Genomic DNA, 69476 nt, shown 5'->3' on the forward strand with positions numbered 1-69476 from the left:
ATTACTGTTGTTGTTTTGGAGGGACTATTAGCCACGGAGACGCGATCCGCCAACCGACCAACAAGCGGGTTCCGACTCACTGCTGAGGCCTGCGCGCGTGGGGTAAGGAAACTTGCCTCAGGTGAGCGCGCTGACCTACAGGCATGAATAAGGCTCAAGCTTATTATCGATTACTATCGATTACATATCGCTTTACTATTGGTAATGACTTAGCAACACCCAATGGGCCAATGGCGGCGGATCCTGGGCACCGGCCAAGTGCCCTCTTTCCCATCGAGCCCCGCGCGGTTGCTAGGCAGCTCCCGGCCCCCCCCCGTGCCCTCCTTCCCGGCCAGCCCCGCGCGGTTGCTAGGCAGATTCTGGCCGAGCGCCCTCTTTCCCGTCGAGCCCCGCGCGGTTGCTAGGCAGCTCGTGCGGGAGGGCGGAGTGGAGGAGGAGGGAGGGAGGGAGGGAGGGAAGCAGGGGGGCGGCGTTGCCAAGGTGCCGGGGTCACAGGTCAGGCTCCGGGTCTTAAAGCGTCGCCGCCAAAGTCCAGGCCCGGCCCCGCGCCTCGCGTTCGCCCCCCGAGCCCCAGCGCCAGCTTCAACCCCAGCCCCTCAAGCCCCCCCAGCCCCCAGCCACGGCCCATGAGTGCCGAGCAGAGCGGCGGACAGGCAGCGCGACCCCAAGCTGGAGAGGCGGAGAGCGGCGGCGGCATGGTGAGTGCAGGCCAGGCCCCGGCGCGGGTAGGCCTCAGGCGGGCGCTGGATTTTTTTTTGCTGAGGGAGAGACCCAGAGGGAGGAGGAGGAGGAGGAGGGAGGGCGGGTGGATGGGTGGGTGGAACCCGCTTGGCTTAAAATCCCAGGCTTCTTCTCAACCTAAGGCCCTCCTCGGGTAGAAAAGCCACCCGCAGCCTGCAGCGCAGGCCGCCGGCTTCACGTGGGCACCGACCCGACCCTCCCCCCCTCCCCATCCATCTCTCCCTCCAGGCCTTTTGTTGGCGGGCGAAGCCGCTCACCCCCCAACCCCCGGACCCTTCATCCTCCTCACGGCCACGTGTGAAGCGTTACCCCCGTCCCCTTCCCCCGTCACCAACCGCCCTCCCTCCGGGTGAGTGGGGGGGTACTTCTGCGGGAAAGGCCGAGGCTTTAGGCCTGAGAGAAAGTGAGGTTGAGCCCCCACACACCCCCCCCCCCTTTCTCAGGGAGGCAAGGAGGGGGGCGATGGGGGGAAAAAAAAGGCGCGAGTGGGAATTGGTGACGCTGCCTCCACCCCCCCCCCCCCCCCACCCCCTCTCTCTCTCTCTGTTTCTCTCCCTTAAGCCTGATGTGGACTGGAGGCAGATGGTGTGCCAGGGGTTTGGGTGGGTGCCTGTCAGGGCGCAACGAACGCGCCTCAAGACCTTCTTCGCCTGCCTCTTCGGGTCACCTTCTTACTCCTACCCCCTATGCTCTGGGAGGCTGCCCCGCGGGTGGCGTAAATGGAAGTTGTGGTTCTTGTCAGCCTTCCCTGTCCTCCGCCCTTTCTTATCCCAATCACCAGCTCGGGTCCAAATCCCTGATCGCCCAACGCCCTCGGGACGCCCTCCCGACATGAGCGGAGCTGTGTAAATGTCATTTGCCTTTGCGTTACCCCCTGAGCCTGCAGGTTCCTGTTGCCAACTCTATATATCGCTAGTGCAGCAGTGGGAGGTGTGTGTGTGTGTGTGTGTGTATGATGGTTGGGGTGGGGTCCTGGGGATTCACTTGGGTTTTCTCCCATGGACTTTGGTGGGTGCAGGCACCACGCAGCACTACCCATAGTGGTTGCAGGTTTGAATGAGTTGCTGATCTCCGCTCTTGAATTCTGAGGGCAGATGCCACCTGTTCGTCTTGTGCTTGTGACTGCAGTTGATTTGAGAGTTCTATTTGGTAGAGTCCTAGGAAATGGATTGTACGTGCCAGCTCTGTCCAGGCTGTACACTTGTGGAAGGACAGAAAATGGAAGCCAAGGTCACAGTGAGACTGTGTCGCCGGTGAATGGGGCAGATTGATGGCAACGCAAGCCATTGTGATCCCTGTTGAAAGGAATAGGATTGTCAGAAAAAATACACCGTGGTTGCAGTTCTTTCATTTTTGTCTGAAAGATAGGAAATGTTACGGCTGGGAAGTGATCCGGGGCGTTAGCCAGCGCGAAGGTGCAATATAAATGCAAGTTGTTGTTGGTCGATTCACTCATGTTCTAAATCCATTTATTTGAGATGTGCTTTTGTGGGTTGAATCTGCTGTTTGGGATGCTTGTGATTAATTATGTTGTATTAGGTGTCGGCTTGACTTCTTTGGCAGCACTTTTGCCATTGGGTGAGAAGTTTGTGCATTTAAGTCCCATAGAGGTGTATTGAGCTACGTCTAGGCTGATGCTCCAGACCAGTACCAAGGGAGTGTTTTTTGAGGTGGTGTTGTTTGGCTGACATGTTAAACCAAGGGGCGCCCTGCCGGTGGAAATTAAAGATCTTGTGGCACTATTGTAAAAGGAGAAGTGAGTTGCTCCTTGGGTAATAATATTGGGATGATGCTATGTGTGATTGGCTGCCGCGTTTCAGCCACAAAATGTACAGTCGATTCAATTTATAGTATATTCTGAGAAGCGCTTTGAAACGTCTTGGCAACGTGATGAGGTGCTGTATCAAATGCATTTGATGTAGCGCTTTGAAACGTCTTCTTGACATCTCAAAGTGCTTCACAGAATAGACGGTAAAGTGAATTGACTGTATATTTGTGGGCGAAACGCGGAAGCCAATTGCGCACACAGTGTCCCACAAACAGTCGTGGATTGAAAATGACCAATTTATTATTGTTTATTTTGGAGGGATTATTATTAGGCTCTGTGGAGTATGGAAACTTGCCCAAGGTTTCGCCCTGTCTGGAGTTGAACCCAGGTGTCTCGCTTGCAAAGCGAGTGGTCTAACCACTGAGCTACAGGACTCCACATTATTATTGTTGTTGTGTCCTGGCAACAGTCCCTCAGATAAATTAATAATTTTCTCTGTGGCTGCACACATGTACAGGAAGGACATTTCGTCCCACTGGGATTTCTGTGTCCACAGGAGACTCGTGCTTTTAACCTTCCGAGTGTTGCTGGCATACTGGTAAAATACCAAGACTGGTTGGAAACTACAGTGAATGAGAAGGTGATTGCGAATGTAAACCTCCTGTGCCATTTGACAATAATGAAAGGATGTTCTCTCGAGGAACAAGTCAACAATTGGCTGCCGTGTTTCGCCCACAAAAATATACATTGATGCACTTTACAGTATATTTTGTGAAGTGCTTTGAGACGTCTTGACGATGACATGGTAAGGCAGTATAATCAAATGCAAGTGTTATTATAACATTGAGACCACTCTAGGTTGTGGCATCTTAATATCATTGAGAAACCTTTGTGGTGATGAACTGGATGTGAAGCTTTCTCAGAGGATAAATGATTGCTTCATTGAAAAAGCATGACATGAGTATAAAACTGTACAAAGCCATGTGTGCCCTGAGGAAGCATGGTTAGTACCAGTTTTATACTCGGCGTCATGTTTTCTTTGCAAATGGAACCATACTCTCTTAGAGCTAGCCTAGCTCCCTCCTGAAAGTGTTGTACTAAAGATATCGGAAAGACGTGCCCAACTATATGAGAAGGATCATATCCGGCTCTTTGCGTTTGGCATTGTGTCTGATCTATGTTGGGGCAAATGACTGAAGCCCGCTGAAAAGGATTGGTATAAGAATGACACCCGGAGAAAGCATGGGCTTGTTTGTGTGATGTGAACTTTGCAGGGGATTGATGGGTGTGGGGGAAGAAGATGAGAACTGGCTGAAGCATGCAAGAGGAGGGAATCTATCCTGGAGTCGCAATCCAATTTAGATGAATATTGTGGCATTCCTCGTGTAACAAACTGTCTCTGAACAGTGTGCTCACCTAGTCTGAGCATCATAGGAACAGGAGGAGGACATTCAGCTCCTCAATCCTTATTCTGGCATTCTGTTAGATCCTGACTGATCTGTATCTCAACTCCAGTTACTCACTTTTGCCCCATATCCCTTTATACCGTAACAAAAATTGATCCACTTCAGTCTTAAATGTGAATGGTTCCGGCCATAATTCACAGTCTTTTGGGCGGGAGAGGGCTCCAGATTTCCGCTGTTCTTTGCTTTTTACAAAAAATGCTTCCCGATTTCACTCCTGCGTGGCCTAGCTCTAATTTTAAGATGATGGCCCCTTGTTCTGGATTCACCCTCTCGCCAGAGGAAATCATTTCTCTGTGGTCACCCTATGGAATTCCTTTATCATTTTAAACAACTGAATTCAATCACCCCTCAACTCCTCAACTCGGTCTTCAACAGCAGCCTGGTGTTGAGGCTTGACAGCATGCGCCCAGCAATCTTAATTCTGTGAAATCGGTGACATTTAATAGAACCTAGAAGTGTACGGCCTTGCCCCTGTGTAAAGTGCTTCGACTCCCAACAGCCTTTCTCTCCCTTTCTTCCTCCCAACACACACACACGCACATACACTGACCCCTGTTTAGAATACCTTTTGACCTTCAGAGAGTAAATCTAGCAACTCGAGGCCTGAGTTTCACTGGCAGCTTAATTTGGTGCGAGCTGTTGACGTGACCTTGCGGACTGCAGTTTCAATGGGCTCGTCGCTTTTGCCTGATAGCTGAAATCTGAGCTTTCTTTCCACTTCCAACACGCCCCCCCACCCCCCGCCCCACACCCCCCTTCCATTTTCAACTGTACGTTCAAGATTGCCCTTCACTGGTGGGGTTGAGTGGAGATTCACTGTGCTGCGGACTTCACAAATGGGTTTGTGTGAAATTGCAGAATCCTGATTTTTTTTAAAAAAAAAACTTGTAGCTCTTCAAACTCCATCATGGGACAGGAAAGTGGTAAGCCAATTTTTGTTGTTGTTTAAGTCAGCGGTTGAACATTTCTCAGGAGAACAGCGTGCTCGCTGACTGTGTGCCCTGCTTGCAGTTTGGCTCTGATTCAGAGAGGTGTGCACATGGCCAATGCTTGGATAAATACCTGCAGATTTGTTTTCACTTTAAAAACTTGCTTGAACCAGGATGTTGCTGGGGAAAATGCGCGTCTTCCATGCTTAATCGAGGTTGTCCCTGAAGTTATTTGGCCGTCGTGCTATAATAATAAGCCTTGCATTTGATATAGCGCCTTGTCACGTCATTGAAACGTTTCCAAGCGCTTCACCAGATATACTGTAAAGAGGATTGACTGTATTTTGTAACTCGGCAGCCACTTGCACACATCAGTGTCCCACAAGCGGTTGAGGTTTGAGTGAGTGACCAAATTATTTTATTTCTTCTTTAATGTGTGAGCTTGGCTGAGCGGGTCAGAAGTTTGTAGTGCATCCACCAGTGGTGAAACGGAGGGCACGAGGGACATGCAGAATAGTAGCTGGTAGTGGGTTGGGGATAATTAAGTGACAAAACTAGCTTCAAAGTAGGTTTTCCATTCGCTGCTGTGAGGAGACAGTCCCCTTTCAGCCCTTGATGATGACAGACCTCCCCGGGGTTGATTAAAATACAGGAAATAAACTTGTGCAGAGATTGTGGGCTTCTTCTTGTAATTAGACTTGGTTCAAACAGCTTTTAAAGATGTTGAATTCTTTGACTTGCACAAAATTGCAGTCCTCGATATGCTGTCATTATCGAGTGGGCAGTGCTAACTTCTCACCAGTAGTTGTTTAGTGAGGGTGAAATATTAGAGGAATGTAGAGGGTCCCAAAAGACCATTACCGCTCACTGACTGACCCAAAGGTCTTTAAAAAGCTTCAAGCCAAACACAAGGGTATATATTTCATAGCATTGCCAAGAAACCCAAGGGGGTGGGGGGGTATGGTGATTTTTTTTTCAGAACCATGTTATTCGGACATGAAAGAAATCCTTGCGTTTGATGCATCGCCTGTTAGTCAAGTCTCAATTTATTTTTGAAGGCGTCATTACGCCGGGAAAGCGATCCACCAATCGACTAAGCAACCGGGTTCCCACTTACTGCTATGTAACAGAGGCGGAAACTTGCCAAAGGTTTTGCCCCACCCGGGAATCAAACCCGCATCCTCTCGCTTGTGAGGCGAGTGCTCTGACAATATGCTACGGGACTGCATGGAGCAAGTACCTGAGTGATCCAATTAAGGGTTATGGAGAAAGCGGTGGAAAGTGGGAATTAATAAAGACTGACCATACATGTACAAGGGGCACAGGGGCAATAGGTCGAATGGTCTCCTGTGCTGAAAATTTCAGTTGCTTGTGTGGAGCCATTCCACTTGGACGTGGAGGATCACCCAAAGTTAACCAGCTTTTGGCTGGCAGTGCTGTTTAGCAGGGTTGGAATAGAACGTGCTGACTCCCTCCCACCAATTGTCTATTGAATTTTATAATCAGATAGGGAGAGTGCAGGATGCACAGTGCGTACTCTCTCTGGGTGAGTGCACCTGGTGAACAGCTGCAGTGGGCGGGACGGGTGCAGAGGTGGGAATGGGATGGGGTCCAAAGTCTATTGGATCATCTGATTCCCAGAATTTCTCCCAACGACTTGTCCCAAATTAGCAGTTTGTGTGTTTGCATTTCCCCTTTTCTCCCCCTTTTTCTTTCTCTCTCTCTCTCTCCCTCTGGCCCAGCAATGACGAGCCTTGTTGTTGTGCATCACTGACTTGCACTAACACGCTGCCTGCCATTCGACTGGCTCCGGCCTCCTGAATGTCCTTGGTGCCCTCCATTCCACTGCGCTTTCAGCCGCTAATGCTCTGGAACACTCTCCCTCTATCCCTCCTTCACTTTGCCCCCTCCTTCCCCAATTTCATGCCTAAGGTCAACTCCCCCAGCTCGGGGTCGAGCTCCGTCACTGCCAAGCACTCCGGGATGCTACCCTACGTGAGGCGTGATATATAAATGCAAGTTGTTATTGTATTTTGAAGGCAGCGAGAGAAGGATCAAGGAGAGATTGTGGTCACTGAGGCAGAGCTGGATCAAATGTGGGAGACTGGAGTGCTGTGCAACTATTTTAAGGCAGTGGCTTAGGGGTTGCTCTATTAATCCTGACCTGGTTTTGTATTGCAATTGGATGCTGAGCAACTGCATCTGTTGTGTACGAGGTGGTACATTCATACTGGTCACTGGTGGTAAGATATCTGTATGTTTCTCTGAGCTTCCTCTCTCAACAGTAGCAATGTAGTACTCAACACACACAAAATGGCTGAGCCTGCGTCAATAAATAGCCCAGACATTTTTATTTTCTCGACGCTTAAAGGCAGGCGATTGTCCTGCCCCCTCGTGTTTGGGAGGGATTTCGGTTAACACGTTTGCGTTCACGGAACTGCATCACTCACTTTTGATCACTTCAATCCACAGCTGTTTGTTGGAGAGACACCGCTGTGCGCAATTGGCTGCCAAGTTTCACCCACAAATTAGTCACTTCCAATTTACAGTATATTCTGTGAAGCGCTTTGAGATGTCTCAACGACGTGATAAGGCACTGAATCAAATGCAAGTCTTAAGATTTTGAAATTTAAGATGACACTGAATTCCGCACTCTTTAATTTGGTCTTTATTTGGAAGCCAGTTTCTTTTTAAGTGAAGGTGTATTATAATAATAATCCTTGCATTTGATACAGCGCCTTATCACATCTTCGAGAGACTCAAAGGACTTCAAAGAATATACTGGATTGAACTGACCAATTTATTATTTTTTTTGAAGGAACGATTACACCCGGAAAAGGGATCTGACAAGTGGGTTCCTTCTGTAGTAATCCTTGCCTTTGCTATAGGTCCTTGCACGTCACAGGATATCTCAAAGTGCTTCAGTGCAATAACTGTATTTCCTCACTAATTTCCAAATAGAGAGGAAAAAGGAACAATTTCCACAATTCTGGGGAACCTTAAAATGTAAAGACACAAACGTCAAGCTGATGGGGTTGGGGAGGGGTGGGATGCTTTAGCTCTGTGCCTCCGTGCTGTACACTCCATAGCGGGTTTTCTCTGGGAATTCCTTTAGCGCGCACTTGTAATCTACCTTCTGGATCCCGCTAATTCCCGACATCCAGGGGTAAAAGAAAATCAGCTGCCGGTCCACTGAGATTGCCAAAAGTGCACACGACTGAACCTCTGGGTTCTGCCATTCTCTTAATGCCGATTAAGTGGATTAGCTATGGATCCTCGCACTTGCTCACAGGCCAGACATGAGGCCTTAGTGAAGGACTTGTGACCTCCTTCGCTGTATTGTGTTCTGCTGTAATATCTGGTTTAGCACAGCCCCCTTCTCATGCCAGCCTGTGCCTAATACTGGCCTGGCCAACAATTCTGCCCCCCCCCCCTTAAAATTGGTCACTCGTTTCATCGCTGTTGATGGGAGGAACATTGCTGTGTGCAATTGTGCTGCCACATTCGCCTATGAATAGCCGCTCCATTTCACAGGAGGAAGTGTGAAGCACTTTGACACATCATTCCGACATGATAAAGTGCTAACCAAATGCAAGATTATTATTATTGTAAGCACTGTCCACTGAGGTAACATCAAACTGCTGCTCCGTGGAATCTTACAGCGCAGAAGGAGGCCATTCGGCCCATTGTGCCTGTGGCGGCTCTTTGAAAGAGCTTTCCAACAAGTCCCACTCCCCCACTGTTTTCCCCATAGCCCAGCAAATTTTTCCCTTCGAGTATATTTCCAATTCCCTTTTGAAAGTTACAGGACCCAAATGCCAAACATCAGCAGCTCAGCACCATCATTCCACTGACTAAGGGAAAAACACATAAGGTGCCAGTCAGTGATAGAATGTATACAGCGAAAGTGCTGGATACATCATTCGATTAAGAGGCCCCACTTCTGTTTTGGGAGAAAAACATTCACATCGTTGTAGAGAGAAAAAAAAATAATCTATGCACAGATCCAGCAGTCGATCCTGTAACATTTGAGACAGTAATGTTGACCATCAGGACCATTGAGGGAATGGCAGTAGTTTTTTTTCTGGGACGTGTGGCAGGCTCCCACAGCTTGCGACGCCTTCATCCTCTAAGTTAACCAACTAACGCATATCGTGCAGAGACCGTTCAGCTCTTCATCTCAGCTTGAGAAAAGCAAGTCGGTGCTGTGTTGCCCCCCAATTGCATCCAGAAATTAGCAGAGCCACAGCGACCAGGGGGTGAGAGAGAGAGAGAGAGAGAGAGAAGGAAGGGACAGTGTTCTCTCGCTGGAGTTATTGGATGATGCCCTGTGTGAGGGGCGCTAAATAAATGCAAGCTGTTTTTTGGGCATGGGCTTTTAAGTGTAGATCAGAATTGGTTCTGCACAGGTGACTGTTTTCTGCACAAGCTGAACTTGTAACTCAATCCCCCGTGTGTGTGTGTGTGTGTGTGTGTGTGACGGGGAAAACGACCTTTTGTTTTACACAGTGTGTTGTAACCAACAGCACGTGACTTTTTGTTTTATGTCCAGTCCCACAAAAAGGCATTGTTTTCTGGTGCTGATGATGGGGTGTGTGTGTGTGTTTGTGTGTGTGTGTGTATTGGAAGAAGGCGAGTTTTGAACTTGTGGCACTCTCTGTTCAGGCGCCGTCCACGGCAATCATCATCGCCGGTTTCTGTTCCTTTAATCTCGTCGGGTTCTCATTCACTGTCTTCTCACTGACTGGAACTTCCTCCCACGTTTACTATTTTCAAAGCATGTGTTTTTTAAAAAAAAAATCCCTTTGATTGTGCCTTTGGCCAAATTAAATTTTCTCTCCCCGTCCCTTGCCTCCTTCAAGGCACATCTCAAGATCTTCCTCTTCGACCGTGCCTTCGGTTAACCCTCTACCCCCCTCCCTGATCCCAACCCCCAGCTTGGGTCCAAATCCCTGACTGTCCAGCGCCTTGGGATGTCCTCCCGATATGAAAAGTGCTGTGTAAATGTAATGTGTTGTTGCTTCCTCACACCTATAGTCTCTGGAAACTTTTTGAGTCAGAGATTATATGAGTGCAAAATGCTAGTGTGTGTATGCCATATGTGTGTATGGGGGTGGTTCAAATAGACATTAAGCCACTTTGAATTTAGACTATCTTACTTTGGCTTTCTAACTTCAATCCTTTTTGTACCTTGCCCTGTGTGAAGGGCGCTATATTAAATGCACGTTATTGTTGAAACTAAACACAGTTCCTTGTATTTTTAAATACTTTTGCAATCTTGTCGGGTCTCTCCTTTCTCTCTCTCATCATAAATCTCATTCCTAAGGTTTCTCCTGGGGTGAAAGCAGCGGGGATGGAGGGAAAGAGAGGGGTGGTGGGAGGGGCGGAGAGGATTTTAAGTTTGCACCCGTTAGGCGCCTGCCTTTCCTAGTGGGATAAGGTGGGAGCAGGGATGAGGATTCTGACTGAAAGTCCATTTGAAGCATTTTAATAATAAATAGTAATCCTTGCATTTCAAATAGCACCAATACTTATCAAGTCAAATTATTATTAGCAGTGAAAGGCCTCTCTGGGCTTTAGCATGAATTGAATCTGCCCCATTCTTATTGTCTTACTAAACTTTAAAGCGTTGTTAAACTGCATCGTTGTTAAACGATGTCGCTTGGAAGCGAGACTTGCTGTGACCATGAAGGTGGTTCAAGAGCTCTTCATTCCACCCCCCCCCCCCACCATAACTGCTTACACTCAGCTTGCCCCCACCCCCCCCCCCCCCCGCCCACGCTTTGCATGAAACGAGCAGTGTCCTCCGCTGGACTGCATGGGTTAATAGTTCCTGAAACTTGAGCTCTTTCTTTCTCTCTCTCTCTCTCCTCTCTCTCTTTCCCCCTCTTTTTCTCTCTCTCTCTCTCCCTCTCTCTCCGGCCTTTGTTCATTGTGACAAAGATATTGGATCGATTGAGTTGAGAGAGAGAGAGAGAGAGAGAGAGGGTGGGGGGGGTGGGGAGGGGATGGCTTATGTCTTTCTTTGGGTGAAAGGGGTGTGTGTGTGTCTGTTGTGTGCGCACATGGCGTCGGGTTATGTGTCTCATGCTTTTGCAAACCAGTGCCCTGGAAGTAGAGTGAAGAGTTAAGCGAGCTGGGAGTTCACAGGAAGAGGATGTGTGCGTGTGAGCGAGAGCGAGAGTAAAGCCTTGTGGCGCTGGCTCGGTCAGGGAAGCCTGCTGGCGGGGAGGCTGGTCGAGCTTACAGTCGTCTGTGGGCAGCCTGTGGCTTGGGGGAGAGAGAGGGAAAGAGCGGGACCACCCATTTATTTTTTTGACAACCCCCCCCCCCCCCCCCCCCCCGCCGCCTGGAGAAGAATGCTGCTTTTCGTGGAGGTGAGTGAAGCGGCTTCGTTTCAAATTCGGGGCTGGCCTTTTCCATCGCTTTTCTGCTCCGCAATCTGCCCACCATGTGACCGGGAGGCCAGGGAAGCGGGGCCGGTCTGAGCCGATGTAAGCTTTCTGTCGTTTCCTGACTGCAATCAATCCTCTCCCTCTCCCTCTCCCGCCCCCCCCCCCCTCCCTCCGCCACCCTTTATATATATTTTTTTTGCAGAAGTTTCTAACTTTGAAGCCGAGCGACCGGGTCCACCTTAGCTTCCCCTCCGCCGATGGCTTTTTTTTTTATTTTTTAAAAAAAAAACCCCAACCGCCCTCCCGTTCCCCTCCCTCTTTTTTTTTTTTGCAAAGGCATGTTTGGAGTTCTGGAATGTTCCATGTGTCGATCTGGGGTAGAGAGAGGGAGGGAGGGAGAGAGCGCGAGAGCCGGGGGAGGAGCGGGCTTTGAAAGGCACCGCTGTGACCTTTTGGAAGGCACATCTGGTGAGCCCTGTGAAGGTTAAACCGGTGAGCGCTGGGCAACGAGACAGCCTGGGGGGGTGTGGTGGGGTGGGGGGGGTGTGGTGGTGGGGGGGGGGGGGGGGAGAGAAGACGGGGAGGGAGATGGTGGGGGGAAGTTTGCATGTCGAGCGTGGGCAGACTTTACTCGGAGGCTGGCTCTGCGCGCGCGCTCGCGCGCGTGTGTGTGTGTGTGTGTACTTTTTGCAATGACACAGGTGTGTCGGTGGGTTTCATTTTGTGAATCAGCGGCGTGGAGCGCTCGCTCGCTCGCCCGTGCTGTGCCGAAAGCTTTTCTGGGCCAAGATCAGCTGACCGGCTTTGCTGAATCTGCAGTGAGCTCGCTCGCTGGCTCTCTATCTCGCTTGCTCTGTCTCTGGCCGCCCAGACGAGCTAGCTGGAGCTGGACTGCAATGTGGGTGCGTCAGCAAGCGAGCGAGTATTTGCATTCGTATCAGCTGCACCATTCAAAGCGTTGAAGCAACACGTGGAATTAACTGCTTCAGTGCCCGCCGTGCATTTTCTCCCTCCCTCCCTCACTTACTCTGCGCCAAAACCCTGCCAACCATAAAACCTGGAGGGAACGAACGCGACTTGCTGGAGGAACCCTTTTCAGGCCCTCGTTTGTTTCAGGACAGTTATATATATTTTTTAAGTCTTTTGTGGTGTCTGTGGGCAGGTGGTTCTGATGGGAGTGTTCAGGGTGGGGGTTCCAAGCTCTGCTTTTGACTCGTTCAGACTCCAGCTGGTATGGTTGCGAGGCTGTTGCTGAGTTGTCCCATTTCCTCCCCTATCACCTCCCTTTCTCCCCACCCCCACCAGCTGGTCTCTCTGATCATTAGTAATAATCCTTGCGTTTGATATAATGCCTTATCGTGTCTCACAAAGCGCTTCACGGAATACACAGTAAAGTGAATTCACTGTATATTTTGTGGGCGGAATTGCACACAGCAGCGTCCCCTCAATGATGGAATGAACCATCATGGAATGAATTCACCCAGTGTACGTTGCACTAACGTTCACTGTGTTTGTGCGAGTGTGCGTGAGAGAGACTGAGCACGAGCATGCGCGCGTGTGCTCTGGCAGCATCAACCTCCATGGTTGCACACTACAACTCACCAGCCAGTCAGGAACCTTGATGTCTTGTTCAACCATCAACTGTCTTCTCTTCCCCACATCCAAGCCATGACTCGCTCTGCCTTCCCTCACCTCTGTAACATCACCCGACTCCGCCACTACCTCACCCCTCAGGCCACTGAAACTCATGCCTTCATCACCTCCAGGCTCGACTATGCAAACTCGCTGCTTGTCGGCCTTCCCAACTCTTCCCCCCCACAGGCTGCGGATAATCCAGAACTAACTCGGCAGCCCGTGTCCTCTCCCGCACCAAACTCCGTGACCCCATCTCCCCTACTCTCGCCCGACTCCATTGGAGAGTGGGTGTGAGAGTGCGAGAGAGTGAGCGCGCGCACGAGGGAGGGCGCTGTGCGACAGGGAGGGGGTGAGAGATGTACACACTTCATGGTGGGTTCTGGAGTGAGGTACTCACACGTAAGGTTAAGCCAACGATAACAACAGCAGCAGCTTGGGTGTACATAACGCCACTCCTGCAGAGCATTTGACCGACATGAGCATGATCACAAACTAAAATATGAGTAAATTCGAGAAGCCAGTTATTGTAAGGCTGGACACAAGCAGTAAGTTCGAGTCTCTGTGGCTATCTGAATGGTGCGATTGCCAGTAAATTGGGTATTAAACAACTTAATAGAGATTCCTGAAGATCTAAGTGAACAACAATGGCCCAATGCACACGCACTCCCTTTTTTTCTTAAAACCGCTATATTTGAACAAAACCAAATAGCTTAAAAAAGACGATCTGTTCTGCAAAGCGCTTTCAGACGTCTCAATGATGCAGGCATTATTATAATTATTTCTGAAAGCATATTGTACTCCCCATCTGCCATTTTGAAAATTGGTGGCTGCCATTTTGAAATCAAGCCCCTCTCTCTCCCCCCACCACCCCCCGCCCACCCAAAAGGACAAGCTGACGATTTCTTAATTGACGTAAAGTGATGAAAGTGCACTGTTTGAAATGTCTGCGTTCACAGTCCAGGCTAATACACCAGCGCAGTACTGGGGGTTGGGGGAGCATTGCATTGCTGACATTGCTGCCATCAGTTGAGAGGGTATTTGGAGTTCAGACACAAATCAGCCGTGATCTCATAGAATGGCGGAACAGGCTCGCGGGGGCTTGAATGGCCTCCTCTTGTCCTTTGGTAAACCACAAAGTCCCGTGAAGCGATTGGAAAAGGATAGGGCATTTTCTTGTCCTGGCCAAAGAGCCCCGGGATTACCTGGGGTTCGCACCGTGGCTGTTTTGTGAGACTTTTGTTTTACCCAAAAACGGTCACTGTGTTTGCGTTTGCCTCCAAATACTGTCACTACACTTGATAGTAGTTACGCGTGAAGGGCTTTGATCTGCCTGGTTTGAAAGCCGGTTCTTAAGAACAGCAGAAAAGAGCTTCCAAATAAAGACAGATCGGTAATATAATAATTCTTATTATTTGGTCAATGACAAATTGCATTTACAAACGGCGCCTTTCACCATGGGAGGACGTCAAGAGGCGCTTGATGGTTGGGTATAGAGCCTTTCGTGGCCGGAGACGGTGCAAAGCGCTTCACGGGAAATGCTGCAAAGTGTAGTGACTGCGTTGTGGGTGACATGTTTAAAAAAAAACGCATTCTGCAATTCAGCAGGATCTCAAATTTGTGAGTCAAAAAAGTGCAATGGGCTAAAACTGCATGGAATTTCAGGCTGTGGGCGTATGGGAACAGTTTTGAACCTGGTGTGTGTAAAGTTCGGGTTGTGTGTGTGGTTGTCGAGTCAGCTTTGCCAGGTCCTTTGTACCAGCAGTAAAGGCACAGGGTGTTGATCAATTTTGATGTGGCTTTTGTGTTCACCTGAATTGGAGCTCTGAGACGCTGTCCTGCGTGAGGGACGCTATGTAAATACAAGTTGTTGTTGGGAGTTTTCGGGCACCTTCTGCCACCGCAATACAACAATAATAATCCTCGCATTTGATAACAGCGCCTTATCACCTCTTCGAGACGTCTCAAAAGCGCTTCACACAATATACTGTCAAGTGAATCGACTATAATTTTTGTGGGCGAAACGCGGCAGCCAATTGCGCACAGCGGTAGACGAGACCGAGGGTGATTCATTCCCCTCGGAGCAGCACTCCTCTCTGTTTTACAGCTGGTGACATTTCCATAAATTTATGCAATGAATACATATGATTCTTATAACGCCTGGCGTGTGAAAAGATCGATCCAGGCCCAGTTGACCGACTAGCCTCTTCTCGGAAAGGCTGAAAGGTGTAGAGGTGTAAATGAGGTGGCTGACAATAGCTTGACCAGTGTCATCTCTGGGCACGAGGCGAACAAATCTGGGCAAAAGCCCACCAAAGTCCGCAACTAAAGCCCGGGCAGAGAAACCCCATCCCCTCCACATTGTGTGTGGGAGGTTAGAAGGTTGAGGGGTGATCTGATTGAGGCGTTTAAAAATAATCAAAGGATCGATCGACTAGCGACAGCGAAACTATCTTCCTTTGGTGGGGGAATCCAGAGCTGGGCCATGTAGGAGTAAAATCAGGAAAGGGGAGTGGAAATCTAACTCACTCCCTTCCCCAAAAGGCGGTGGATTGTGGCTGGATCCATTCAAGTTTTCAAGACCGAGGTGCAGAGATGTTTGTCAGGTCAGGGGATCAAGGGATTTGGGGCAAAGACGGGTAATTGGACTCGAAGTACAGATCCGGATGCCGGAACAGACTCGAGGGGCTGTTCCTACGAGCGAGGCCATTCACTTCGACTTCCACCTTTAAAGCCCCGTGGGTTTGCTCATCTCTCCTCTGCGCCGGGTTGAATAAGTGAAGGCCGGGACGGTCGGTGTGTTTAACTCGCCGTGCTGTTGGGAGTTGCCGAATGACCTTGTACTCGCCTCGTCTGTGCTGTGTGTGTGTGTGTGTGTGTATCTTACTGATAACGAGAGGACAGTGAGCTCAGTGTTGCTGCAGTGTCTCGCTGGAAACAGCACATGGGAGGCCCATCTCCCCTTCACGTCCATCTCGCTCTCTCTCGCTCTCTCTCTCTTCCCCGAAGGCGAAGTTTTTAACCCCTGGAGGATTGTTCCAAAGGTGCTGTCACCCTCTCTCCAGTCATCTGTGCTTTTGACTCTTTTAGTGTAAGATGCTGTTTAATGGGGTGGGGGGAAGAGAGAGAGAGAGGGTGTCCACAGATTAACTCAGTCCTGTCCACACCCACAGTCCTAATGCACCAAGTTTCCAGTGATTTGGGGATTGGTGGGGTCTTGATCGTGATCAGCTGAAGTTGCGGCTGTCCTTTTTCTTTCTATCTCTCCCTCTGTCTCCTCTCTCTCTCTCTCTCTGCTCTGTCTCTCTCTCTTGCTCCTCTGTGTGTGTCTTTCTCTTGGTCTCTCTCTCTCTATCTGTGTGTGTGTGTGTCTCTCTCTCTCTCTCTCTCTCTCTCTGTCTCACTCTCTTTTTCCCATCTCGTGTCACCCAGTACCTGTACGTACATCTATCATGAGCCTCCCAGAAGCACAACTCCGTGTGTAACTGTGCAGCGTTCGAAGATTTGGTTGCTTTGCGGCGAGCATGGCAGCAACAGAGCAGATCTGTTGAGAACCACATGCTCCTGGGTGTGGCTCGGGCCTGATTGTAATGTACCTTATCTCACTTAGGCCTGTAAGCAATTCGTCTCCCAATTCTTCATGGTATCACTGATGGGATAGGGCTCTGAGCTTGGGCTGTGCCTCTCAACTTATCGCTTTGCATCAGTGTTGGTGCTGTGGTACATTTCACCCAGTAACCAGCTCAGCGCCTTGGGACGTCCTCCCAACACAAAAGGCGCTGTACACATGTAATTGTTGTTGTTGGTCTCTGGCACTTGGGAGTCCTGTATCTTATTGGTTAGGGCACTCGTCTTGCAAGCGAGAGGACCTGGGTTCGATTCCCGGACAGGGCGAAACCTTAGGCAAGTCTCCTTACTCCACACGCAGTAAGAAGGAACCCGGTTGTTCTGTCAATTGGCTGATCGCTTTCCGGGGGTAATAATCACTGCCATCCCCCCCCTCCCCACCCACCGAAAAAGATTGGTCAATCAATCCAATTGGTCAAGTACCTCCGCTCAGCCGGCTCCAGCCTGCTCATGTCCCTCGCCCGGCCCGTCCATCACCATCGGCAGTCGGGCCTTCAGCCTCTCTGCCCCCACCCTCTGGAACTCTATCCCACATTCTCTTCGTCTCGCACCCTCCCTCGCCTCCTTCAAGCACGTTTCAAGACCTTTCTCTTCGGCCACCCTCCTACTCTTTCTGCCCTCCATCCTCCCTGATCCCAACCCCCGTCCACCCCGCTCGGGTCCTTGACTGTTCAGCGCCTTGGGACGTTCTCCCGACATGAAAGGCGCTTTACAACTGTAAGAATAATAATAGTCCTTGCATTTGATATAGCGCATTATCACATCATTGAGGTGTCTCAAAGTGCTTCAGAAAATATACTGTAAAGTGAAACGCGGCAGTCAATAGAATGGGTTTGATGGTCCAAATGGCCTTTTCTAGTTCTTTGCTTCCTTGAGTTCTTACAATATTGCACACGTCAGGTCCCAAACTATATATTGTATCCTGAGGTATTATTTCCTAAGAGAAAACAATCGCATTTGTACTTGAAAGAATCAACACTTTCTGCTATCCTCTGGAGCATTTTGAGACGCCTCGAAGAAGTGACCAGGCGCTGTATCAAACGCAAGGATTATTATTATTACAATGCAAAAAGCGAAAATAAATTGTTCGCCACCTTAAACTTTAATATGACTTGTGGAGTTATAGTGAACTTGGAACTCTTATCCGTGCCAGCTCTTATCGGGCCAGTAATGCAGTCAAGGATTGCAATGGAGATTTATCAGTTTAACTCCTATCTTTATGCACATGTGCACCTTCCCACTCAGTAAAGTATTATGGGCACTTGCTGCGTGAGTACTTGAGGCAAGCCTTTGTGCCCCGTTTGTTCTGTACAAGTTAAGCACAACTAAGTAAGACTTTAATCCAGTTATTTTGCACCAGTCCCCTCCCAGGCTGCTTTTGAACTTCTTTCTCCGAAACAAAGCCAGCTTCGAAGTGCCCTTGTTTTGTCTTGCAAATTCCTAGGTCCTAATGGAACGTGTGTGTGTTTGTTTTTCCTCTCTCCCCCCCCCCCCCCCCACCCAGGTAACTTCCAAGGGGGCTGGCCTGAACCCGAACGCTAAGGTATGGCAGGAGATTCCTCCCCAGAGCGCCGAGGCCACTCCAGCGGCCATCAGCACTGAGAGCACGTGGCAAGAGAGCGTGACGCCAACCCCCATCCCCTACGCTGAAGGTGAGAAGCGCGGCGGGTGGGGTGGGGAGTGGGTGGGGGTTTGATGATAGTGGCATCTCTGTGCCGGCAGCCAGTGTCTGCCCCACAACCTCGGTGTGCGGGGAGGGAAGGGGGTTCTTTCAGCCACTGCGCCCCGAAGCTCTGGAACTGCCTCCCTCAATCCTCCGCCTTGCTCCCTCCCTCCCCACTTTCAAATCCCACCTGAAGAGCTTTTTGGATGGTGCTTACGATCACCTCTCCCCTTGGCTCGGGGTCAGACTCCACCACTGTCAAGCGCTTCAGGACGCTACCCCGCGTGAAGTACGAAGAAGTTGTTGTTGTTGTCGATGTTGTCGAGCCTGTCGGGCAAGGTCACCGAGCAAGGAGAGAGGTGCTTCACTGGGTGGGGGTTGGGGCGGGCGAGCCAGAGTGAGCGTGGGAGTGTAATGACTGATAAAGCGTATGTATGTAAGGTGAGGAGGTATTCTCTGAGGGGAGGGGAGAGATGTGCCCGCGTGGGAGAAAATGTACTCTGTGGCTGTGTAGATGCAAACATGTCGTTGAGGCCTCTCAAAGCACTTCACAGGATATATTGTAAAGTCTAGTGACTGTATGTTGTGAGCGAAACGTGCTGATTGATGTGTGATTCCCCACCCCCATCCCCCACCCCCCCGCAGCGTACATTGAGCCCGGAGGGGACGGCAGTAAGCAGTACAGCGTGATGTACACCCCACCCCCCGAGACCACCGGCAGCAGCACCGCAGAGCCCACAGCCATCAACGGCCTCGACCTGCCCCCTGTGGAGCTCGCTTACCCTCTGTATGAGCACTCGCCAGCCACAGGTCAGCCACCCCTCCCTCTCTCGCCGCCCCCTTGCGCTCCCATCTCATTCCCTCTCTTTTTCTTGCAGCCACTGTGTTGATGTTCCTTTGGTATAGGAACCGGAGTAGGCCATTCAGCCCCTCGAGCCTGTTCCACCATTCTATTAGATCATGGCTGAACTGAACCTTGACTCCAATTTTCCGCCCTTTCCCTCTTATCCCTTGATCCCCTGACCTAACAAACATCTATCCCACTCGGTCTTGAAAATGTGAATGGATCCAGCCATAATCCACAGCCTTTTGGGGGAGAGGGAGAGAGTTCCAAATTTCCAGTAACCTTCACGTGAAAACAAATGCTTCCAGATTTCACTCCTAAATAGCCTAGCTCTCATTTTAAGATGGTGCCCCCTTGGCCATTCTGTGAGCGGAGTCCTGCTCTGCTAAAGAACTTGGCTTCAAAGGACGGCCACACTTTCCAGCTATTGGCTTCTGGACAGCCAAATGGCTGCTGGATTCCTGGCTGGTGTGTTTTTTTCCCCCTCTGTGTTTTCCTGGCTGGCCCAGGTTGAACAGAATTCCAATGCCCAATTCAGTTGACTCACTGAGATCAGTTAAGTCAGCGCAGACGATGGAATCCACCTTTCAGTTGGTCTGTGTACCTTAACCCCACCACCACCATCCCGGACGGCTTGATGATATTTCGTGGGCGAGATGTGGCAGACAATTTCTGTCCCACAAACGGTCGTGAATTGAGTGCCCAAACTATTATTTAAAACAAAAAAAATTCTACGGGATTATTACCCCCGGAAGGCTATTCATCAATCGACTTAACAACCGGGCTCCTACTTACTACTGGGTAACCAGAGGTGTGTGTGTGTGTAGTAAGGAAACTTGCCTAAGGTTTCGCCCTGACCCGCCCGGGAATCAAATCCAGGTTCTCTCGCTCGCTTGCGAGGCGAGCGCTCTTAACCAATATGCCAACAGGACTCAACTTGATATTACTGTGCGTCTGTGCCTCTAACCTGTACGAATCTAAACCAGTTTGTTCCCATATGATATTTCAGCATTTTTCTCTTGCTCTTCTCCCTCCTGCCCCAACAACGCGTTGTGTAGGCGATGGCAGCCAATCAGAGGAACAACCGACAACCACAGAGGACCTGAGAGATTCCTTAAAGAAACAGCTGGAATTCTGTTTCTCTAGGTAAGATCACTCTCTCTCTCGGTCTTCCCATCTCCCTTGCTCTCGGATGCTACCCCTGAGGGGACGCTATATGAATGCAAGTTGTTATTGCTATCCATTTAATTCTATACACTTGTACGTATGTTTATTAATGTTAATCCTTGCATTTGATGCAGCACCTTATCCCATCGTCAAGACGTCCCTTTTGGGGTCGGAGGGGGGGACGCCTCGAAGCGCTTCACAGGACTGACTGGGACCAGAGCTGGGAGTGAGGGTGGTTGGAAGGGCTGAGGAAAGTGGCTCAGGCCTTGTGTTGAGTTGAGTTGTGTTGAGGAGGGAGCAATCTTGAGCTATTCAGGTTTAATCTATTCCTCATTCCCTCTGGCTTTCCTTTCCTGTTGTAGCTGCAGCCAATTTCCACCTTTTTTTTTCTTAGAATTTGATCCTTCCTGTGTGCGTTGTGGCCAAGTGATGACATTTATGTTTCGATGGGATTTTTTTCTCTCTTTCCGCACACTCGGCCAATCTGGGGGAGTGGGGGGTGGGGGGGGGTCCTTAAATAAACGGGCACTGACCCTGGTTAACTAACGGCAGTCAGCCCCATTGACAGCAATCAGAGGTGAAGAGTAGCTCGTGCTAAAGCAGACGCCGCTCGCTCACACTTGTCAGGGTGTAAGGCATTTTACGACACGGGGGTGGGGGTGGGGGGCAATAAACGCAGTGAAGATTTGGACACTAGGGGTCCTCAGAGAGCCGTGTAGAGAGTGCCCCCTCCCGTGGCAGGAACCAGTACTGTATGATTCCAGTCTGGACCATTGGTCTTTTGGATTGGGCGCTTGAGTGGGAGTTGGGGTGTGAGCAGGGCATTATTGTGCACAAATTGGCAGCTGCATTTGCCTACAAACAAGGACCCTTGCTGCCCGTTAGCTTTGAGAAACTTCCAGCACTGAAAATAGGCCATTTTGACCCAGTGTGTCCGTGCTGGCTCTTTAAAAGACCCATCCATCCATCCGTCCATCCATCCAGGCCACTTTGCCTTGTTCCCATATCCTACAGATTATTCCTCTTCAGATGCCCACTAATAATAAGCCTCATTTGATATAGCGCCTTATTGCGTCGTTCAGACTTCTCAAAGCACTGCTCAGAACATACTGTGAGTAGAGTGACTGTGTACTTTGAGGGCAGCCCAGTTGTGTACAGCTGTGTCTCTCCCACAAAGAATCGTGGATTGAGTGACTAATTCTGAAAGTTGAGCTGATGTGAATTATGCTTCGGCCACTGTACCCAGGAGGACATTCCACAGCCTAAAAAACACCTAATCTCCTGAGGAAAGCATTGTTGTCGGTGCTCTATGTGGAGCGAGGATTCTTATTTTCTACGTTGCTTTCTGTAGGGAGAATCTGTCCAAGGATTTGTATCTGGTGTCTCAGATGGACAGCGACCATTTTGTCCCAATATGGACCATAGCCAACATCGAGGGCATAAAGAAGTTGACGGCTGATATCGAACTCATTCTGGATGTCCTGCGATGTAAGGGAGACTTATGATTCTGATTGGTATTGAGATCCTTCATGTGCTGGGCTTAGATTTACCGAGAGATTTATTTACGGCAGGTCACTTGGCCCAATCAGTGCAATGCAATACAGAATTACATTAACCTTTCAAGTCGGAAGGACATCCCAAGGCGCTGAAGAGTCAGGGATTTGGACCCAAGAGGTGGTGGGGGGGGATGGGGGGTGGTCGAAGGTACGATCGAAGAATAGGGTACAGATTGGGATTTGAATCTGCAACCTGGGCTGGTATGTCTCTGCACTATTCCCTTGTCAAACTAGGGCACAGTCAATAAGCTGAGGGAACAAACAAATGTTTGTGCTTGTCAACATGCCCACCTGTGATTCCATCTGATCAGCTGAGCTGAATTTCCGGCCTCGGAATGGAACAATGTGGACAAAACGCTCCAATGCCCATCGAATCTGATGCGAGCATGTGTCCTGCTCTGTTCCTGGTGGGAATTTTACAGCTTTTCCCACAAAGGAGAAAAATTGAGCTTTTTCTGATTGGAGCCGTACGGAGAAAAAGCGCCTACGATGTCGTCCGTGTGTGTGTTTTTTTTCTTCTAACATGTTCTTTTCCGCCACCCTCTTTCCCCCCGCCCCCCCCCCCCCCCCGCCGCCCAGCATCTCCAATGGTGCAAGTGGATGACAAAGGGGAGAAGGTGAGGCCGAACCACAAACGATGTATAATAATCCTGCGAGAGATCCCGGAAACTACCCCTGTTGAGGTAAGGGCCGGTGGTGTGGGTGGGCAAACAGTCCAGGGAATGTTTGTGAAGAATTTGCGCTAGAAATTTTGGCGCAGGGACGGCACAGACCTGGAAAATCACACTGTGTTTTCATCACTGTCGTTTATGTAGCCCCACACACCAGCGTAAACTCTGCCCTCGTGTTTGCCCGCAAACGTTCAATGCTAAAGTCACTCTATGAAGTGCAAAAGATTGTTGTGATGCCACACGTGTCCGGCTGGCTGGTGGCGCTGAGCACCAGGTCAGGGCTAGAGTTATAGAATCTTACAGCACAGAAGGAGGCCATTCGGCCCATCGTTTGCCTGTGCCAGCTCTTTGGAAGAGCTACCCAATCAGTCCCTCTCCACCCGCTCTTACCCCATAGCGCTGCACAGACAGTCCTGTGCCATAGGATATAAATGGTCGTTCAATCCACGACTGTTTGCGGGGCGCTGCTGTGCGTAATTGGCTGCCACATTTCACTCGCAAAATACACAGCCATGACACCTTATAGTGAAGCGCTTTGAGGCGTCTCAGCGATGTGATAAAGCGCGATATCAAATGCAAGGATTATTATTACGAAGCGACAGAGCTGTGCCCAGTGATGATCAGTAATTGCGCTTAGAGGGGCTCGGGCTCTGGTTGGGGTCTTCAAACCCATTCCCTTCCTCGTTCCTCTTTCTGTCTTGAGTCCGTCTCTCCTTAATCTCCTCTCTCTCTCCCCTTCCCATTTCCCCCGTGATCAGGAAGCCTGCCCCAGTGAGCACTAAGATTATGAGATCTGAGGGCAGCAAACACCATCGCTTGTAGCCTTGCTTTTCTGGGAATAATAGTCCCTTTTAAAAAAAAAAGAAAAAAAAAATCCACAAATGCTGTGGACAAATTGACAAATATACGGGCTCGAGGGGTTGAATAGTCTACTCCTGTTTCTGTGAAGCGCTTTGAGACGTCTCAATGACATGATAAGTTTAGTTTCTCTTGGCTGCCCGTAAATCTGTGAGAGAAGAGGAGTGAGACGGCGCGAATTGAGATGTGTTGCATTGCAGAAACTGGTGGAGCAGGCTGGGCAAGCTGGAAGCCTTCTGCTCCTCTGGTCCTTGGGGAAATTGCGGTTTGCATGTAACGTGGGGAGGCAGCAGAGCGCAGCCTGTGCCCGAGGGTTGCGTCTCATTTGGCATCGTACCTCACACCGTCCGTCGCCTGTTTGGTTTTGCAGGACGTCCAGGCACTTTTCAAGAGTGAGAATTGCCCGAAGGTGATCAGTTGTGAATTTGCCCACAACAACAACTGGTACATCACATTCCAGTCTGACAGCGATGCACAGCAGGTAAGTCTCTCCATCTGTGTGTGGCTGTAGGTGGGTCTCTCTCTCTCTCTCTCTTCTTTGCCTTTATTTGCCTCTGTTGCTGTGGCTCACTCAGTCGCGCCCTCACCTCTTGGATCAGAAGATTACGGATTCAAATCTGGCCTTTGAGCTCAGTCAAAGCTCAGAAAAGTAAAGGGTTTCTCCTCTCTTTCTTTCTCCTGCTTCCCCCCCGTCCCCACACACACACACACACACGCGTGCGCGCACTTCTTCATGGCCCTGGACAACAATTACTAGATAAATCGATCATTCACTCCGCAGCTGTTTGCGGGACGTTGGAAAGTGTAAATTGGCTGCCGCGTTTGTCCAGAAAAGTTCAACCAACGTTAGTTATGAATTGCAAAGAGCGTTGCAATGCCACCAGTGTCCAGGTGGCGGCGCTGGGTTTTCCAGCTGCTCCATGGCGCCTCCTACAGGCACAGCCCTGGAATGGCTTCTTCGGGGCGTCTCGGAGCGCTTCACAGGATACACTGTCAAGCGAGTTGACGCTCGTGCGTTGGCAAAACACGTGGGCAGCAAACGCAAGTTGTATCAAATGATATAAAAAATTATATCAAACACTAGGATTATTATGTTCTTATTCCTACATTTTATTCCTGGTACAATATCCACGTCGATGTCCGTCTCTACTATTCCAGCTGGTTGCTTGTTCAGACCTTTAGGCTTTGAGAGAAGATTTTTTACGTCCAAAAGCGGCACAGGGGATGTACTATACTTCGTTAATTTTAAGCGCTCAGAGATACCGCTCCACCAGAACAGCGCTGTGTACGTGAAGGTTGTCGTCGTTTGTAATTTTTTTTTATTAAAGTAAGATTCTCTCATGTGTTTTAAACAGGCTTTCAAATACTTAAGGGAAGAAGTGAAAACTTTTCAAGGGAAGCCAATATTGGTAAGTTGTCTGTATTTTGCGGGAGTTTGTAAGTATTGGAGAGTTGCCAAGTTGCTCACAGTCAGCGGCTGTCTCGACCTTGCTGTAATGAGCGCTCGCTACACAGCCAGAAGTGCCAATGAGACATTAACCCGCGGCCCGTGATAAGGCGCTATATCAAATTCAAGGATTATAATTATTGTTAATAGTAAATGGCTTTTCAGAGGGCGACACTGAAGGGATTGGCTACTCAGCCATTGTATATGTTGCGTAAAAATCGCTGGGAACACGCAGCAGGTCAGGCAGCACCTATGGAGAGAGGAAAATTAGTTCGCGTTTCAGGTCGATGACCTTTTGTCAGAACTTGTATATGTTGCCTTCAGCTCACTAATTGTTCCTTTATTTCCCCCGTTACAGGCCAGGATCAAAGCGAAGCCTATCGCCATCAACACGTTCTTCCCAAAGAATGGATATCGGGTGCTGGAGTCCAACCTGTACCCTCAGCAGACACAGACACAGCAGCAGTTTGCCTCCCCGCTATTCATGCAGCCCGTCTTCAACCCACAGCAGCAGTACCCTCTGTACAGCATCGTGCCCCAGGCCTGGCCTGCCACCCCTCCCTACTTTGAGACCCCCTTGGTAAGTTTCAGCGGGCTGCTTGTGGCAGGGCATGGGTCACGGCAGAAACAAAACACGCTCAAAGGTTTTCATAGAATCATAGAAAATTACAGTACAGAAGGAGGCCATTCGGCCCACTGTTTCACTCACAAAATATACAGTCAATTGACTTTACAGTGTATCCTGTGAAGAGCTTTAAAACGTCTCAACGACGCGATCAGGCGCTGAATCAAATATGAGTATTATTATTATAACGCGACAGAGCTGTGCCCAGTGATGATCAGTTATTGCGCTTAGAGGGGCTCGGGCTCTGGTTGGGGTCTTCACTCCCATTCCCTTCCTCGTTCCTCTTTTTGTCTCGAGTCCGTCTCTCCTTAATCTCCTCTCCCTCTCTCTTTCTCCCTCTCTTTCCCATTCCCCCCCCCCCCCCCCCCCCCCGATCAGGAAGCTTGCCCCAGTGAGCACTAAGATTATGAGATCTGAGGGCAGCAGACACCATCGCTTGTGACCTGGCGCCCACTCAAGTTGATTGTAATTGTGATTTTTATTTCATTCTCTCTGTCTCTTTCTCCCACTTTTTCCAGGCACCATTTCCCAACAGTGGCTTTGTGAATGGCTTCTCCTCCCCGGGAACGTACAAACCCAACTCCTCGTCGCAGACTCTAATCCGCCCTTACTACAGAAACCGGTAAGGGCGCAGACCGTCTCTGTCTCCTTGTGGGTGTGTGTGTGTGTGTCTCGGTGTCTCTCTATCTGTATCTTCTGGGGGTGGGTGCAGAGAGAGAAATTGTTGTCTTGTTAAAACAAAAAAGCTGGATGCTGCACCCATTCAGATTTTCAAGACTGAGTGGGATAGATGTTTGTGAGGTCAGGGTATCAAAGGATACGGGGCAAAGGCAGGTAATTGGAGTTAAGGTACAGATCAGCCATGATCTAATAGGATGGCAGAACAGGCTCAAGGGGCTGAATGGCCTACTTACAGTCCAATAAATGTGATGCCTTAGATCTAGGATGTGGCTCGCAGTCCAAAGGGTTGAAGGGTCTGTCATTTGGTGAAACTTTTTGGGGGTCAAGTGACACTGCGCACAAAGACCTCTCTACCCTCGGGCTGGGGTGTGCCCCTCCCAGCTTCCCCCGGCCAGTGAGTAGCAGCAACAGCAAATTAAATTAGTGTAGTGCCTTCAGTGAGTTGTGACCTGTCGATCCCTCTCGCCTCCTGTTGCCCAGTGATGATCAGTACCGCGCTTGGAGGGTGAAGGGCACACGATGCTTGTCTGGGCTCTCTTTCCCCCTCTGTTTATTTTACTCTACCCTTCCATCATTGTTTTACCCTCTCTCTACCTTCCTTTTTTTTGACGTTTTCCCTTTCCCTCCCTCCCTCTCTCTCTCTCTCTCTCTCTCTCTCTCTCTCTCCCAGTCCTCTTTCTCTCCTTTACTACCATTCCCTACCCCCACCTCTCTCTCTCGTCTCTTCTTCCCCCAACCCACTTTCTTTCTGCCCAGGCTGGTGCTGTGTTGCGTCCTGCCCGGTGATCCATGAGATTCCGAGTCTGAGGGCTTGTCAGGAGCTGAGTCCTCCACCTCCTATCCCCTCCCCCTCCCCCCGCAAGCAAACACAGCGCTGAACCCAGCTGCAGTCAAATAGTAACTTTAACACGTCATTGTCGGAAAGCAATTGATTTGCTAAAGGTATTTGTTTTCTTCATTCCACACCACCCCCCCCCCCAACCGCTGAAACTCTTGACACACTAAGTGGAGGGGGCAGGAGGAAGTGCTGCATTAGCGGAGTACTTAGTACTACCCTTTGGACGAGAATCCCTGTTGGATAAGGAGAGGGAGTTTCTTCTGGTTTTCCTGGCCAACAATCCCGTCCCCAAGATAAAAAAAAATTAGTCACTCAATCCACGACTGTTTTTGCGTCACTGTTGCGCACAATTGGCTGCCGTTTCGCCCACAAAATATACAGTCAATTCACTTTACAGTACATTCTGTGAAGCGCTTTGAGACGTCTCGAAGACGTAGTCAGGCACTGTATCAAATGCAAGGATTATATGTGTGTGTGTATATATATGTGTATATATTCACATCATGTCTGCTTGAGATCTTGCTGTGCGCAAAAGGGCTGCTGAATTTGCCCACAAACTCTCAGTTGCTTCATCTGACGAGAGTTGCTGTACAGGGGTTTCAGAGTGATCACACAGTGTAAAGTGCAGTGTCCTTCCTCCCCAGGAAAGTGGCCTCTGGGATCGCTCCCATCTCCTGGGCAATAGAATCCAGATGCAACACAAAGCTCGTCTCAAAGCCTAATAGCAACGACCACTTGCATTTACACGGCGCCCTTCACGTAGGGCGGGGTCTAGGAGCGCTTAACTATGGCCTAGTCTGAGGCCGAGCCAGGGAGAGAGGGGAGGTGACCGTAGGTGCGGTCGAAGAGGAAAGTCTTCAGGTGCCATCTGAAGGCAGACGAGAGGAGGCGAGATAGGGGGATGGAGGCAGGGAGTTCCAGAGGGTAGCGGCTGATGGTGGAGCACCCAGTCAAAGAGATCAGCTAACTTGATGAGTGTGGGTCAAATCGAGTGCTGATCACTGAATCCAGTGACAGCTTCAATGCTGTAAGGGTTGGTACTGGGATTGGGTGAGGTGTGGTTGGGGTGGGGAGCAGGGGGATAGAGCTGAGTGAGGTACATTTTGAGCTCCGTAGCGCAGTAATTAAAGCGCTCACCTCGCAAGCGAAAGGACCCGGGTTCGATTCCCGGAAGGGTCAGAGCGAAACCGTAGGTGAGCTTCCTTACTCCACCCACCCTATCTCTGTTTGCCTAGCAGTAAGTAGGAACCCGGTTGTTAGTAGATTGGTGGATCGCTTTCCAGGAATAATAATCCCTCCAAAAAAAATAAAATAATGATTTGGTCACTCAATCCACGACTGTTTGTGTGACGCTGCTGTGCGCAATTGGCTACCGCGTTTCACCCACAAATTACGCACGTCAATTAACTTCACACTATATTCTGTGTAGCGCTTTGAAGCATCTCAACGACATGATCGACATGATCAGGCACTATATCAAATGCAAGGATTATTATTACAGGGGGAGGGGGGGGTCACCTGAGTGAAGTACATTGTCCGGGGAGGAGTGTGGGGTATGTGACCTGTGTGTTGGTGTTGAGCCACACACCAAAGCGTTGATGGCTGTAACACTAACAGTATTGCTAAACTACCTGCTTTCTTTTGTGACTGTTTTTCCAGCGTCCCGCTGTATTCCAGAAAGAATGTGATTAATTACAGGTACCCCCCCACTCCCCACTCCCCCCACAAACCCCCACCCTCTCCGCCCCGTGTGTGCACGCTGCTCGTGTGCTCTGCCGTTTAACGGGGCTGGTGGGAGCCAGACAACTAACTCCCATTTTGCAAAGCAAAGCTCTGATCAAACAGCGCATCCCAGAGTACCATTGCCAAACTCCCCGGAACCAATCATTTTGTTCGGAGCTCTCTCTCCTTACTCCCTCCCACGCCAGCCAACCACCCCACTCACCCCTCCACCCCCACCCCCATCAATCTGCTACCTCCCGAGACTTTGACGCTTGTTGTCTTTCGCTTCCAGCCCTGTTGACGTGCAGTTTGAAGGTTGCTCGGTTTGTGTGTGTGCGTGTGCGTGACGTAAAATCTGCATGCTGTCTGTCTGTCGCTCTCTGTGCGCCAGAGGCTGCCTGACGAGACTTCTCTGTGTTTCTGGTCGAGATTAAGCTTCGAGGGCTTTGTGCAAAGAGTTTTAGACACCTAATCTGTGAGATGGGCCTTTCTATCCTCTTTCTCTTTAACTCTTTCTCCCCCACCCCTTTGATGGAAGCCCTCAGCGTTAATCTTAGGGCCTCTACAGCAGGGGGGGCACTGCAGTTAGCCCCCCCTCGGTCTCCCTGCTCTGGAGAAGGGGCAGCCAAGGTTCCTGCTTATGAGCATGGAGTGGAGATCATTGACCTATGACTGTGGCGTCTTTGTCTGCCTCTTGCATGATATCTAGCTGTTTGAAGTGCGGTAGCCTGTCACCCAGGGGATCAAACCACAGTGGGGCGGCGGGTGGGGGTAGGGGGGGTGGGTAGAATGATTGGTTTCAATTACTGGGGGGGGGAGAGTGTGCCTGAAGGCACAGTCGAAGTGGAAGGTCTTGAGATGGGCCTTGAAGGTGGAGGGGGAGGCGGGGGGACTGTGGGATGGAGTTCCAGGGGTTGAGGGCAGAAAGTCTGCAGGCCGATCGCCAGTTGTGGGGTGGGCCGGGCGGGGGATCTGGAACAGGCCGGAGCCCGCTGAGTGGACAGGTCAGTATGGACAGCTCGGTCCGGGGGGGGGGGGGGGTGAACAGCGCGGAGGAAACGAGAGACACAGATGGAGTTTTGCTCGCAGAGCATGGCACTGTGGCTGTGTTATTTGCACGGGGTGGGGGGGGGTGGGGGCGGGTGAGGGTGGGTTGCACAGAGCATGGCATGGTTTGTATCACTTCCAGTCGCTGTGCCCGCTGCTGCGCCTTCTTAACTGTGCTGTCGGGAAACATCACTTGCCTGTGCCTATCACGCAGGAACAGGAGGAGGCCATTCAGCCCACCAGGCCAGCCCTGCTCCACCAGCGACTGACGGTTGCATTCAGTCCTTTCCCACTTGCCTTGCTCGCAGAGCTGGTCGTTGGGACGTGGGAACGGCGGATTAATTGTTTTTTAAGCCTCAAATGTTAACGGAGGAAAAATATCGAAGAGGGAGGGAGTTAAATGGATTCTTCTCGGTGTCTTGTTGCTGCTTAAGATTCTGTGACGGGCTAGTTAAATGTGTGACGTGCTCTTAGAACATTTTTTTTTAAAAAAGGGCTTGAATTTTATTCTCCATCCCAAACCGAGTTTAAAGGGAAGAACGAGAAGCCATTTTGTTGCGCAGCGGAGGTGGAATTCTCTTGCCTTTGCGAAGCAGCCTTGGGTGTGAACCTCGTAGAGGAAGCGGCCTTGGGGGCAGTCACTCGATCCTTTTACAGTAAAGCCCCCTGATGACTCAAACCCCTGCCTTAACTAGTCGCCGCCGCTGAAGTTGTCCCACTCTCGATGTGTCAGCCACGTTTAGTGATGCATTTGTTTATACGTAAGCCCAACTCATCCCTCCTGCTAACTAGTCACTGAGGAGTTAGGAGCAATGTTAAATGCTACTGGAAAAGAGGGGAGAGCGGAGCTGTAAAGCGTGCGGCTAAGCTAAGAACCCCCCCCCCCACACACACTCCCCCCAAAACTGAGCAGGAGTCTCCTCTACCTCACACGCAACGAAAATCCCTCTAAAGGCAGCTGCCAGTCAGAGCGATCAACTGACCTGTTTGTTATTCTTGTGCCTCGCGCTTATCCTCATGTGCGGGGGTCTCGTGACGTGGAGATGACAGGGAGGGGTTGGGGGCTTGGTTGACGGCCTGTAGAACTAACTGAAGGTGTCGTTCTTTCTCTCCTCTCCCCTCTCCCCTCCCCGCTCCCCTTCCACCGCCTGGGACAGGAGTCACAGTAAACTCCACCCGCGCTCAAACACGAACAACCCGTGTGCGGAGGCGGGCGGCAGCGCGGTGGGCCAGGGTCCCCCACTGGACCCCACGGGAACGAACGCCAGCCCGAGAAGCCCCCAGGCCCAGCGGCACACGGGCAGCTCCGCGACACACCAGGACCACGGCGCCGGCTACAGTCACAGGGACCCCCTGTCGCCTGTCACGGAGCTCAACGGAGACGGCAGCCTGTCCATGAGGGGCCGGTGAGTGTGGGTGGGCGGGCGGGTGGGTCAGTGGGGGGTGGAATCGGTCATTGTGATGGACGTGACGCAACCAAGGAAAGTTTAAGCCACTGTCTGGTTCCTGCTACCACTTCCCCTTCGTGGGTGAGGGGGGGGGAAGTTGTTTGTTTTCTGTTTTAATTTTCACTTTCTTTCCATTCCCCCCCCCCCCACACTCACTCTCCCTCTATGTCCTCTCTCTCCCCCTCTCCCTCCTCTCTCCCTTTTTTCTCTCACTCTCTCCTCTCTTCCCCCCCCACCCCACCCCATCCAATTTTCGCATTCTCGATGTCTGTTCCCTGAGCAGTGAGCTTCCGAGCTCCCCAACGCTCACACCACATCGCACACCCATCCCCTGACTAACAGTCACACACTCTTTTCTCCGGCTACGCGTGCGTGTCTGTGTGTGGAGGATGTGGCGTGGACATTGTGGTGTGGCGAGCACAAGCACGAACCCTGGCATCTCTTCCCTCCCCCACCCCCACCCCCAACGCAGGGTGCAAAGCGGTACAACAACAGATGAAAGATCTAATCCTTTAGGCTAAGTGGCTTGCGTGACCCTCTGCTGCCGTTGCTTACTCGCCCATTAGAGGCGGTGTCTTGCCTCAGTCGCTCGTCAAAATTCCCCACGCACTGACTGACAGCTGAACTGCTGTGTGTTGAGCAGCGTCACTGAGGTGTGTCGGTGCAATCCTATTGTGACCCTGACTCCCTGGGGTGAGACACTGCATTGTGACACCCTCCCCCCACCCCACCCCACTCTCCCGAGACACTGATGTTGCTCAGCGCTGGGTGTGTGCAGGGGAGCGAGGAGGTTACTTACACAGGGATCGGATGAGACGTCAAACCGAGCTCCCGTCTGCCTGTTTGGGTGGACGTGAAAACTTCTAATGGCGCTGTTTTGAGGAGGCGCAGGCGATTCTCCCAATCTCCCGGTGCCCTGGCAGATATTCCTCCTTTGTCCCACGTTTCACCACCACCGAACATCTCCCACCCACCGCCCGCCCGCCCACGATTTAGCCGATCATTCCTCTTGTTGGCTGTTTGCGCATAACCATCGCGGTGACAGCCACCAGTTCACTGCGCTTCAAATCACTTTATTGACACGATCGGACAGCAAATACCAAATGCAAGTATTGCAGAACAGTGAGGGGTTGGCGGGGGGGGGAGTGGACGGCGGGTGTTTTTTTTTTCAGTGCTAATATTTTGTAGCTGGTTCTTTGTAACTGCTTCAGGTGCGAAGCTGGACAGGGGTGGGGGGTGTGGGCTGACGTGCTGATGGTCAGAATAAGGCGCTGAGTGAAATGCAGATCGTGGGGTGTCCTCCCGACGTGAAAGGCGCTGTACAAATGTCATTTTCTTTGTTTGTTTGTGTTCATTCCACTGTTCTGTTACAGGCGCAACATGTACAGAGGCCGGAGGAGACGAGAGGACGACAGGACTGTGGTGAGTCCTGTGTCTGGGTGGACGTGTGTGCCCGTGCGCGTGTGCCCGCATACGGGCGGAAGGAAGGGCCTGGGAGGGTCGCAGCCCCTGGAGCAGAGGAGTTGGCCGCTACTTGCAAGCAGCGCCTGTCACTCGGTGTCTCTTTAACGCCTGCCTCGCACACCATTCTCGTTGCGGGTTCCTGCGTCTCGGAGGCGTGAACGGCAAGGATTGTTATCACTGTCGCTCCCTTGTTGGTTCGGCTGCTCACGAGCTTCTCCCTCTTGTGGTTGCAGAGAGCGCCGCCTCTGGAGTTACCGGCACCAAAACTGGACCTGGCCCCATCAAACTTCCCGCCTCTGCCCGGCTCAGTGGCCAGCCCGCAGGGGGAGATGGTGCTCGAGAACAGGATGTCCGATGTGGTCCGGGGCATCAGCAAAGACAAGGTACAGAGCGTCCGGGACTGGAACAGCTCGACCTAGCTGCTCGCGCTCGCTCGGACGGTTGTGGGTTCAAACCACCCCCACCCCCGTGGCTTTAAACCGAGGCTCCAGGGCAGTACGGTACCATGTGAATTTACCTGAATTCGTATTTATTTGCCCACAAAATTCACAGTCAATTCACTTGACAGAGTATCCCGCGAAGCGCTTTGAGGCGTCTCGAAGACGCGAAAAGGCGCTGTATCGAGTGCCAGGATTATTATTATTATTTACTGTTGTTATACTGAGCTGCGCCTTTGATCCCAGCCACCAGCTCGGGGTGCGGATCCCAGACTGTCCAGCGCCTTGGGGCGTCCTCCTGACCTGAAAGGCGCTGTGTAAGCGTCAAGCGCTGTCGTTTGCTGGAGGTTGTAAAGCCGTGTGTGTTTTTCCCGCGTGTGCAGCAGGAGTCCAGTAAGGAGAGCAGTGTAAATGCTTCAGTCGCAGCCTCCGACGATGTGCCACCCAACACCGTGCCCCAGCCATCCGCCGCAGCCAAGTGCGCGAGTCAGCCCACTCCCCTGGACACAAACACCGTGACAGTCAGGTAGGAACCAACCCATGGGCCACGCACTTGCCTGGGGGCTTAACCCGCTCGGCTCGGAGGATCAGAACCCGTGTAGCTTGTGCTGCTGCAACGAGCTGTGCTCCTACAGGGACATGGAGTCCCGTAGTGGTCAGCACGCTCACCTCGCAAGCAAGCAAGAGGACTCGGGTTCGAGTGAAACTCTTGGGCAAGCTTCCTTACCCCGCGGGCACGCCTCTGCCTACCCAGCAGGAACCCGGTTGTTAGTCGATTGGCGGATCGTATTTCTGGGGGTTCCCTTCAGAATAATAAATAAACCCGGAAACTTGGGTGAATTTGTTTCCTCTTTACTTTAATCCGAGCCAGGGGCCAGTTGTAGCCTGACTGACATCGGGTAACTCTGCACAGAGCAGGATTCGAGATTCCCAAGGCTGAGCTCTTACCCGCTGGGGCCTCGGGGAGAGGCTTTGGCCTGTCGAGCGCGCGAGAGGGCGGACGCCCGCCATTTCAGGAGCTTAATTGGAGCCGTCGTGGTTTTAAGTCGCGCCCTGCTTAAGCTGCTTTCCGTTTGGTTCCTGTCCACACAGCCCGTCGCAGCCCGACAAGAAGGTGACCGAGACGCCAGGACAACAGGAAACATCCTCTCAGGCCTCCTCTTCCTCTCCCCCCTCCTCATCCTCCCCGCCAGCCGTTAGCAAACCAGCCCGGACTAGCAGCGCCCAAGCTAGTGTAAGTGTGGCACCCGTACAGTCATGTGGGTGAGGGAGGGAGGAAGGGAGGGAGTGAAGTGCTAATTAACTAGGATTTGGTCACCCGACCCGCCGCGACTGTGTGTGGGGACGCTGCTGTGAGCAATTGGCTGCCGCGTTTCGCCCACAAAATACAGTCACTGCACATCACAGTACATCCTGCGAAGTGCTTTGAGACGTCTCGACGACATAAGGCGCTGTATCAAACGCAAGGATTATTATTTATTATGACTGTGGAACTTGGCTTGACACCAGCTCCTAGCTTCCCCCCACCGCCACTCTCTAACCAACCGTACTTTCTCCCCCTGCCCCCCACCACACAGGAGCCCAGAAAGCTGAGTTACGCCGAGGTTTGCCAGAGACCACCCAAGGACCCCCCCCCACCCCCGGTCCAGCCGCTCCGAGAACTGCGCACAAACACGGCCACCGGCAAGGCCGAGGAGAGCGCCGGCGGGGGGGCGGGAGAGAAGAGCCCGGACAAACCGCAGGAGAAGCCGGAGGGGCGGCCGAAGGAGCCGGCCGGCTACCGGGGCGGCCCGGCCCCGCGCGGAGCTGCCGGTAAGATCAAGGAGCAACGCCGGCAATTCGGACGCCGGGCTTCACCTCAGGGGGCTGGCAGGCGTTCCGGGAAAGAGCAGACCGCGCCTCCCAAATCACCAAAGTAAAAACAAAGCAAAATCAAACTGTGCTCACCTTCCTTCTCCCTCCTCCCCCTCCCTCCCTCCCTCTACCCCCTTCCCCTCTCCTCACTCTCCCCTTCCTTCCCCCCCCCACCCCACCCCTTCCTCTCCCCTCCCTGACTGGGACCCGGCCTGCGATTGGGGGCCATCCATTCGAGAAGCAGAAGCGAAAAAGACTTGTGACCCGACAGAAAATTCTGCTCTGAAGAAGTCCTTCTTCTTCTACCTGTAAAATATTGTATCTGATAGAAAAAAAAATAATTCAGTCTCAGTGGATCGGGGACTGAGCCTAACCCAAGGATCCAACCAAAACCAGAGAGAGAGAAAAAAATTGCCTGTTTTACTCTTTGCGTGCGTGCGTGAGTGTTGTGCGTATGTGAGTGTGTGTTCGTGGGGGTGGGGGGGCTGTAAGCTTGAGTAATTGGGATGTGCGTGCTTGCACGCGCATGTGTTTTTTCGAGCTGTGCTTTAACACGCCTAGAATTACGGTGTTAATACATATAATAGCTGAACCTCAAATCGCTAGGAGTTGTGTGTAGACAAGACAGTGTGTGTGCGTGTGTGTATGTGAGAGAGAGAGAGAGAGAGCGCACGAGAAAAAGAGATAAAGTATTTGTTGTTAGAAAAATCCTGCAGTTGTTACCAGATCAGAAAAAGAGCTATGTTCTTTTTTTTAAAAAAAAGAACTACTCACGATATTTTCTTTCCCGCCCGGGTGATTGCAGCGATTTTGTGTGTGTGTGTGTATTTTTTTTTCTCTGAGCGATTTGTTTATTGGCAGGTCTTCGTTTTGCACGTGCGTTTGCATGTGTTTAGCACACTCGTGCTGTGAATTCCGTCTTCTTTTTTTGTCCTCGCTAACGTTGAATGTATAGCTTGTGTTTCTCCCCCCACCACCCACCCCCCATCCCCTCGCCTTCTAGTTTCAGTTTGTTTACATCTATAACCAGACGTCTTTGAGATTCTCCCCCCCCTTCCTCACTGAGGAGCCCCCACCACTCAAGAGTATTTTGTCTTCAAAGCTCAGTGTAGCTCAAGAGTTGAGGCAACATTCTCAAACCCAGTCTTACTTACTTAACATGGGAGACGCTGCTTTTCTCTTGACGTTTAAAACAAAAGACGTGTAAAAACCAACTCCCTAACTAACTAAGATGGGATGTTTTCCGTGATTCTGCGCCGTCCACTGTACATTTTGAGACCGCTTTTTGTTTCAGGGTCTTATTGGCAGCGTAGTAGGGGGTGGGGAGGGAGAGAGACAAAGACGCAGAGAGAGAGAGAGATCATGTTGGAAGCCCCAGCACTAAATATTGCTGCAAACTCTTATCAAGCTTCAGTGACACCTACGGAATTAGAGCCAAGCAGGGTGGACTGTTGGCAGTCTGTACACTACAGTTATGTGCTGAATTATACCCTTCACTCCCCCCAAGCGGTTACCTTGTTCGGATGGGGGGGGGGGGGGAGAGAACTAGGGGGTCAGGTTACTTGTTTGACCTGACGTGCAGTTCTGTGCTCTCTCGTCTCTGTTTAAAATGCTGCTGTGATTAACCCTGTGATTTAACGGGTGGGAAGGGATGTGAGCGAGAAGATGACTCAATGGCTAGAATGATCCCAGCTCCTGCCGCCTCCCAGTCTTGTAGAGATTCAACGGCCATTTGACCCTCAGTGACGGATGTTGGGGGGGGAGGGGGGAGGGGGGGTGAGTGTGGGGCACGGGAGAGAAGAAGATTGTGCAATTCAATACAGGACACGTTAAGAGATTGTGGTCTGTTGGAAGGGGGAATGAGACAAAATATTGATTTATGTAGAGGAAGTCTCTCTTCTCCCCCCACCGGCAAAACCATGACCCTCCCACAGCAAGTGAGCCAGTTTCCTAGAGACAGTGTTGTGCTGAAGGTCCCAGCGTACACTCTGCAGGTTTAACTCCATCCTTCATTGCTCGTTTCTCAGTAACAGTCGAGACGTCTTTTGTCCACAGTGACCTGGCTTTTATTTAACTCTTTTAACTCAGCCCAAATCCCCTGGCAAAGGGTCACTGAAATCTGGAGCTGGGTGGAACCTGCCAGCTTACCCCCCCCCCCCCCCCCCACCCCATCTCCCTCCCTCGTCCTGGTGACAAAGCGTTCAATGCCACACAAACCAAACTGCTGGTCTCTCTCTCTCTCTCCCTCCCTCCCTCCCTCTCTGTCCCTCTTGTTTTGTTGTGTTGATCTGTAAAATGCACAGAATTTGGTTCAAACGCAGATCGAGCCATTTTTGAAGGTGTTACGTGCGCACAAACAAACGCTTACAGACAAAGCAGGCGGCCTAACGGGACACTCGAGTGTTAAGTCACCTACACTGAGATAACTCTTATAAATAGATGTATAGTGTACATATTAAGTGCTGAGCTGTGTCCTTTCTCCAGTGTGTGTGTGTGTGGTTGGGTGGGTGGGGGGGGAATGGGGAGAGAGGGCTCTCTTACAGAATGTTTGCTGTACTAAGTCTGTCTTGACGGTTTATTCCCACACGAAGCATTGTTGTGGGTGTGTGTCGTGCTGTACATTACGTTGGCGCTAAAGAGGTTTTAGCTTAAGGACTCCCTCTCTAATTGCTGTACAGCTAAGTCGCCTTCTGTTGTGCGCTTTCCCATCTAAAGTCCCAGTTCAGTCCGTTTACTCCTTCCTTGGCCCTTTGCGGCTGCTGTGTATGAGGCGGAGAGAGAGAGAGAGAGAGAGGCGCTGATCCCCATTGTTTATGGGTTTATCACAGCAAAGAATTACCTTGTCGGTGGCTGAGCCAGAGGAGACCAGGCAAGAGTTGAGGCGTCAGGGGAAGTGCACAGTAGAGCCTGATCCTAGATCGAGGAGAGGGCGGATGTCGAACGGCAAAGGTTACGTGTGCGAGAGAAAGCCGGGAGACTTTATAGGTTTATTAGTATTATTATTATACACGTTTTGTGTTGGGAGGGTGGTGGAAAAGAGAGAGGGGCTTGAGAGAGGTCTTCCACAAGTTCCGTTGCTGTAAAGTAGAGACAAACTTGCCAGACAAGTGCTCTCAATGGCAAGCTGCGTAGTGTTAGCTGGTTAGGCTCCAGCAGTTACCCCCAATGCATCCCCTCCCCACCACCACCAAAGCCTTGGCTCTCGCCAGCCTGCGCCTAACGCTCTCCGTTAATGAGGTGAGCAGGATGCATCCCTCCAGCGAGTGAGTTCCGTTCCTATCCAAGGGAATTTCCGCGTCTAAGATGGATGCACGTTTGGTTTGGCTGCTGTTGAGCGCGGTGATGGGTTTCTGCAAGTGTCAGACAACTGACTGAACACAAGCAAAAAGCAGAATTAAGCCGGGTCGAGTATTGGCATAACTAAATCCTTGACTGTGCGTGTGTGTGTGTGTGTGTGTGAATGAGTTAGAAACTTGATTGTTTCTTTCAAATTACAGGTATCTCCTCTGTCAATGTATATAATGGTTTTTGAGTGTGTTGGGAGGGTGGGGGGGGGGGGGGGGTGGGAGAGAGAGAGGGGGGGGGGTGGGGTAGAAAGAAAGTTTTATCATGAGAAATTGTGTCTTCGGTGACTGGCTAGCTGGCTGGGTAACCCTGGCTACTAAACCAAAATATTCAGTGGCCCACTTTCTCCCAGACTGAATGACAGCCTTGGATGACTTGTGACCAGTGTCGTCAGTCTGCTTGTCACTTGGGGGAAAGGAAGTTAGTCACTTGTGACTTAAGAACTGCTCGTTCCCTCTATTGATCAACTAACCCCTTCGCTTCCCCCCCCCCCCCACCCTCTTCCGTTAGTGACAATCTTAAATCCTTTGTGATTTTTTTAAAAAACAAACAATAATTATTATTATTAATAAATGAATTTATGATCAATTCAGGCAGCCTCTTCGATGCGTTAGGATTCTGCGCCTACAAGCGAGGAACGAGTTTGTGTTCTCAAACCTCTTACTTGTCCTGTAAACCCGCAAAGAATCTGAGACGAGGGGCGGGGGGGGGGTGGGGGGGTAGGTGTGCGCGTCTTGTCTCAACAGTTAACGTCTGACACCGAACAGGCTGGTCAAATGACACACAGACGCACGCACCCCCACCCTTACTGAGAATCTTCCTCTAGCTTTTTTTTGTGTGGGTGAGGGCTGGCAAACTTATCAATCCTGGCGATCAGGAGTCAGGTTGTTTTTTTTTCCTCTCCCTTTTTGTTAGCGGTAGAGTTGCTATATTAGCGATCTCTACCTCATCGCCTGGATCCTCTTGTCAAGACGGAGAGGCAATTGGGTGGAAGGTTTGATTCTCGTTCTCTCTCTCCCCCCCCCCCCACCACCACCACCACCCCCTGCAGTGGAGTTCTGTGGGTTTTTTTTTTGGTGAAGTTAGCCATGTCTGTCCATTCTGAAATCGGCCCCTGTCCTTCTAAGGTGACATGCCTGTATGTAGCTTGGGTGGGGGGCGGTGAGAGAGAAAGTTAGTGTGTAAAAGGGGGTCCTTCCTGCTTTTAGGGTTCCTCAGCTCTGTGCAAGCCGTGTTGGCTTAGGACTTTGCTGTGTGTGTCTGCGTCGGCTTGAGTTGGGTTGTGTTTGTGCAGATGGAGCTGTGCCTAGGACAGGGTCTGTGTCAGTACGAGACTTAAGTGTTAACCTCTCTCTCCACGCCGTGGTTAACCGTTCATTCCGCCACAGAGTTGGTGTTGAGTCACTCGGTTTTCATCTCTCTGCTCGGGGGAGCGCTGATGGGGACCCAATGTCCGAATATTCTCCCGGAGATTCCGGGTTGGCTTGGGAGAGTAGCGTGAGCTGCTGTTGTCATCCAGTGAGTAGCTTGTCAGTGTTAGACACTCTGCAAAGGGTAGCTCCCTCCACACTGGTGTCTCACAACCCAGTTGAGCGCTTTCAGGCTGGGGAACTGATTGAGATGTTTGTCATCTGAGGCAGAATCCGCCAGGGGGGTTTTCTTACTCCACCCAGCACAGAGAGCTTCCACAATGAGGAAGTGTGGGTTTTTTTTTTGTGTGTGTGTGTATGTGTGTGAAGTACTTAAATGGCCTGGGGTGGGGGGGAGAGAGAGGAGAGAGAGCGAGGGGGAGGCAGGGAGAGCGAGTGAGGGAGGGGGGGTGGGAGAGAGAGTAAGTGAGCAAGGGAGAATGGGTTACCAAAGGCTCTTGCGAAAAGTCAAAGCGGGTTGCGACCAGCTCTGTGTGAATCCTGTAACGTGAGGGTTAGGAGATTGCGCACAGTCACTCCCAGAGAGGAGATGACCAAAGGTGTAACGTGAGATAAGCACTGACCGCTCAAAACTCAATTATTTGCAATCTTTTACTTAGCTGTTTTTTTTTTTGATGGGAGGGTGGGGTGGGGGGGGGAGAGGGGGAGGGGAGGGCAGGGAGGGGAGACTATCGATTGCAAACCGTGAACTATTATGATCGTATGATTGATCATTTTGATTTCTTTTTTGTTAATTTTAAGAAGGGGAGTTTGCTTGACATCTTGTGTATATAATAGATGAATTAATCCGCAGGTTATCCTGAATCTTGTACAGTTAGAGATACTTAAACAGACAAACAACAACAAAAAAAAATGCTTGAATTATAAACTGTTGGGAGAGATGATTTGTGCCTCTTCACCTCTGAGAAGCAGAGACGAAGTTTCATTTAGTGACTCTATATATAAAGTGTTTGTGAGATGCCAGCCTTCGAAGCGTCGACATTTATTTGAGCAGTGTTTTTTGCCGCAAAAGTTATTTTTATTATTATTTTGACGCTTTCAACTGGTGAATTAATTATAAATGATGTGAATAGAGTGTGATCCGACTTCCCCCCCCACCCCCACCACCACCACCCCTCCTCACCACCACCTCCTCCCCCCGACCAGTGTATGAATACAGTAAACTTCTGATAACTCATTTCGCCCACAAACATACGGTCGATCCGTTTTAGAGTATCCTGTGAAGTGCTTAGGAGACGTCTCGCAGACGTGATAAGGCACTAAATCAAATGCAAGGATTATTATTATTATTATTATTATTCTAACTCGTCACTCCCAAGAGAGGAGGGTTCGACGACCAGTTATCAGGAGCGATGAGGTAGGGGTGTGTATAAATTCGGCCGGCGTATGGACAGCATGATGACTTAAGCGGTAGTGATTGAGTTATCAGGACTTTACTGTACAACTTTCACCGCCCTCTTCTCTCCTGTAGTTTTGCATGCAAGAAATTACAGTGCATTTGCTTTTATTTTTATTCCCTCATCTGTGAGCTGTCTCTTAACCCAGCCGAGTCATTCATAACGATGATACACTGCACGCGTTTGACATGGGAGTGTCATATGTATAATATATATTATATAGGCGCGTTTGCGTGTATGTGTGTAAAGCTAATTGAGTTGCATTTCCAGGATTGGTTGCTGTAGTGGAAAGAGGGAGGTGGGGAAACCAGGGAAGGGCCAGTGGGTGCTTGTCTGGGGAGGAGGGAGAAATGAATAGATCTTGGAATATAGTCAATTGGCGAGTGGCAGGGCCGTGGGGTAGAGGAGAGCGAGAGAGAGGGAGTAATGTCTTGTCATCAATGGGTGCGTGGGGTGGGGGGAGGGAGGGAGGGGAGATGAGATGGATGTTAAGTCCGGTGACTGTGTTGAAGTGTGCAACCCATGCTGTGTAAACTTTCAGGGGTGGGTTGGGGGAGGTGGGGGGGGGTGAAGCTGAGCTCATTTCCTTCGGCAATTAAAAATAATTGGCCTTTTCATATAACCCACTGACGTAAGGCGGGTTGTAATGGGTGAGCCTTTTTTTTTATGAAAGCTTCTCCGCAACTCCCCCCACCCCCTCCCTCCCCCTCCACCCTCACCCCCACCCCTTCTCCCCCCCCCCCCCACCAAACAACCGACCCATCACGCGGGCGGGCGGGCGGGCAGGCGGGTTACCCGAAACCGTGGAAATCGCAGACTTTCTACTAACAGTTGCGAGAAACGGTAAACGGAAATTAAAAATCGAATTAAATTAAAGAGAATTACAAGAATAACAAGAATGCACTTGGAAACAGTCCCGCCCCGCACTGCTTCGCGGCGGCGGTGGTGCGAGGCGAGTGATTTACTTAAATATTAAATGCTGAACGACTTGTGGATATGCAGTTAGTGGCTTTTTTTTTTCTTCTCGTTTTCGTAAATGTTAATATTTTTTTCCCCCCCCCCTGCAAACCGACCTTTTTTTTCTGTTAAATCTTATTAAAACCATGTATGTGTTCGTGTTATTTTTCTTCCTTCCCCTCCATCCTCTTTCGCGCCCCCTCCCTCCCTCCCGTGTTGTTGTCTGTTTAATCCGAACTTCCTTGTAGACTGGTTCACTGGGGTGGGGGTGGGAGAGAGCGCGGTTGTTCAGTGAGCTCGCCACAGCGCAACACTCTGTATTGTTCCATGTGTTTTGTTGCGAGAGCTGAAAGGGAGGGGGTGGTGGGGAGGGGAGTGGGGGGGGGGAGAGAGAGAGAAAAAAAAATGGTTGTCCCTTCCCCGTTTGTGCTCCCCAAATTTTCCATTCCCTTGGCACACGTGCTCGAACCACTTAAGAGGAACAAGTCAACGAACGTTGGGAGGGGAAAGTGTTGAGGGGTGGGGGCCGGGTGGGGGGGGGAATGGCATAAGAAGCCGGATTGAGTTTAACATCTGCGTGTCTGTCCGCCCCTCTCTCTCTCTCTCTCTCTCTCCCTCTCCCCCCCTCTTTGATTCTCTCTCCGTGACACAAGTGTTAATTGTGTGGTGTTTATTCGCTCGCTCTCTGTGTTGAATGAGAAAGGTACATGGACTCTTGATTTCCCCCCCCCCCCCCTGTCATTGCCAAGGTGCTATGGAATATTGAAATAACACACAAAAAAAAATTAGGAAAAAAAATAAAGCTAATCTTAAAAGACCGTGGCGTGCTGGAGAGTCTTTGTGTAATAATAGTTCTGGGCAGCCTCAAGCTCTGTACGGTACTGGCGAGATCACATCCCCCCTCTGTGCCCCCCACACAAAAAATTACACATTAAAAAGATTTGATGACTCAGTCCACAACTGTTTGTGGGACACACCTGTGGCAGCATTCAACCCACCTGAAGACTGAGGTGGATAGATATCTGGCAGATCAGGGTATCGAAGGATATGGGGCAAAGGCGGGTAATTGGAGTCGAGGTACAGATCGGCCGTGATCTTAATGGAGTGGTGGGACAGGCTCGAGGGGCTGAATGGCCTCTTCCTGTTTCTGTATTTCTAACTAATTCACTTTACAATAGATTCTGCGAATTGCTTTCTTTTCCCTCCCTGTACGCTTTAATATATCTCCTCACCACCGCCCCCCGCTCACACCCCTTGTGAGCAACAGAGCTTTGCATCTCTGTGGAGATTCTGCGTCAGTCAACGAAGATGATATTTATCAAAAAAACTTGTTTATTAATGTTATCCATCATAGCTTTGCATTGCCAATCCATGACAAAATCTTCTTTGCTTTACGTATACCACGTTAAACAAACACACGTGCGTATTGTACACACAGATCAAAGGCCTGAGCTGTCTGCGTTTGCAGCAACAACGCATTACATTTCCACGGCGCGAGGACATCCGAAGGCGCTGGACAGTCAAGAGACTGGGACCCGAGCTGGGGTTTGGGAATGGGGGAGGTTAGGAAGGTGGCTGAAGACACGGTTGAAGAGGAGGGTCTTGTGCCTGGAAGGGGGCAACGGAGGCAGGGAGGGGGCGAGGCGAAGGGAATGTAGGATGGAGTTCCGGATGGTGATAACGGTGACTGCTCCGGCCTCAACCGTCCCACTGACTTGGCCATGGCTGTAGATTCTCGTTCATATCTTCAGGTAAAACCTTGAACCTTGGGGGGTGGGGGGCTACCAATCTCTCTAACCAGACCCTGGGATCTGGCTAGAGAGACAAGCCCCCACCCTCCCCACTCCCAGTGATGTGTACGTCCCTCCCTGCATTGAGGAGAAAGTAGAAATGGGGGGCGGGGGGGTGGGGGAGAGAAATGGGGACTACTAATCCCTCAAGGCAGCTCCAATAATAATAATTGGTCGGGGGGGGCAGGGAGGTGCTTTCATCGGATGAGCTGGGGTAGGGTTCGGGTGGGGGGGTGGGGGGAGATGACGTTACTCTGCCATAAATTTGGGGTTCACGATGGTGGTGGTTGCCCCCTTGTACAGAGGGTTGGAAGCCTGTGGGGGTGAAGAGAGATGCAGAGAATCAGATTAAAGTCGGACCGGAAACCGTGTGTCCCTCAATTAGTTTTCGCCCCCCACTCCCTCGCCTCCAGTGAAATGGGGGGGGTGCATTCCCCCCCCCCCCCGCGCGGGAAAAGGGGCAACAACTCGCGTTGACGCAGCGCTCCCCTCACATGGCGGATGTGGGGGGGGGGCTCACCTCGTGCCAGCGTTCGTTCTTCCGCTCCTTCATGAACCGATTGAATTCCCTGCGATCGTACACCTCAGTCAAGACCCTCCACGTCATCAGCAACAGCAGCCCGAAAAACACGATCCCCGACACCACCGAGACGATGGTGATCAGCCGCGTGTCGTGATCCTCCCCCACTGAAAGGTATGACATGGTCGTGTGACGCGTTTTGAGTCTAAGGACGTCCGCGCGTTCATCCCCGAACCCCCCCCCCCCCCCACCACCACCACCACCCCCAGTTGCTGTACAATGCAATCTGTTGTTGTTGTGTTTGCTAGCCATAATAATAATAATGATAATAATAATCCTGGCATTTGATACAGGGCCTGATCACGTCGTCGAGACATCTGAAAGCGCTCCACGGGCTACGCTGTGTGTTTTGTGGGGGCGAAAAGCGGCAGCCGGTTGCGCACGGCAGCGTCCCCCGCAAACAGCAGTGGGTTGAAGTGACCAAATTATTGTGCGTGTGTATATATATTTTATATATGTATATATATTAGCTGCAGCCATTAAGGCTACGCTTTCATCTGTCGTTTTTATTTGGCCTTGAAAGGCTTGACCTTCGCTCCTTGGGCACCTTTATCCCTTTACGGTTAAGAAAAATGTGCCTTTGAACTCGTCAGCAGCCCTCGTTCACGTACTTTCGCACGCACAACCTTTTGGGAGGACTCGTGTGGGAGGATTCCTGTTTTGTGGGGGAGGCGAGGGTGGGGGGTGGGAGAGGGTGAGAGGGGAGAGAGTCGGGGGTGGTGGGGGGGGGGGGGGCTGGTTTCTCACCCTGGTTGTAGACCTGAAAGTGGTAATTGTTCTTCCGTTTCTCCAAGAAGAAATCCACTCGCCGGCCTCCGTGGAAACTCTCGGAGCAGTTGGTTTCCTTTCTCGGCAGCTCCGTTTCCATGATCACGTGGCCACAGCGCTGGGTACAGTCCTCGTCCTGGGCTCCAAACACCCAACACCGAACACAGTCTCTGTGGGCAACACAACATCAGGTTTAGATGGGGGGGGCAACCCCCCTCTCCCAGCCCACTGTGCCTGTTTATAACATTGTGTAATGAGTCCATACCTACACCCTCTCTATTCCTCCCCCCACTCCTACACCCCCTCTATTCCCCTCTCCTACCCCCCCTCCTACACCCCCTCTATTCCCCTCTCCTACACCCCCTCTATTCCCCTCTCCTACACCCCCTCTACCTCTCCTACACCCCCTCTATTCCCCTCTCCTACACCCCCTCTATTCCCCTCTCCTACACCCCCTCTATTCCCCTCTCCTACACCCCCCTCTATTCCCCTCTCCTACACCCCCCTCTATTCCCCTCTCCTACACCCCCCTCTATTCCCCTCTCCTACACCCCCCTCTATTCCCCTTCCTTCCCCCTCTTCGACCGTGGCCTGCGGTCACCTCCCTCTCCCCCCCCCCCCCAGCTCGGTATCATACCGCCACCGTCAGGGGCTCTGGGCTGCTGCCCCGCGCGCGAGGGGCCGCTGTGTTAAATGTAAGTTGTTGTTGGGGTGGGGGTGGGAGGGGAAACACTCACTTGATGATGTGGCAGGCAAGGTGGCAGTTCAGGCAGTGGCCGCAGTCTGGGGATTGGTAGCCAAGCTCGCACTCGCACTGGTTACACTTGCACTCGCCGTGCCCACTGCACACTGTCCCGTTAACCGGGAAGCATTGGTCGGTGGAGTCTTCACAGTCGCAGGCGCTGCCGATGTAGCCCGGCAGACACTGGCAGAGACCACACACGCACCGTCCCTTCCCTGCAGGTCACCAAATGATCGATCGATCGATCAATCAATCGAAAACCAATCAATAATCCTTACATTTGAAACCGAAGGTGCCAACAGTCACCTCCCCCCTCCCTCTCTCAACCCCCTCACCCCTCCCTCTCTCCAACCCCGCTCCCCGCCCGGCTCGGTGTCGTACTCCGCCACGCCCGAGCGTGGGGAGGTGGTGGGGGGGCTCTCCCCCTGCGCGAGGGCCGGCTGTTGTTGCCCTCACTCACTCACCGCCGCACATGGTGCCGTTGTGCCACTCGCAACTGGAGTCGTCACACTGGCAGTTGTCGCCATGGACCTTGTCCCGGCAAATGCACCGTCCGCACACGCACTGCCCCCGCCCGCTGCACACCAGGTCGGTCTTGTTCCGGCGGCAGTCTTCGCTCAGGGGCCGGGAATCCTCGTCGGCGCTGCACTCGCATCGCTTCCCCAACCGCCCCTCGTCGCAGCTACAGCCGGCAAACCAGGCTCGGAGTGAGAGAGAGACACCGACGCACACGTATACACACACGTGCACACGTATACACACACACACACACACAAGCATACACACACACACACACAAACTCAGACACACATGAACTCATATACACACACACACATGAACTCACATACATACACACAGTCACACACAAACTCACATACAAACACACACGCACAAACGCACATACACACCCACACTGACACTGACACAGACACACACGCACACCCACACACCAACCAGCATCCAACACTACGTACTCACTGCTGTTTGTGCGTGCGTGCAGAAAGTGTGCGATGGACCCTGTTCCTCCCCCCACACCCGGCCCCTCTCTCTCTCCCCCTCTTTCTTCGTCTCTTACCCCTCTCGCTCTCGCCCCTCTTCTCGCGCCGCCCCCCCCATTTCCCTATCTCTTACCTGCACATGCCGCAGGTCAGGCTGCCGTTGCCATCGCTACAGTGAGGGGCCTGGTTGATGAGGTCTCCACAATTACAGGCGCACAGGCTGTTGACCCGGACCACCAGATGCTCACTGAAGCCCAGCGGACGGATCTCAAAGCTCTGCTCCGAGTCGAGGCAGTGAGTCAGCCCGACGTGGACAGTGAAGTTGATCTGTAACCAAACGACCACAAACCGTGACATTGACACAGCTCCTGCCCCTCACGTCGGGAGGACCTCCCAAAGCGCTGGCTGGACAGTCGGGGATTTGGACCCGAGGGGGTGGGGGTTGGGATCCGGAGGGCGGGGGGAGTGGGGGTGGGGGTATAGGAGGGTGAGCGAAAGCGCGGTCGAAGAGGAGGGTCTTGAGACGTGCCTTGAAACATAGAAACAGTAGGAAGCCATTCAGACCCTTGAGTCTGTTCCGCCATTCTATAAGATCGTGGCTGATCTGCATCTCAAGTCTAATTACCCCCATTTGCCCCGTATCCCTTGATACCCTGGAGGCAAGGGATGGGGCGAGGCCGGGGGGGAACTGTGGGATGGAGTTCCAAAGGAAGCTTGGATTGACTGTGTGTTTTGTGGGCGAAAGACGCCAACCCAATTGCGCACAGCAGCGAACCCACAAACAGCCGTGGGTTGAGTGACCAGATCATTTATTACGCACTGCAAGAGGCTGAACCTACGAACGTAAAGAATTTGCCGGCGATAGAAGACAGAGGTCCATCGAGTTCGCCTTCCAACCCTCCATCCTGGCGGTCGCTTGCCATGTCGTGTCCCCAAACTCTATACCGTGTCCCCGAGATGGTATTTTCTTGAAACAAATGACACTTTCTGCTTCCACCGTCTGTCTGTCTCTCTCTCTCTCTCTCTCTCTCCCTGGGAAGCCTGACCCTCCCCACCTCCAGCATTGGTGGGGAGGGTATTGGTGTGTGCAAATCGCGTGCAAACTGTCTGCAAGTGTCGTGCACGTGGCGTTCAGACCGCGCTCACCTGCTCCTTGATGTGCACGTTGGAACACTTGCCCTGCTCTGCCCGCACCGACCCGCTCTGGTCACTACAGTGCGAGTCGTACGACACCGTCACGCCCTCCGGCAGGTTACTGTGCTCCAAGTTGATCGTCGAGGATAAATTCTGAGGGGGGGGAGAGAGAGAGAGAGAGAGCACACATGCGAATACATGCACGAGTGAGAGACCAAGACAGAGAGCGAGCGAATACATAATAATAATAACCTTTGCATTTGACACGGCGCCTTATCACGTGTTCGAGACGTCTCAAAGCGCTTCGCGGGACACGCTGTAAAGTCAATTGACTATATTTTGTGGGCGAAACGCGGCAGCCGATTGCGCACAGCAGCGTCCCCCACATCGAGTGACTAAATTATTTTGTTATTTTTTTGGGGGGGAGGGATTATTACCCCCAGAAAAGCGATCCGCCAATCGACTTGACGACCGGGTTCTTACTCACTGCTGAGTACAACAACAACAACAACAAGATTCCATTTATAAAGCGCCTTTCACGTCAGGAGGACGTCCCAAGGCGCTGCACAGTTGGGTCATGACCCGAGCATTGGGGGGAAATGGTCAGGGGGAGGGGAGGGAAGGGAGGGAGCGAGGAGGGGGAAGAGAGTCGAGAGGGGAGCTGAAGGCTCGGTCAAAGAGTAACCAGAGGCGTGTGTGTGGAGTGAGAAAACTTGCCCAACGTTTCGTCCCGACCTGACCCGCCCGGGAATCGAACCCGGGTCCTCTGGCTTGCGAGGCGAGGGGGGGGGGGGGGGGAGGGAAAGAAAGGGTGGGGTGGGGTGGGGGGTGGTGCAGACTCACATTGTAAGCGTCCATGATGAGCTGGATGACGTTGCTGGAATCGTCCTGCAGTTCCCCCACCACGGACTTTGGGATTAATTTACTGAGGGACTGGGAGACAGAAGAGCAATCAACGACGACAACAACGACGACGACAACGACAACTTGCCATTTATTTAGCGCCCTTCGTGCAGAATAGCGACCCAGACTGCTTGACGTCAGTGATTGTCCTCCCCCCCCCTCCCGCCACCCCACCTAACCTCTCCCCCTGCCCCTCTCAGCCTCTCCCCACCGCCACCCCCGCCTCTCTACCCTCCAAATCCCCCCACCCCGCCCCTCAGCCTCCCCGCCTCCCCACCCTTTAGCCCGACCCCACCTCCTCTCGACCTCCACCCCTTCCCCTCTCGACCTCTCGCCCCTCCGCCACCCCCCCACCCACCTCCCCCACTCCTCTTCCCCTACCCGCCCCTGTGCCCCCACCCCCACGGCCTCTCTGTACCTGATAGATTGGCAATGATTTCTTGGTGACGGCAAAGATAGGTTGGATGTTGGAGGCCGACAGGACTTGAGCCAAGTGTCCGACAGACGGATAATCCTGTCAAACAGCAGTTGTTACTGTCCACCCCCCCGGGAGTAATCCCCCTCCCCCCGTTATAACCCATTATAACCCTCCAATGCACATAACCACGGTGATACTGGGGGTGGGGGGAGGAGGGGGAGGTGAGTGCGGGGGGGCGCGGGGGAATCGGGGGGAGGTGAGTGCGGGGGGGCGCGGGGGAATCGGGGGGAGGTGAGTGCGGGGGGGCGCGGGGGAATCGGGGAGAGGGCAGGCGGAATGGGGATGTGTGGGGGGAAGGGGGGGGGCAGTGTGGGGGAGTCTGTGGGGGGGTAGAGGGGAGTGAGTTTGGGGGGAAGGGAAATGTGTGTGTGGGGGGGTGTGGAAGGGGGTGAGTGTGGGGGTGGGGGAAGCGGGGAGTGTGTGTAGGGAGGTGCGGGTGTGGGGGTAAGAGACTCACATGATGGTTGGCCTCCTGGTACAGCCCCCTGGGCCCCAGGTGACACCGGCCGTCGTTGGGAAGGTAAATGCCGCCGAGTTTGCCGTCGCCCGCTGTGTGGAACGTGTCATCGGACGTGTAAACCAACAGCTTAGTGACGTTCCTCCAACCGATCTTATCCTGGTCACCACGAGACACAGAGTGAGAGAGACACACACACAGTCACACACACAGTCACACACACACACACACAGTCACACGCGCACACAGTCACACGCACACAGTCACACGCACACAGTCACACACACACACAGTCACACACGCACACAGTCACACGCACACACAGTCACACACACACGCGCACACAGTCACACACACACAGTCACACACGCACACAGTCACACACACACAGTCACACACGCACACAGTCACACACACACACAGTCACACGCACAGTCACACACACACACAGTCACACGCACACAGTCACACACACACACAGTCACACACACACACAGTCACACACACGCACAGTCACACACGCACACAGTCACACACACAGTCACGCACACACAATCACACACACACACACACAGTCACACACACACACAGTCACACACCCAGAGACACACACACAGACACAGACACAGAGACACGCCAGGTACAGAGAGACCGAAACAGAGATATACACACAGACACATTCACATTCACAGACACAGACACACACGCGCACACACGTGGCCGGAGCCTGCTGAGCGGAGGGCAGGGAGGGGGGACGGGGGGGGGGGGGGGACGGACAGGGTTGATAAGGGGTTAGCAGGTCCCATAGGTAGGAAAGGGGGGTGAGGGGGGGGAGAGTGAGAGTGGGGGTGGGGGTGTGAGCGAGCCTCGGAAGGGGGACTCACCACGCACACGGCGGCCTGCATGATAGCGTCCAGCCCCCCCTCGGGAGAGTCGACGTTGCCCGAGATGCGCTGGTGACTGACTTTGTTCTCGAATTCGTGCTCGTCCTCCGTGAGGGCCAGGACGTGGCGGAAGGTGAACGGAGGCTGGCACTGCTCGGTGCGGTCGGGACACGGGTTGCGCAGCTTGCGTTCGGTGGTGCTGATGTACGGCAACACCGTCTTGTCCACAAAGGAGCCGAAACCTGCGGAGAGAGAGAGAGAGAGAGAGAGAGAGGGAGAGCGCGAGAGAGTGATAGTGAGAGAGTGATAGTGAGAGAGTGATCGTAAGAGTCAGAAGACAGAGAGTGACATACAGAGTGAGAGAGAGAGAGATATGGTGAGAGTGAGAGTGTGAGTGAGAAAGGGAGAGAAGATAGTGAGAGAGAGGGAGTGAGAGTGAGAGAGAGAGAGAAGAGAGAGATAATAATCTCCCAATCTCCCTCCATCTCCATCCCTCACCTCTCTCTCCCTCTTTCTCTCCCTCCCTCCCTCTCACTCCACCCCCCCGACTCCCCTCTGCCCCCATCCAACCACCTCTCTCTCTCTCTCTCTCTCTCTCTCTCCCCCTCTGTCTCTGTCTCTCTGTCTCCGTTACCCGCAAAACGTTCCAGGGACGAACACCGCGTGGAGTCCTGTAGCTCAGTGGTTAGAGCACTCACTTTGCAAGTGAGAGACCTGAGTTCAATTCCAGACAGAGGGCCAAACCTTGGGCAAGTTTCCTTACTCCACACAGAGCCTAATAATAATCCCTCCAAAACCAAAAACAATAATAAATTGGTCATTTTCAATCCACGACTGTTTGTGGGACATTGCTGTGCGCAATTGGCTGCCGCGTTCACCCACAAATATACAGTCAATTCACTTTACAGTGTGTTCTGTGAAGCGCTTTGGGACGTCCTCCCGACGTGAAAAGCGCTATATCAAATGCAAGGATTATTATTATTATTAGTCGGAGGCCGCTATATAAATGCAAGTTGCTGCTGCTGCTGCTGTTGTTGTTGTTGTCGTCGTTGCCGTACCTATCTTCACTGAGGTGGTGACATTCCTCAGTGCGGACAGCAGATCGCTGCCCAGCTTCACGATGTTCTCCAGATCGTCTTTCATGGAGTAGGAGAGATCCATCAGGTAATAAAGGTCAATGGGGTAGCCTTGAGCTCGCCTGAACGTCACCGTGAAAGACTCCTCTTGGCCTGAGAACAGAGCGGCAAAAGCCACGGACGGTTTCTCCCGTGTTTCTCAGTCGAAACCTCTCGATCTCTCCACCCCCACCCCCCCCCCCCCCCACCCACTCCCACTCCCACGCGCCTTATCGCGTCGCCGAGACGCCTCGAGGCGCTGCGCAGAAATGTGATGGGAATTATGCTGCGGCTCAGGGGGTTAGAGCCCTCGCCTCGCAAGCGAGAGGACCCGGGTTTGACTCCCGGGAAATGTTGGGGCAAGTTTCCTTACTCCGCACACACACATACACATACACAGATACACGCACACACACACACATACAGATACACACACACACACACAGATACACGCACACATACAGATACACACACACAAGTACACACACAGATACACACACACGCGCACACATACAGATACACACACACGCGCACACACGCACACAGATACACACACACGCGTTGTTTCCCGAGCAGTAAGTAGGAACCCGTTTGCTCGTTGATCGCCGGATCGCTTTTCTGAGGCAGTAATAATCCCTCCGGGAAAAAAAGAAATGACGGTAACGATTTGGTCACTTCGATCCGCGGCTGTCTGTGGGGGTGGGGGGGGGACGCTGCCGGGCGCAATGGGCTCCCGCCTTTCGCCCGCAAAACACACAGGTCACTCCACTTTACGGCGTGTCCCGTGAAGCGCTTTGAGACGTCCCGAAGAACGCGATTCAAGCGCTGTGTCGAACGCGAGGACTGTCACTGCAGGATTACAGTGACTGTGTATTGGTGTGAGCGAAAATATTTCAGGTCGGTGACTATAAAGCCGTTCGCGTACCTGGTCGGAGGCTGAGACTGACGGCCTGGGGCGTGAGCTGCTCCACCGTCTCGCCGTCCCCCCCAGCCCGGCTCTGCTCCGTCACCCGGTGTGATCCGCGAGGATTTACCACCTCCTCCTCGGAGCAGCCGCGGTGTAGAAGGTTCTGCTCGACGTCACACCGGGATGACTCCGGCTCCCCCGCCTGGGTGAAGTTCTGGGAAAGAAAGAGGAGAGAGAGAGATCCCGCGGGGTTATCCCCATCCTATCGGCCACCGGAACGCCCTCGTCCCAGACGTTCGCGGCGATCGACGGTTGGGGTGTGTTTTCTCTGGTGTCTGACTCATGGCTGTGGTTAAGAGGCTCTGAGCCATATTTTAGCCACTAACACGCATTCCTGTGTCTGGAATGGAATGCGCTTCCTCTCTCTCTCTCTCTCTCTGGAGAGGCGCCCCCTGCTCGCCTAATTCCTGGAAGTGTTAGACGTTGGATGGCAAGAGCCAAGGCTTGTGGGGGGGGGGGGGGACGGAGAGTGGGTGGGGGGTGGTTTTGGGGAGCCCAGAGTGCGCGTTGGGGGTAACTGCTGGAGTCTAACCAGCTAAACCCACACGTCGCCAGCTTGGTCTCTGATGTCGCTGTCTGTCCAAGCTTTGTCGCTGCTCGCCCTCAGTTAGTTTAGTTAGTTAGTTAGTTGGTTGGTCGGTCGGTTGGTTAGTTAGTGCTTTGGCTGCAGGGTTAACGGGAGCTGAGGGGGAGGATTCCAGTCACTGGTCGGCCCTTCCAGGTCCTGCCGATGGATGAGCCGGACTGTGGGCTGTGCTGTCATCAGCAGTGAGTGCCCTGGGACACTGCGGCCCCTCCTGGCTCAGGAACCGGGACTGGAGACCGTCACGGAGAGGGTTGGCTCGATTCCCACATTGCATTGGTAGGAACGTTACATTGGCCCCAGTTTATTGGCGTAGATCCCCTCCTCCCTCTCCCTCCCCCCCACCCCCCACCCCCACACGCTGCCACACTGAGCTGCCGAAACGACCACAAGCCTTGATTTCCTGGTACAAAAAAACATGTGAACATCACATCACATCCACTACGGCCGCAGAAAAGACCCCCTCTATCGACTAACAACCCGGTTCCTATCTGCTGCGTGTGTGTGTGTGTGTGTGTGTGCAGAGTAAGGAAACTTGCCTAAGACTTCCTCGCCCTGCCCGCCCTGCCCTGCCTCGCCCTGCCCGCCCTGCCCTGCTCGCCCTGCCCGCCCTGCCCTGCCCTGCCCGCCCTGCCCTGCCTCGCCCTGCCCTGCCCTGCCCGCCCTGCCCTGCCTCGCCCCGCCCTGCCTCACCCTGCCCTGCTCACCCTGCCCGCCCTGCCCGGCCTCACCCTGCCCGCCCTGCCTGCCCGCCCTGCCCTGCCCTGCCCGCCCCGCCCTGCCCTGCCTTGCCCTGCCCGCCCTGCCCGGCCTCACCCTGCCCGCCCTGCCCTGCGCGCCCCGCCCTGCCCTGCCCGCCCGGGAATCAAACCCAGTTCCTCCAGCTGGCGAGGCGAGGCGAGGGCACGACACTACACTTGACCATGATTCGTGTGGGACGTGGTGTGTGTGGGTGACTGTTATAAATGGAATCTTGTTGTTGTTGTTGTTGTTGTTGTTGTTAACTGTCAGGAACTAACCAGCTGTTTACACCAAGCGCACTCCGGCCTCTGCTCGATGCACTGATCGCACGAGTCTCTGGGCTGACATCCTCCACCCGAGTCTAAAGGGAGAGAGAGAGAGAGAGAGAGAGAGAGGAAGAGTGAGACCCAACAACAACAACAACTTGCATTTATACCGCACCTCTCACACAGGCTAGGGTTCCCCCTTGTTCTGGATTTGCCCCACGCACCAGAGGAAATAGTTCCTCTGTAGGTACCCTATCGAATCCCGTTTTAAACACCCCCTTCAGTCAGATCAGCCTCAACCTTCTCAACTCGAGGGAATACAGACCAGGTTTTTGCAATCTGTCCTCGTCATTGAACCCTTTAAGACCCTGGTATCATTTTAGTCAGTGTTAATAATACTACTACTACTACTAATAATAATAATCCTTGTATTTGATACAGCGCCTTATCAGGTCGTTGAGACGTCTCAAAGGGCTTCGCAGGATACACTGTAAAGTGGAGTGACTCTGACATCCAATAGCGCACAGCAGTGTTCCACAAACAGCCGCGGATTGAGTGACCAAATTATTGCTATTATTTTATTTTTGAAGGGATTATTACTCCCTGGAAAGCCATCCGCCATTCGACTAACAACCAGGTTCCTACTTACTGGCGCTGACAGCATCAGCATCAGCATCCAAGGCTGCACTCTCCACCTCTCAAAGCCATCAGGAACCTCGGTGTTCTGTTCGACCCTGAGCTGTCCTTTCGCCCTCATATCCGCACCACAACCGGCACTGCCTTCCATCACCTCCGGAACATCGCCAGACTACGGCACTACCTCACCCCTCACGCGGCTGAAACTCTGGTCCACACCTTTATCACCTCAAGGCTGGACTATGGGAACTCTCTCCTCGCCGGCCTTCCCGGCCCTCCCTCCACACTGCAGGTCATTCAGAACTCTGCAGCTCGTGTACTGTCCCGCACCAGACACCGCGACCACATCACTCCCACCCTCGCCCTCGCCCTCACCCTCGCCCTCGCTCGCCTCCACTCGCTCCCCATCCCCCAGAGGATCGAATTCCAGATCCTCATCCTCACCTACAAGGCCATTCACGGCCTCGCTCCCTCCTACCTCTCCGACCTACTATCCCCCTACCTACCCGCCCGTACCCTCCGTCCCTCTGGCTCCGGTCTGCTCAACATCCCCCGCCCGACCATCGGTGGCCTTCAGCCTCTCAGCCCCGAGGCTCTGGAACTCTATCCCCAGTGCCTTCGCCGCTTCCTCCCTTTCCTCCTTCAAGGCCGGTCTCAAGACCTTTCTCTTTGACGGTGCCTTCAGCTCCTCTCTCGACTCTCTACCCCCTCCGCGCTCCCTCCCTTCCCTCCCCTCATCCTGACCATTTCCCCCCAATGCTCAGGTCCTGACCCAACTGTCCAGCGCCTCGGGACGTCCTCCCGACGTGAAAGGCGCTCTATAAATGGAATCTTGTTGTTGTTGTTGTTGTAAATGGAATCTTGTTGGTCTGGTAAACTGAGGCATGTGTGCGTGTGCGTGTGCGTGTGTGGAGTAAGGAAACTTGCCTGAGGTTTCGCCCTGTCCGTCCGGGAGTCGAACCCGGGTCGTTTCGCTTGCGAGGACAGGGCTCCAACCACTGAGCTACAGGGCTCCATAACAGTGTTGTCACTGAGTCAGGGCTTCAGGGAAGGAGGTCAGTGTTTTTGCTCACTGCGCTAATACAGAGAGCACTTACCCTGTGCTGACAGCTTCTGTAAACCACATCCCATTTCCACGAGCAGACAGAGAACCACAAAGGCAAACTTCATGTTCTAGAGAGACACAGAGACATCAAGCCCTAAATACCAGAACCTCTCAAACCAGCCCTCCTCCCCCCTAAAAAAAGACTCTTAACCCACATCCCGTAACTACGGTCTACAGTCCATTCCCCCCCATCTCCGAGCACCTGATTAAAACGTTTGCATATGATACAGCGCCTTATCTCGTGGTCCAGACGTCTCAAAACGCTTCTCTGTAAAGTGGAGTGACTGTACGGTTCGAGAGGCAGCCAATTCGCATTCGGCAACTTCCCAGTAAACAGCCGTAAACCGAGCGAGCGAGTGAGCGAGCGGGCGGGCGATTCTGGGGGATTGTCGGGCAGGAACACCGGGAAAGAGAGAGAGAGAGAGAAACTCTAATATCTGATATCGGTAGTAGGTTTTAAAAGGGAATTGGATTTGTGCTTAAAAAGGAACAATGTGCGGGGCTATGGGGTGAGAGCTGGGGGAGCGGGGACGAGTTGGGGTGAGAGCTGGGGGAGCGGGGACGAGTTGGGGTGAGAGCTGGGGGAGCGGGGACGAGTTGGGGTGAGAGCTGGGGGAGCGGGGACGAGTTGGGGTGAGAGCTGGGGGAGCGGGGACGAGTTGCGTAGCTCTTTCGAAGAGCCAACACAGACACAATGGGCCGAATGACTTCCTTCTGCGCAGTCGAGACTATGATTTTATCGTCTGCACAATGGAACTCTGAGCTCTCGTTTCCCCTCTCCTCCCACGACACGTCGCGGCATCGCTCTCTCTCTCGCTCTCGCTCTCTCTCTCTCTCGCGCGCTCTCTTGCAAGTGGTAACCACTTGTGTGCAATGTCAAGGCCACCTGTTTCTCTCGAAAGCTGCAACCAGTTTCCCCACAAACAGCCATCAAGCAGAGTCTGCGAGCGAGCCAGCAGCCATTTTATCTGAGGTTGGGGGGGGTGGTGGGGTGGGGTGGGGGGGGGTTGTTGGCCGGGACACTGGGGGAGAGGAAGACAGAGAAACTAAGTCCCTTCTCTTCTCTTGAGAATCAATCAATCACACACTCACACACGTACACACGAAAATACATACATAACACACACACACAAACAATACACACGCACACGCACGTACATACACACAAACATACATACATACATACATATACACACAAGCACATACGCGCACACCCGTACATAAACACAAACTCCCACCGCCACCGCCGCCGTCGAGAAGCGCGTCGGGAGGTGACAAGGGTACGCACGAGGGTTTCGGCTGCATTTGGGGTCAGGTACGGTCGGAGGCGGGCAATGTGGCGGAGGTGGAAGACGGCGGTCCTGGGGGTGGGGGTGGGGGGTCGAACCCCATGCCCAGATTGCGCACTGGTTCGGTGAGTCAGAGGGGGAGCCCGGGGAGGTTGAGGAGTTCAGATCCGCAGGAGTGAAGACGTCGACGGGAGCCGAGGAGTATGGCTCCCGCCTTGTCCATGTTCGGCTGCAGGAAGTTTACGCTCGTCCAGGCCTTCTTGACGTCTGCCAGACGAAGCTGATAGGAGATCGGGGGGCGGGGGGGGGGGGGGGGACCCGGAGTTGGCGCTGGAGGAGGCCAAGTAGGTTTGTGTGTCATCTGCAAACGTGTGGAGAAACCACTTACCGAGATGAAATGGAGGCGGGTGGTTAACTAGGACTCGAGTGCGGTCCCACTAGGGTGGATCAAGGAGGAGAGGTGCAAAACACACACACACACACACCACACACACCACGCACACACCAACAGTCACGTACACACACACACACACACACACGCACAAACACACTCACACCAACAGCGACGTACACACACACACACACACAACACAAACAGCCACACGGACACGTACACACACACAAACACATGCACACAACACAAACAGCCACACGGACACGTACGCACACACAAACACACACATACACACGCACGCACGCATGCACCCAGTCACGTACAAAACTCACACGCTCAGATTTAACACGTCGAACCTCTCGGGCTCTCTGTCTCGTGCATCTGACACTTGCACTTATTCTTATCACCATGTCTGTTAATCTCTCACCATCTCTAAAGTCTGCTGCGCAGAGCGAGCGAGCGAGCGAGAGAGCGAGCGAGAGATTGACACCAGTACACGCGTCCGCGATGCCCAGACAGACCCAGCCAGCTCTGGCCTCCGATTTAAACCCGTGCGGAAAGTTCTAGGAGGCTCGAGACACGCTCCTGAGGCCTCTCACTGGAGAACAGGATGTTGAAGAAACTCTCTTCTCGTTGGGGTGGAGGGGAGACTGAGAAGATAACAGGTTCCCTTAGTTTGTTTCAGTTGATCTCCCAGGAGATCGTCCACGACACGGCTTAATAAACAACCCTCTGAATGACTCCGCCAATCGACTGACAACCGGGTTCCTACTTACCGCTGAGCAAACAAGAGGCGCGGAGTAAGGAAACTTGCCCAAGGTCTCGCCCAGCCCCGGCCGGCCGGGAATCGAACCCGGGTCCTCTCGCTCGCGAGGCGAGGGCGACAGGAGGACTTCAAGCACTCGCTCACCTGTCAGTCGCCAAACTGAGCAAACGGAACTCGGCTCTGGAAACATAATCGTTGAAGCCACTTCCTCCCCGGTGGTTGCTAACACCATCGTTTCCCTTCTTGCCCCCACTCTCGGCTCAAGTTGACATCGAGGTCAGCCTGACGCCTGCCTATCAGCCTGGCTCCGTCGGTAGCAAGTCTCGCCTCTCAGAATCTCACAGCGCAGAAGGAGGCCATTCGGCCCATCGAGTCTGAAAGCGCTACCGGGGTTAGTCCCCACTCCCCTGCGTTACCTCGAAACCCTTTGCAAGTCCCTAACCTAATTCTCTTTTGAAAGCTACTGTCAAATCCGCCTCCAACGTCCTTTCAGGGCCGTGGGTTCCAGTTCCTAACAACTTATTACGTTAAAGAAAATCTCCCCTCTGGTTCCTCTGGCAATTACCTTCAATGGTGACCTCTGGTTACCAACCCATCCGCCAGAGGAAAGAGTCTCTCCTTATTTACCGTCTCAAAACCCCTCATAACTCAGAAGAACTCTGTTCCAATCTCCCCTTAAGCTTCTCTGCTCCCCTTCAGCTCCTCTCGTCTCTCCACTCGCTCGAGCCAAAAGGTTGTGGGTTCAAGCCCCGAGTTGGGACTTGGAATCACATCGTCTAAGCTCATGCTCCAGTGCAATGTTGGGGGCGGGGTGGAGGGGGGTGTGGAGGAGGTTGCATTGTCGGAGTTGCCGTCCTTCGGGTGAGATGCAAACTGAGCTGCATCCGCCCACAACCCACCCACCACAACACCCCCACCCCCCCACCCCGTCTGTACCCTGTTCAGGTGGATGTTAAAGATCTCCCACGGGGTCCTTCTGAAAGAGAAGGGCATTTCCGTCTCATGGTGTCCTGGCTGGCAATCCCCCAAAGAAAATCGCTCAATCACATCATGGCTGTTCGTGGGTAGGTTGCTGTGAGCAAATTGGCCGTCCACACACGTACAGTCACTACACTTTACGTTGAATCCAGTGAAGCGCTTTTAAAAGTTACAGTCACTGGATCAGATGCAGCATTGTTAACGATAAAGAGGCAGAAGGTGAGAGAGTGTGAGTGTGTGAGTGTGAGAGTGAGTGGGTGAGTGTGTGAGAGTGAGTGGGTGGGTCTGAGAGCGAGTGAGTCAGATTGAGAGTGAGTGCGTGAGAGAGAGGATGTGGGTATGAATGAGTGCGAGTGTATGTGAGTGTGTGAGTGACAATGAGTGAGTGAGGGAGATTGAGAGTGAGTGAATGGGTGAGTGTGTGAGTGTGGGTGAGTGTGTGAGAGTGAGTGAGTGAATGTGTGAGAGTGAGTGAGTGAGTGAGTGCGTGTGCGTGTGAGTGAGGGTGTGAATGTGAGCTTGTGAGTGTGAGAGTGAGTGAGAGAATGCGTGAGAGTGAGTGTGTGAGTCAATGTGAGTCAGAGTGAGTGAGTAAGTTTTTGAGAGTGAGTGTGTGAGAGTGAGTGAGTGCGTTAGTGTGTGAGAGTGAATGTGAGGGTGTGAGAGTGAGTGAGTGTGTGAGAGTGAGTGAGTGAGTGAGTGAGTGAGTGAGTTACAGTCCCACAGTAAAGCCCCGGGAGCTCAGAGAGACGTTACTCACCGTTTCACCTCCGTTTCAAACTCTTCCCTTAAAACAGCTTCAACTCAACACAGGAAAGACGTCAGGTTCAGACACGTCAGACGCTAAAACCTCAGCTCAGCTTCAGAGAAGAAAGAGAGAGAGAGCGAGAAAGAGAAAGAGAAAAGAGAGGAGACGGAGGAGAGGACCAGAAGAACGAGAGAGAGAGAGAGAGAGAGAGAGAGAGACAGAAAGAAGATGAACGAGAGAGGGAAAAAGAAAGAGGAGGAATGAGAGAGGGAAAGCGAAAGAGCAGAAAGAGAGAGAGAGAGAGAGAGAGAGAGAGAGGGGAGAGGACGAGAAAGGAACGTGAGGGGAGAGAGAAAGAGAGAGAAAATACGAGAGAGAGAGAGAGAAAGAGGAGAGAGGAAAACGAAGGGGGGAGGAGGGGGAAAGAAAGAAAGTGAGAGAGAAAGAGAGAGAGAAAATGGGAGGGAGGGAGGGAGGGAGGGAGGGAGGGAAGGGGAACGATGAAGGGGAAAGATATTGGGATTTGAGGTTTAACGTTTTGAGAGCGTCGTTGACACAGTTTTAACTGGAAACACAGACTCTCTCTCTCTCTCTCTCTGTATCTGTCTGTCGTTCGCGCTCTCACCTCCGAGACAGGAGGTTGTGGGTTCGAGCCCCAAGTGGGGGGTCTTTGAGCTCACAGTCCAGGCGGACACTCCAGCGGAGCGTGGAGGAGGGGGAGAGAGGGAGAGAGGGGGAGAGAGAGAGAGAGAGAGAGAAGGAGAGAGGGAGAGAGAGGGAGAGAGAGAGAGAGAGAGAGAGGGAGAGAGAGAGCACTGCACTGTCGGGGGCACCGTCCGTCCTTCAACCGTCTGTGCCCGGTTCAGGCGGACGTTTAAAGATCTCCCGGTTTCTCGGGCTCTCCCCCTGACAATCGCTTCCCGACCGTATATGGGGCGACTGCACCGCCTGCCAAACACACAGTCACTACACCTTCCAGTTTCGATAACAACTTTCGAAAGGGAATCGGATTAGGTACCCGAAGAGGAAGCATCGGCGGGAATACGGGGAAAGAGCAGGTGGGGGGGTGGGGGGGGGGGGGCGGAGTGGGATGGATTGGAGGGCAGCGCTTCCGAAGAGCCGACCCAGGCGACGACGGGCCGAATGGCCTCCTTCTGTGCCGTAATGTCTTTGTGGCTCTGTGAGGTGTCGCGAGACGCGCGGCCGGAATGGTTCACGCGAAACCGAGGGGAAGAGGTGACAGAGACGCTAAGGGGAAGCCCCGGGTTTTTCTTCTGGTCCAGTCAGACCATTTCGCGCAACCGAACGTCGTCTCCGCGCTTCGGAGCAGACGGAGGTTCGGGTGACTCGCTGCGCGGCCGCCTCGCGGGGACGTCGCTGTGCGCAAACTCGGCCGTCCTGCGCTCGGCCCGCAGAATAGACAGTCACTCCGCTTTACAGTGGATCCCGCGATGAGGCGCTGAATCGAACGCGAGGATCATCGTTCACACATGATGAACAGCTGAGGATTTGGGGGCTGTAGTAGCACTGGTGTTGGCCACCAGGCGGCAGAGGCTCCTCACACATTGGTCCTGTGTCCCTTCAGCCCCACCAGCAGTTTGATTCCGCCTCTCGCCCTTATCCTCTTCGGGGGGTAAAGTGGGGGGGGGGGGGGGGTCTCCCCGGAGCTGAACCGGCTCCAAGCTGAACCCGCAACCTGGGAATCGAGCCAACCCTCTCTGTGGTGGTCTTCAGGCCCCGGTTCCTGAGCCAGGAGGGGCCGCGGTGTTCCAGGGCGCTCGCTCGCCGACGCCAAGGTCTGGGTCATCCATCGGGACAGGGGACAGGGAATCCTCCCCCTCAGCTCCCGTTTAACCCTACAAGCCAAAGCACTAACTAACCAACTAACCAACCAACCAACCAACCAGCCAACCAACTAACTAACGGGGAGGGTGGTCCTCGCTGGACAAGCAGCGGGAAAGCTTGGCCAGACAGCGCTCTCTCTCTCTCTCTCTCTCAATGGCCAAGCTAAGTGGTTTTAGCCGGTTAGACTCCCGCAGTTACCCCCTCCCACCCCCCACACCCCAACGCACACTCTTCTCGACCCCCATCGACGAAGTTGACAAGCTGTGGAGCCACCTTGGGGGGGGCGGGGGGGAGGGGGGGGGGGGCGGTGGAGGGGGAGTGGAGGGGGAGAGAGATGCAAACACTCACCCTTGGACTCTCCGTACTCTCGCTTTCATTTTACACCTTTTTATTTTATGCAAAAATAGACTCCAAAAAAAAAAGGCCCCTCCCCAACCTCCCCCGCCTCTTTCCCCCCACCCTCCCTCCCCCACCCCCATCCCCGTGTCTGCGGAGGCGGGGGGGAGGGGGGGAAATTCACCGTTTATACGCAAGAGGCCGTTACAATTCCTTCTCGCTTCCCCCTAGTGGATCCATCGCTCTTTAAGTTCTGTCCGTCTGTCCGAGAAGGGTAGAGAGATATGGACGAGAGGGAGGGAGGGAGGGATGGAGGGAGGGATGGAGGGAGGGAGAGAGGGATGGAGGGAGAGTGTGAGGTGGTTCTCTCTCTTCCTCTCTCTCTCTCTCTCTCTTCTCCACCACCAACCGTGTTTACCCCCTCCCTTCCCCACCCCCAAGAGGTCAACCCCAGGATCCATCCACAAGCCCCCCCCCCCAGCCACCCTTCCTAACCCCCACCACCACCCCCCCCCCATCCCCTCCGTTACGTGTGGGGGCGCGGGGGGTTGGGTGGGGGCAGGAGAAGATAGTGATGGGTGTCCTGTGTTCCGTGCAGATATCTCCGTCCGGCTCCCAAATAAAGCAGAGTCCAATGATTGTCAAATGGGGGGCGAGGGGGGTGTGGGAGGTTGATATCGCCCCCTCCTGTGCTCGCTCCTCCCCCCTCCCCCCCACCCCCCCCGCCACCCCCGTCCATCCGTCCGTCAATCCGTGAGAAGAGTCACTCCGGTCTTTCCCGGTTCTCCGTCATGGCGTCTGTCTCCTCTCCAGAGGGGGGGAAAAAGCCGGTGAGGCCGGACCGCGAGATCCCGGTGGGTGGGTTCGGGATTCGGGAACGTGCGCGGCTCGCTCGGTCCGGAGGGAAGCGTCAGGCTCCCGATCCCTCCGCTTACGGCGCGCTGGAGTCCGGCTCCGAATCCAACTCCGGGCTTTCCTCTTCCTTGGGAATAGTCTCGTCCGTGTCCAGCACGTCCGGGTTTTCCAGCATTTCCCGGATCAGAGGCGGCATGGGACCCGGAATCTCCATCTTAAGCGTTATGGCTCGCTCCGCACCTACGCAGACCAGTGGGGGGAGTGGGGGAGTGGGGGGGGGGGGGGGTGGGGATTAAAATCACCGCTTACCCCCCAACACCGCCCCCCCCATCCCACCCCCCGCCCCCACACTTCTCCATCCGCCTCCTCCCGCTCGGTTGTCTCCGACCTCCTGCCCGTCCCTCATTCCCTCCGCTTCACCGTCCTTGATCTTGTCTTCGGCCACTAACCCCTCACCCCCACTAACCCCCCCACCCCCGCCGCCCCGCCCCGCCCCGCCGCCTCGCTCTCCATCTCACCGCTCCCCCACCCCCACCCGACCACCACCCACCCCATTTTCCGTAGTCTTCGGAATGACATTAGTTGCTAATTTATCCCGACCTCAAGTGCCGTTGACCCCTCTCCCCTCCATCCCGAAAGGTCACTGACCTCTGGTAACCCCCCGTCCCCCAACCCCAACCCCAACCCCAACCCCCACCCCGGGGTCGCTGACCTTTGGCACTGATGCCGCGTAGATCCGTGATTTTCATCAGCATCCGCGGGAACATGTAGGGTTTGTCCGGCCGCCGGCGCCGGGCGTAAAGTTTCAGAGCCTCGAGCAGCGGCTCCTGGAGCTGATCCACCTTCTCCGGCTCCTCCAGGTCCATCCGGTCTGGGACACGCACAACAACAACAACAACAACAACAAATTACATTCGGATAAACGCCCTTCACATCAGGACACACACACACGCACGCACACGCGCCCGCGCGGAGACACAAACACACACGCACACGCGTGATACACACTCGACTGTTCGTGATATTCCCGACATTCCCAAACTGCCGTCGGCCATCCTGACGTTTCCCGACATTCCCGACTGTTCCCAAACCCTGGCCCGGACCTGGAGCTCCAACACCGTCCTGATATCTCACCGATTTCCAAGGGGTGGGGGTGGGGGGGGGGGGGGGGGCTGTTACCTCCGCAGATGAGGCAGATGGCACTGAGGAGGCCGGTCTCGGTGTCGTCCATCTCCAGGGGGAGCAGCCGGTCGGCGAAGGCGAAGACCAGGTCCGTGAGGGGTCCGAACCCCGCGTTGTGCATCTGCGTCCGGTTCAGCGTCAGTCCGTCCGAGAAGGTCATGGTGTCCTGGTCTGGTGTGTAGCGCGTACAGATCCGCAGCATCTGTAACCCCGAGAGGCAACGTCACCCCTGAGGGGGTGGGGGGGGGGGAGAGGGGGGGTGCGGATGGGTGGTGGGGGGGGGGGCGTAGTGGGAGGAGCTGAGGGTGAGCGGAGTGAGGATGGGCAGAGTGAGGGCAGGTGCTGAGGGTGGGAGGAACTGAGGGTGGGCGGGGCTGAGGGTGGGCGGTGCAGGGGGAGGAGCTGAGGATGGGAGGAGGGGCTGAGGATGGGAGGAGGGGCTGAGGATGGGAGGAGGGGCTGAGGGTGGGCTGGGTGAGGGAGGGGCAGGATCTTAGGATGGGCGCAACTGGGCGGGGGGGCTGGGGGTGAGGGTGGGAGTGGCTGAGGGTGGGTGGGGCTGAAGTGGGAGGGGCTGAGGGTGGGTGGGGCTGAAGTGGGAGGGGCTGGGGGTGGGCGGGGATCAATGGGGGTTGGGGAAGGACCTACCAGGATGTCCAGGCAGGCGGCTTTGAGTAGGGTTATCTGGTCAGCGATGGTCAGACCGGTGAAGCCGGGCAGACGTTTGGCAAACTCCACGATCTTGATGATGCATTTGGTGGAGAGTTCACTGAACTTATCCCACAATCCCAGGTCCAACTGCACCCGGTGATCAGCACTGGAATTCTGAGAGAGAGAGCGCGAGAGAGAGAAGGAGAGAGAGAGTGTGAGAGAGAGAGGAAGAGGGACAGATAGAGATAGAGAGAATGGGAGGGACAGCAAGAGAGAGAGAGAGAGGGATGGGGGGCGGAGAGAGCGGAAAGAGAAAGAGAGGAGAAAGCGGGAGAGAGTGGGAGCGAGATGATGAGAAGAGAGAGAGAGAGAGAGAGAACGTGCGAGAGAGAGAGAGAGAGAGCGTGAAAGAGAAAGAGAGTGGCGGCGGGGGGGGGGGGAGAGAGAAAGAACGTCGGAGAGAGAGAGAAAGAGAGAGATGGGGGAGAGAGATGGACGGGGAGAGACGGGAGGAGAGAGGGAGACGGATGGGGAAAAGACGGGGGTTGGGGAAGAAAGTGACTTGGGAGGAGAGCATGACAGAGAGAGAGAGAGCGAGAGAGAGCGAGGGGAGGAGAGGGGGGGGTGGGGGGGCAGTGCTGTGCGACACAGGCTCACCGTGGTGTACTTGCCGAGCTGGCACAGGGAGGGGAAGGTCTCCTGATGAGCGCGGCACACTTTCTGGATCAGATCCTCGGTCTCGGCGGCCACCGGGAGGCTCTCGGCCGCCTCCTCCTTCAGCTCCTTCTTCTTGTTCCGGTCGTTCCTGACGGCTGTCGGAGTGGGAACGCCGGAGCGTCAGCCAACCCGCCCGGACACGGACCCCCAGGGAACCTCGCCTTCCAAGCCCCCCCCCGTGGTCTTGCTGCTCCACTACCTCCGCCACCTCCTTAACCCCCCGCACCTCCCCCCACCCAACCCGGTCCACCCCCAAATGAAGGTTGTAAACTACTCTGTTTTTCTTTACACACAGTTGTTCCTGGATAAAGCGGATTCGTGCCTGATATCGGTGGACTCCAACAGAAGCGACTACTTGTTGCTGAGGATGACCTGCCTGGCCCTGCGTAGCCAGCTCCTGTGTGCCACACAGCAGGTAAATATACAGGCCTCTTTCGCCCAAAGAGGGAGACCTGCCTCTAATCACCAGACCAATGCTCATTGTGCTCTAACCAATACGCTCTAGGCTTGGAAGAACCAGGTAATAATAATAATTTAGTCACTCATTCCACAACTGTTTGTGCGCAATTGGCTGCACCATTTCGCCCACAAAAATATGTGGTCAATTCACTTTACAGTATATTCTGTGAAGCGCTTTGAGGTGTCTCGAAGAAGTGATGAGGCACAATATCAAATGCAAGTATTATTATTACTAACTTTGGATCTAAGGTTCCCAAAGCTTTCCACACTGTTGTAGACTAATCCAGACCAAATTCATTGCTATTAAACATCTCTGTTATTGTAGCAAGCGACTACCAGGATGGTAGAAGGCAAACTGGATGGACCTGGTTTTTTTTCATGCAGCAGTTCCTATGTTCCTATTCCAGCAACTAAATACAGATCTCTTCCCCTCTCTACTATCAAAGTGCTCAACAACGACAAATTACATTTACACAGCACCTTCCACATCGGGAGGATGTCCCAAGGCACTGGACAGTCAAGAAATTGCACCCAATTTGGAGGGTTGAGATCAGGGGCAGGGAGGGCTGACTGAATGAGTGGTTGAAGAAGGTCTTGAGATGAGCCTTGAAAGAGGGAAGGGAGGGGGTGAGGCGAAGATCACTCTTACTTACTGTCTGACCAGTCTCCTGTCGCTGTTTGATTCTAGGTTCCCGAGGGTCTGGCTCTTCTGCTTGAGGTTCTGCAATGCCCCTCACTCCAAAAATCTTCCAAGGTCTGGTACCTGCTGAAAGCCAATGTCCTGCAGCTTGTGGCCTCATACATGAGCCTACCTCGTGGCATCCTGCCAGCCCAGCTCAGGCAGAAGCTATACAGCCATGGTGGGTAATGGAGCCCAGGGGTGGGGGTGGGAGAGGGAGGGTCTGTAGGCCAGGTTCTGACCTCAGCGTGTTTGTTGGCAGGCTGGAGGTCCCCTGAGGCCGCGCTGACCAACAGTCACAAGCTGCTGTGTGGGGTGATGGTGCTGCTGCACTCCGGGCTGCTGTCCTTCAGGAAGAGCGACACTGAACCGGCTGTGTTCGTGGAGAAAGGTTTGTACTTGCGGTGTGTGGTGAGTTCCCATAACCGAGGAGGCGTATCCACGTCAGCGCTGAGGGACCGCTGGGGAGGCTCTTGGCAGACTGGCCGGCCTTTGGCTAACGTGTTAAACCTGAGCTCCCATCAAGCAGATGCTGAAGATCTTGCTGATCATTACTATTTGAGGGATGTTTGTGCTGAATAGATGGGAAATGGCATTAAGAGATCTGCCGCGATCAATCTCATGCGGCTGTCGTGTGGACAACCAGGGGCAGTAGCGTCCAATACACAGCAATAAGATCAATCAGTCTGTTACTCGAGTCCTTGGTCGTGGCTGTGTCATGGCGCCAACAACAACTTGCATTTATATAGTGCACTTCACACGGGATCTCTGAAAGGGTAGTGGAAGCCGATTCAATAACTTCTTTTAAGAGAGAAGTAGATGGGTGTTTGGGGAGGACAGGGTCGCAGGGCTATGGAGAGAAAGCGGGCCGGTGGGATTGAGTTGGATTGCTCTTTTAGGAGCCGGCGCAGACACGATGGGCCAAATAGCCTCTTTCTGTGCTGTATGATTCCACAGTGTCATCAGTCAAACGGCACCTCCAACAAACACTGCTTGTGCCTTCTCTGACTATACAGTCGATTCACTTTACAGTGTATTCTGTGAAGCGCTTTGAGATGGCTCGAAGATGTGATAACGAGCTGCATTAAGTATATAATATCAAGGATGATTACTATTATTACCTGCTGACTGATCCTCGTTTCTTGCTGTTCAGGGGAGAGTTTGCTGCAGAAGTGGCTGGTGCTCGACGACCTGCAGACCTGCTCCAAGAGGCTGGTGCAGCTTCTGGGAAACATGGGCAGCGTGCAGGAAGCCAAGATGTTCTGCCTCGAGGGCCTCAAACTCTCCTCCAAACTGCACTGCGTCCGCAGGTAAGCTGTTGACCCCCACCTCCGCAGGACAGAGCGTTCCCAGTGTCCAGGCCGGGATTCTGTCCCTGGTTAACTAACTAACTAACCCCGTGTCCCATTTTTTTCAGGTGTGTGGACTTTCTAGTCAGCAAAGCCGAGCTGGAGTTGCAGAAGAGCGAGGCTGAGTCCTGTGACTTGGACCTGGAGCAGGCACTGTTCCTCCTGGAGTCCTGCATCGGTTAGTGAAAATCCAGTGTGGAGGGGGCAGCGATCTGTAAAACTCCTTCAGATTTGGCCAGCTGGGGTAGGGGGGTGGTGAGAGATATCGAGATAAGAAATCTCGAAGCGCTACCCCGCGTGAAGGGCGCGATATGAATGTAAGTTGTTACACTTTCAAGACTTACTTCCTCTTTGAGGGACTGCGCTTTTGGTCATCTTTTCCTTGCCCTTTTCTCCCGCCCACGCCGGGCCCCCAGCTCAACCAGCTTTGTCAAGCGCTTTGAGACAATAGTAATAATAGTCCTTGCGTTTGATATAGCGCCTATTGTGTAGTTGAGACGTCTCAAAGCGCTTCACGGGAATGTGCTGCAAAGTAGATCTACTGTGTGTTTTGCGAGTGGACTAATGTCCTGACTCGAGAGGTGCTGTGTGTAAACATGCCTCGTATTTTTGTCACAGATTTCAGCTGCAGCGATAAAGTGAAGAGCCGAGGAAAAATCCAGCCAAAGAAACAGCGAGAAGCCAAGAGGGGCCGCAAGGTGTCCGAGGAGGGTGGGAAGGCGGAGGACCAGGACTTCCTGAGAGTCCAGCCGCTCTCGTACGTGAAGACGGTTAGTGGCTGCAGCCAGGCGGCCCTGACCGCCTCTCCCATCCTCAAGTCCAAGCTGACACAGCAGCCTCCGTCCTTCATGACCCACGGCCCGAGCTGCCCCTGCCTGCTCTGCTGTGACGTGATGCTGTCGGCGGCCGGGGCCCGCTGGGTGTTGGTGTTCTGCGAGCTGGTGGCGGGCAGAGGAAGGAGCCGGGAGAGTCGGTGCCTCCTGGAGAAGCTGAGGGAGAGGTGCAAGCGCCAGAGGCTGCAGTTATCACAGAGTGTCCAGCATCTGATAACGGAGTCCGACGTGGAAGCCAA

The 69476-nt window shown here is 53.1% G+C and overlaps 3 protein-coding genes across 6 annotated transcripts in view; 1 reads left to right on the top strand and 2 right to left on the bottom strand.

Annotated features, from left to right (window-relative positions):
- Positions 1-650: 650 nt before the first annotated feature.
- LOC103172039 (La ribonucleoprotein 4) lies at positions 651-34988 on the top strand. 4 transcript variants are annotated; one of them, XM_042344270.1, is made up of 17 exons: positions 651-698; positions 18063-18210; positions 18867-19031; positions 20124-20211; positions 21584-21720; positions 22368-22471; positions 23688-23798; positions 24673-24726; positions 25123-25344; positions 25908-26011; positions 28568-28606; positions 30835-31083; positions 32499-32547; positions 32823-32972; positions 33410-33552; positions 34119-34260; positions 34604-34988. In XM_042344270.1, exons 1-17 carry the CDS (start codon positions 696-698, stop codon positions 34943-34945), a joined length of 2250 nt encoding a protein of 749 aa, XP_042200204.1. In that variant the 5' UTR covers positions 651-695; the 3' UTR covers positions 34946-34988. The 4 variants fall into 4 exon arrangements, with proteins under 4 accessions (XP_042200204.1, XP_042200203.1, XP_042200205.1 ...); XM_042344269.1 differs by lacking the exon at positions 651-698 and adding an exon at positions 11250-11281; XM_042344271.1 differs by lacking the exons at positions 651-698; positions 28568-28606 and adding an exon at positions 11250-11281.
- Positions 34989-43634: 8646 nt separating this feature from the next.
- Positions 43635-57107, bottom strand: itgb7 (integrin, beta 7). The gene is made up of 16 exons (XM_042344175.1): positions 57043-57107; positions 56149-56224; positions 54428-54510; positions 52784-52979; positions 51802-51972; positions 50744-50985; positions 49860-50018; positions 49343-49438; positions 48865-48954; positions 48034-48174; positions 47021-47214; positions 46354-46571; positions 45885-46104; positions 45127-45317; positions 44320-44486; positions 43635-44114 (listed from the first exon to the last, which is right to left on the bottom strand). Exons 1-16 carry the CDS (start codon positions 57085-57087, stop codon positions 44049-44051), a joined length of 2355 nt encoding a protein of 784 aa, XP_042200109.1. The 5' UTR covers positions 57088-57107; the 3' UTR covers positions 43635-44048.
- A 6148-nt stretch (positions 57108-63255) lies between these two features.
- LOC121850921 (retinoic acid receptor gamma-like) overlaps positions 63256-69476 on the bottom strand; it is a 20698-nt gene continuing 14477 nt past the window's right edge. The window contains exons 4-8 of the mRNA XM_042344189.1: positions 65858-66012; positions 65198-65374; positions 64547-64751; positions 64080-64238; positions 63256-63607 (exon numbers count right to left, since the gene is read on the bottom strand). Of these exons, the coding sequence (XP_042200123.1) occupies positions 63444-63607; positions 64080-64238; positions 64547-64751; positions 65198-65374; positions 65858-66012 (860 nt within the window). The 3' untranslated portion in view covers positions 63256-63443. The remainder of the gene's footprint in view (positions 63608-64079; positions 64239-64546; positions 64752-65197; positions 65375-65857; positions 66013-69476) is intronic.

This window comes from Callorhinchus milii, unplaced genomic scaffold (assembly GCF_018977255.1).
Source record: "Callorhinchus milii isolate IMCB2004 unplaced genomic scaffold, IMCB_Cmil_1.0 Scaffold27, whole genome shotgun sequence".
In the NCBI taxonomy this organism is placed as follows: domain Eukaryota; kingdom Metazoa; phylum Chordata; class Chondrichthyes; order Chimaeriformes; family Callorhinchidae; genus Callorhinchus; species Callorhinchus milii.

Coding starts and splice junctions, on each gene's coding strand:
- itgb7 (XM_042344175.1), bottom strand. CDS start 57,087: ATGGCTGTTTGTGGGGAAACTGGTTGCAGCTTTCGAGAGAAACAG. Junction 52,980..54,427: donor GCGCTTGGTGTAAACAGCTG/GTTAGTTCCTGA, acceptor TTTCTTTCCCAG/AACTTCACCCAGGCGGGGGA. Junction 46,105..46,353: donor CAACGGCACCATGTGCGGCG/GTGAGTGAGTGA, acceptor GGTGACCTGCAG/GGAAGGGACGGTGCGTGTGT.
- LOC103172039 (XM_042344269.1), top strand. Junction 31,084..32,498: donor AGCCTGTCCATGAGGGGCCG/GTGAGTGTGGGT, acceptor GTTCTGTTACAG/GCGCAACATGTACAGAGGCC. Junction 33,553..34,118: donor ACAAACACCGTGACAGTCAG/GTAGGAACCAAC, acceptor CTGTCCACACAG/CCCGTCGCAGCCCGACAAGA.